The 72,089-nt window shown below is 47.6% G+C and overlaps 1 protein-coding gene across 1 annotated transcript; it reads left to right on the top strand.

Annotated features, from left to right (window-relative positions):
* The first annotated feature begins 23,261 nt into the window (after nucleotides 1–23,261).
* LOC144119179 (uncharacterized) lies at nucleotides 23,262–58,224 on the top strand. The gene is made up of 5 exons (XM_077651869.1): nucleotides 23,262–23,431; nucleotides 30,663–30,820; nucleotides 34,040–34,113; nucleotides 36,975–37,058; nucleotides 57,931–58,224. The coding sequence occupies exons 1-5, from the start codon at nucleotides 23,318–23,320 to the stop codon at nucleotides 58,056–58,058; spliced, it is 558 nt and encodes a 185-aa protein (XP_077507995.1). The 5' UTR covers nucleotides 23,262–23,317; the 3' UTR covers nucleotides 58,059–58,224.
* Nucleotides 58,225–72,089: the final 13,865 nt, after the last annotated feature.

The following is a 72,089-nucleotide window of genomic DNA, read 5'->3' on the forward strand; positions in this document are numbered from 1 at the left end:
CCTGACTAAAGCGCCGAAAGGCAGTCTCTCTGTCGTGCGCTGGAGCGTCTAGATCCACACCCACTGACGGAAATGAAGATTCTCGGCCACTGGCCGCGGCGATCGTCGGCGGTAAAGGCCTCCGAGGCACTGGTTCGCTTCTTACGAACTTCTGGCCTGCACAATAGGCTGTGACTTTTACGAGCGCTGAATTTTCATAGTTACTCCCCTTTCTCTCACCGCTTTTCCCCCGTGTGTAGGTAGCAAACCGATTATTCTTCCGGTTAACCTCCCTGCCTTTCCTCCTCCTCCTCCTCCTCCTCCTCCTCCTCCTCCTCCTCCTTTCCATTTCAGCGGTGGAATGCATGAAAAGGGCAGAAATGAAGTTGCGAAAATGAAGATCATACAGTAACGCGTTCAATAGAAGCGAGATATAGACGTCCTAAAAAGTGACCAAAGTCTTTCTTCCGGCAGAATTCATCATGGCATGGCCGCCACTCAGTGCAAGTCTTAATATCAGCCTCTTTTGATATAGTCCGTGGGTATACGGACGTTCTAAAACATAAAAAAATCACCTCTATGCGTGGCTGTTGGCAGTTGCGTTGACGCCATCCTAACAATAACGTGGGAACTTTTGCTAGATCGCAAGTTTTTTCATATAAAGTAGCACGATTAAGACAACGAGGATGCACACAAGAACGTGTCAGGCGGCCTACTCATAACAGAAGGCTTCCTGGAAAGCTTGGACATTTACCGGGAGTCCCAGCTAGAAATAGCCATGTTTGAAAAAAGGCGGAGTGTCCTAGGGGAGCGAAAGCAATTAGGTGCCTTTGAGAGTCGCATGGCATAGCAGTTCTTTCTCGTTCTTTTAATATGTAATTAAGTTGCACAGGCTAAATACTTAGCTGCTAAAATATTCGCTTCAACAGTAAAGTCTTAATTCAGGAGTTGCAGTTTGTCTTTAAAAAATGTGGCTTAAATGTTTGCGTTCAGGCGCGGTCACGATTATTTATTTACCGGCCTTGAATGAAAGCTCGCGGATCGCGCAAAGTGCCATATGATAGCTCCTGGAGCTTATTTGTCGCCGAATTCGCGCGCAAAGTCCCGTTGTTGACAGGGGGAAGTTCTGCGGGTAAAACCAATTTTTTTCTCCGGACGGTTCTGCTCGCACTGAAATAATGCCGCTGTCACGTGGCTGGTTTTTTAGACCCAAAGCTCTACTTCACGAGCAAAGTTGCAAAAGCCGCGCCATCGCTAAAGCTTTGGCTTTTACTATGACCTTGAATAAATAATAAAATAAAATAAATAAATAATGGACCGACTGAGTTTCCAACCCGCTGGGTTTTGAATAGATAAGCTTCGCTAGCCACAGCACGAGAGCATTATATGCTATCGCCGCAGTATTTTCTTTACTGCACCGAGGAACACCCACCCTGGCAAAATTCAAGCCCGACTAAGCCAGGTCGCATTCCGTACCCAATCACGCCTCTTTTTAAACTGCAAACTGACAAGGGCACTCCACAAGGTGCTGTCCTATCACCACTACTATTCAATATAGCCATGACCCCTCTCGCCCACAAGCTGTCTACAATCTCCTACATCGGATATACCATCCATGCGGATGACATCATCATCTGGTCAACCCTAGGTCCCCTCGCCGCCAAAGAGCAAGCCTTACAAACAGCCATCGGTGTGGTCGAGCACATTGTTCAGACCAGCGGTATACAGTGTGCACCGGACAAATCGAAAATCATCCGTATTCATGGTCCCCGCTATCGTTCCATCGGTCCAATCATGCTCAAAATTCACATCCACCCTGCAGAAGAAAAATCACTCATCCGAGTGCTTGGCCTCTGGGTCCAGCATGACGGCAAGCCCACCCACACCATTGCCACTCTACGCACGTATGTGCTCAATATCTCACGTATGTTATGACGCATCGCTGGACATCGTAAGGGCATGCGCGAGGATGACACCATCCGCCTCGTCAAGGCCCTGGTCTTGAGTCGAATCTAGTATGGTCTCCTATACAACAATATTCACCGCACCGCCGAGAGTAGGATCGATATCCTTATCCGTACCCTCTTTAAAACGTCTCTGGGCCCTCCCATGTGTACATCCACCACTAGACTGCTTGCACTTGGGATCCACAACACGTTTGCGGAAATTCAGGACGCTGTTCTCAACTCCCAATAGACTCGTCTCCTCACCTCCTCGACGGGTAGGGCCATCCAATCAAGGATAGGTGACCCGCACGCCACGAGGACCATGGCCCTGACAGGAGTTCTTCCAAATACTGTCCGCTCACGCCTTTACATGGACCCCATCCCTCGCCATATGAACCACGAGTCACAGGCCCCGCGCCGTCAGGCCACCTCATCACCTGAGTCCCAGGACATGCAGGCCACGATGGCAATATTAGGGCAAATTCCATAGCTCGAGATTACACCAACCGAGCGGGGCACACTGACTCTACTCTCTACCCCCTCCCAACCCATTTTTCAACCCGCCTAGAGACCCTCCGCATAAATAGGCGTCTCTACCGCCCTGCACATAATAAAATTTCCCCGGAGGACTCCTACCACCTTAGACGCATTCAAACACTTACATTCCCCAGTCTACACCACCTACACCGATTTCACCCAACATTATACGCAGATACGTGTCCTAGGTGTGGCGAAATTCCCACATTCACGCGCATTACATGGACATGCACAGATAAACCGAACCACTTAAAGCCGCACAACGCGGCGCTGGACCAGTGGCGGGTGACGCTGTCCAGTGGCACCCTGGAAGACCAGGAGGCGCTAGTCGCCATAGCCATAGCGTCAGCGAAAGCCACTGGAGTCTTACGCTGAGGACACCAACCACAGTCCACTCCGGTCTTCTTTATACAATTAAATGCTTATTCTCTCTCTCTCTCTCTCTTAAACTGCAACACACTCTTGCGCTGTGCATTGTATATCATCGTCTTCATCAACTTCCATCTGCGACGCGAACAGATCAGATTAGCTTACTTCGACCAGAGCTTAACCTTAATATCTTCGCCAGACGTACTGACGACCGAATAAAGCGATACCATGAGCCAATCAACCTAACGCATGCTTTCGTACGCCTACTCGGTTTCACTACATTAAAACCATAATTTTTTTCTCGCTTTGTTTCTTCAGCCCGCATTTCATTACGGAGATCTAGAGCTACTCTACGGTGACACTTTCTTCTTAATTCCGATTATTAACAAGTTACTTAATGATTACTGAAGTTTCCTCAAAAAACAACATACGCCTGACAAGAAAATGGAACTCCGGGCAGCATTAAGCTGCTTTAATTCGCGTAGGACATAACGCTTTTTGTTTTTAATCTTCGCTACTTTTAACTGGCAAGCCCGGAATATACGAAAAAATTCGATGAAAGAAACAAAAATTACCGCCACTAAACTGAACGTTCACCATTCAGAATGGCGGATAACATACGGCCCTCGTTTTGATAGATGCAAAACACTAAGCACGCATGTGCTGTGGGATGTCGGTGCACATTCAAAGTGCGGAGCGGTCAAAATTACTCCGGAGACCTCCATTACGGCACCACTTTGTTACTTTCTTCTTCCTCTCACTTCGTCCTTTTTGCATGGTGATGTAGAGGTGCCGAGAAGTGAGACAGTTAATGCACCTTACATTTACTCTAAACCAATTTTCAGAAAAATAAGAAGACAGTAAAAAAAATGGGGGCAAACAAAGACACAAGGCAGTATACTAAATTGCTCAAAGACTGCACACTTTCATCCGCGAGTTGCATTTAGCTCTCATCTGAATCAATTCCGGTAAATGAATAAATATGATGCGCTGTGGTGTTTAGGTGGCGCATCGGCTTGGCCAGCATTCACGCGGGCAGCGAAGAAAGTGATCAGTCTGGTAGGAACGCCTGTCGTTATTAAAAGCAGTCTCCGTGAGCCTTATGATGCCTGGGAACCCCGAGTATGAAAATACATGCATGGCTGCATGGCTAAGCATGCTTGCACGCCCTACATGCACGGCTGTATAGGTAGTATCGTCACCTGCCGCCTGGTGACAGCGAGGCGGCCACAATTGCGGTGCTGAGTGTCCAAGGCGCACCCAATGCAGCCACCCCCTGGAACTCATAGTATTATGCCATCATCAAACTTCATTCGCTCTTTCCCTTTCCTCTCCTTCCCTTTTTCCCAGTGTGGAGGCTACAGTCATGTTACCACCGGCCGACCTCTCCTTCTTTCCTCTCATTTAAATTCCTTTCTCTCTCTCTTTCTCTTTAAAGAAAACTCTGTGCAGCTGTAAAAGCCATGCAGCGCCCCTTGCGTAATGTTCAATGCAGATTATGGCGATCGCAAATACTATGTTGCAGGGATAATAAGGAACTATAATCCTCTCTCCATATATGCTGCATTTTCAGACCATAGTTCCCTGTGGTGTCTTAGACCAAGTGACTAGACACTGAAAGATAGCAAATTGTCGCAACAAGCTGGAAAAAATTTACTGATGTCAAAGTATGATAGGAAAACAAAAATACATGAATCGCCGACAAAAGGCTTGTGTCAATAAACGACGTTTCGGCTTCCTTACGGAAGCCTTGTTCACTGAAGGCTTTACTAAAAAACCTGGCTCTTAAATACGTTTCAATAATCGTCCGAGGCATCTTGCATACACTGGCGGGAGATTGCCGTCATTGCGATTAAGTGTTTTGTTAGTCGTTTGTATCGCCAGCGACTCAAGATATTGGCGTGTAGGCCCGTTTCTTTCTTTGGCGATAATAGAGGCCTCATTGCAGCAGATACGATGTTCTGCTGATACGGCAGGCTCCGCAAGAGTGTTGGCAACTACTTTTTCGTTTTCTACGTCCTTCTTGTGCTCTTTCAGGCGCCTTCGAAAATTCCCGCTTTCGCCTATGTATACATAATCGCACTCAGCACAAGGGATCCGGTACACCACGCCCGACTACGACAAAAAAATGATGGAACTCCTGCAAGACAAGAGCACGTACATCGCACTGAAGCAGGACCCTACCCTGAAGGTAGAACGAGAGCTGCAAAAGCATCTTGCCTATGTGTTTCGCTTCGTACCTCCACAGCACAAGGCACTCTGCTACCGACTCCTTTGTCACAATGGGTCTGCTCCTGCTTTATACGGCCTTCCGAAAATCCACAAGGAGGGCGTCCCTATGCGACTGATAGTGGATTTTACCCGTTCGCCCCTATGCCAGCTGTCAGGCTACCTTCACCGTGTCTTCGCGCCGCTAGTAGGAAAAGGACCCACATTCATACGCAACTCGTTTGACTTCACTGAAAAAGTGCGTGAAGTCGTGGTGGAGGATGACGACATCATTGTGTCATTTGACGTTACGTCGCTCTTCACCAGCGTCCCAGTCGATCTAGCGGTAGATGTTTGCGCGGCTGCCCTCCAAAATGACGAGAAGCTCAGCGAAAGAACACCCCTCGAGGCACAGGACCTGTCACGGTTGTTGAAGTTTTGCCTCGAAAACACGTACTTCGTTTTTTGAGGTTCGTTCTACAAGCAGGTGCACGGAACTGCAATGGGCGCTTCCATTTCTGTCACGGCCGCCAACCTGACCATGGAAGCCATCGAAAACTGGGCTCTGGCCTCCTGCCATCCACGACCAAATGGGTTCCTGCTGTACATCGACAACTGTTTTTGAGTAGTCAAGAAGGACGCACTTGCCGCGTTCACCAGGCACATTAACAGCATGGAAAAGGCCATACAGTTCACTGTCGAGGAGGAGGTTGGCAACCAACTACCATTCTTGGACGTGTTAGTGGAGCGAGTGGGCCATCACCTCTCCTTTCGAGTGTTCAGGAAGTCGACCCACACGGGCAGGTACCTACATTTTAACTCAGTGAACCCGGCCTGCCACAAACGTGCTGTTGCGGCTTCACTCATCGAAAGGTCGAGAAAAATTTGCTCACGACATCAAGACCATGCCTCGGACCTGGTGCAAGTGCGCCGTGAGTTGACGACTTGCGGCTACCCCAGGAAATTTCTAGCCTCCGTGGAACGCCGCTCAGTGCTCCTAGAGAACACGGCCCGCAACCATTGCCAATCACGTGCCGCCATCCCCTATGTGCCTGGTGTAAGCGAAGCACTGGGATGTGTGCTACGCTCGTACGACGTGCACATTGCCCACGTTCCCACCCACAAGTTACGGCACGAACTTGTGAATGTGAAGGAAAAGCTCGAAAAGGACAAATTTCCGGGCGTGGTGTACCGGATCCCTTGTGCTGAGTGCGATTATGTATGCATAGGCGAAAGCGGGAATATTCGAAGGCGCCTGAAAGAGCACAAGAAGGACGTAGAAAACCAAAAAGTAGTTGCCAACGCTCTTGCGGAGCATGCCCTATCAGCAAAACATCGTATCTGCTGGAATGAGGCCTCTATTATCGCCAAAGAAAGAAACGGGCTTACACGCCAATATCTTGAGTCGCTGGCGATACAAACGACTAAAAAAACACTTAATCGCAATGACGGCAATCTCCCGCCAGTGTATGCAAGATGCCTCGGACGATTATTGAAACGTATTTAAGAGCCGGGTTTTTTAGTAAAGCCTTTAGTGAACAAGGCTTCCGTAAGGAAGCCGAAACGTCGTTTATTGACACAAGCCTTTGGTCGGCGATTCAGGAATTTTGTTTTCCTATGACGCTACTACCCGACCAGACGAGATTTCGTCCAACCTTAGACTTCATGTCAAAGTATGCCTTAGTTTTTTTGTCTGTTTAAGTGCCGGGTATTAACTTAAATTTTACGATCCCCTACACTGAGTTGAACTTCTGTAAAATTATGAGGCACGACTACATCAAGAATGGCAAGTATTGAGCACTGACGGCACTATGAATTAACTTCAACGCAAACTACACAAGAAAGCTACCCGCCCTAGGGCGATGATAAACCTCCACAAAATGGTCTCAGTAGATGCGAGCCCTTTCTCTGAAGGCCATGACGACGGCCCAAACTACACGCGCCGCGCCATGCACGCGGCACGTCTGAGCGTATACTCACAAGGATACCTGCTTCTGCTGTGTTGCCCATCACTTGTACTTCCTTTTTCACAACAGAAGCGCAATTCAAATTTTTATTCTTTGTGACGCACTTTGATTCTGCAAAAACATGTCAAATTTTTCCTTTCGATTTCAAAGTTTGAAACCTAGCTTTGGCTCTACATGCTGAATGTGGATCACTTAGATCGAACGAATGAATGCAGTTGTTATTATAACTTTTCAGACCTCTACCACGAATGACCATGAGATTTGATTGCATATTGCCAGCGTTATGCAAATGATAGTACTTTGTTTGTAATTGCACCCTTCAATGAAATGGGTAAAATGCGAATATATATATATATATATATATATATATATATATATATATATATATATATATATATATATATATATATATATATATATATATATATATATATATATATATATATATATATATATATATATATATATATAACTTATGAAACAAAGGTCATTGAAAGATGCCATGAATAATAAAAAGAAATAGCAGCGGCTCCCATTCCAATAATATCAGTAAAACTGATGAAAACTTCCTTTTATCCTCTTATAGTAACAACATAAACTACAAAGTGCAACCCCCTGTGAGCTAAGAAAACGAAGTGTATGGAAATAATTTAAGCACACCTTGCCATGGTCCACACTTTGTGTGGACCGCATGTCTTGGATTTTCGTCACGTTTCAGCGTATTAGTAAAGAAATAGTTCCCCATCAAAGTGTCAAATGACCTACACTTTCCTATCAGCGTAGCACTATACGAAAAAAGAAGCATCATTACGAACAGATAAGGTGGCTCTTCCTTGCGCCAATAAGCATTGATTTTGCGCACCTACAGAACTCTCCTGCTTCAGCCCCTTATGCAAGTGACACAACAAAGTATGTTTAAAAAAGGAAGGAGCACAGTATTCGCGCTTTCTTTAAACAAAAAGACTCGAAGAGTTCCTCTTCTGTTGTACGTGACAGGCCGTAGGCAAAAGTTGTGACTCGAAAGGTATCTTACTCTTGGTACCCGAATGAGAGAAATATCAGCCACTGGTAGTCGCGCTTAAAGCGCGCAGGATAAAGCAGTAACGGTGATAAGTGCAGCCCGTACCAGAAATACACAATCCTGAGAGTTTGCTTAAGGCGTGAGGTGCAGCTACTTTGCATCGCCAGCGTACAAATCTCAAGAAAATTACACTTCTTTGATGCACACCTTTAGAAATGAGTGTTTATATCCCCATCATCAACAGACTACGCTCACTACAGGGCAAAGGCATCTACCATGCCTCTCCAATTAACGCTAACGTTGAGATTCAATTACGAGGCAAAACCAAAGGTGACAGAAAGATCAAAGCAACAAGAATTAAACAAGAAAACGCTAAGAGGCACTTCTCATTTCGTGGTTTGTGGTCTGGCTTTCGTCGAGGTTTCCGTGCTTTTCATCTATACAAACACGTTCGGTGCTATTTCAGGAGTGTGCCCCTTGCTTTCTAAACTATAAGCCTCGTAAGTTTAATTATCCGGCCTTTCACCCCCCCCCCCTCTCCCCAGTGACATTTTTCATCTTACCTCTCACGTAGCCTTTACAGTAAATAACTTCACGGCCTTTCACTTTGAGTTTTAGTAAGCTGTACACAGCTTTACTGGAAATAACTCCTCTCGCGGCCGCCGAAGTTATCCTACCAAAGAAATAGCGATGATCCCAAGAGGAAATAATTACATAGGACTGAAAGCAGCAGCAGCTTAGCCAAAATGTGCACGCAGTTTTGCTGTCCTATGTCCAGGTTGGGCTTCTCTCAGGCAGTTATAAGCTCATTAGTGCCCAGTCTGGCCACATGTTAGAGCCTTCAACATTTTTCAATAGACACGAAGCATAATGTTTATTTGTCCCCTTTATTGTTTCCTGTCAGCGGCAGTGTTCCAACAAACTATAGTGTTTTCAACCATAGAAAAATTTTACCTGTTGATTGATGAAAAGAATGCTCCCACCAATACCTTCATAATAAGAAAACTCGGTAGATTCTTTAGCGAGAATGTTTCTTTCATGAATTATTTATTGTCATTTTAACAAATTAAAGTTTTAAATTTTATTGCCTATCGCACTTAGACAAAAAAGTGATTAAAAAGACGCCCCCGGCGTAGGCAAAGTTTTAAATGCAACGCATAAATTAACAGTAGTGCAAAATTATGCATCCGTGCTCTTCGAAGGAAGTGGAGGACGAGGTCCAGCACTGGCCGGTTTCAGCATGAAACGGAAGCATATCTTTGCAAATGAGCCACTCAGCGTGCTTCGTGGCACAAAAGGCGTTTTTTTTATCAATAAATTAACAACAATTTTATAAAAATACTGCATCTCCATGGACAAGTTACACGAAAAATAAAAAAAATAAGAATATAACATCGATTTCACTGCTAAATGTACCATCGCTATGGTTATCGGCAGTTAAATAGGAAGCTGGTTTCTGACCACACGTTTTAAAAGAAAAGCGATCATCTTTAGAGCCAACTTGACAAAGAGGCTGTTACTGTTTTGCTTTGAAACAAACTTTCGCCTTTCTTTCGCAGATGCTTTGCCATCATGTGTGCGAAAAAGCTCTTATTTTATAAATAGCTCGTGAACGCTGTAGGTGTTTGTGATCAAACGGCATATACGAACGGTGCCGAAGTCAAAATGTGACTTTTCGTGTTTTGCAGCATTAAAGCCTATAACGAGAAACAACTTTTTTTTTTCTCGATGTATTCCCCAGCTATACTCGTACGCTTTTCCCGGAAATACATTTCATCAGCGCTCCAATGCCAGCAGCGTAGAAGCCCTCTGTAAGGCGTAGCCATTATCGAACCGCATGCTTCACCTCATAATAGCAGGAATGGCAGATAGCAGAGAAACCTTTGAGTTGCCCAAAAAGAAGTAAATCGCTCGGGGTGAGGTCTGGGCGTTAGGGCACGATATTCAGCCGAGTTCCTCTAATCTGCCTGACATGTGATGCGCAGTATGAGAGCATGCATCGTTCTGCAGGAACATGACTTTCTTGGTGATTCCCGGGTAAATGTGCGTGCTCATCATGTCGTCGGCTATATTGTTCAGCTCGTCACTCCAGTCTAACACTGGCAATGTCCCACCATGAGGCGGGAGCGGATACTCGTCCCATGTTGAAGTGAACAAAAATTGTCAGGATCCCTTTAACGTTGATGAAAAAGAAAGTCCCGGTTTTACTTAAACGCCCCTCGTAAATAAGCATACAATTGTGTTAGAAAATCCGCCTATAATATTCACAGCTCGCGGCAAACAACCCGTTTAATTAGTGAATGCGCTATTAAATTCGTCAGCTACAAGACAGTAGTCCTCTATTATCTCCTCCATTACATGAGCACTTCCATTCCATCTTTTTTCCTGGGTGAAACGTACACACTGAATAAACTATACAGTTTCTGTGTGGGAGTACCGGACGGTGGAGGACATTATACATAAGAGCAAGGAACATTGATGAGCCTCCATTTTTGTGTGTGAGCAATCTTTACGGGATTGGTTCAAACGGGCATCCTATAGACAAAATTATCCCAGCAACAATAAAGAAAGCGCATTAAGCTATGAAAGAAGAAGCAGTGGGCAGAGAGCAAAAAACGAGTTCAGTTGAAGTAAAGAGAAGTAGTCCAGGTTGGAAGGATATGTGATCCAGAAAAGAAAGATAGAGATCCAGTAGTTCATTAGGGTAATAAAGCGAGTACTTATAGAAGCTAAGCCGTTTGAGGATGTGGCAGAGTGTAAGATAGTGAGGTTGCATCAGATAAATTAGTCGAAAATGGCAACAGGTCCGCACCTGGAGAGAGCAATGTATTGAAAAATAAGATTCTTTAAAAGAATTTGGCGCACAGCGTGAAAGTCTCATCTGCACTTGCGTTGTCTTCTTCAGAGAACTATACTCAAGTCGTATTTATGGTTCTCGGCGCAGAGCCAATGCAAAAGCTTAAAATAAGATCAGGGGAAAAGCAGCGAGCTGCGGGAAAAACAGTGATAAGGTACTAAAGTTCGAAGATACCAATACGGAAGCCAAGTGAAACCACAAAATACAGGCGCTAATTCTTGGGACAGCTACTGGAATGCAATGAAGATGAGCAGGACAGGAAATGCGGAGAACAAATACAAGGTTTTCCTTCAAGGAGGAGAGTGGGTCCTGATGGAAGTTAAACAATGCCTGTGGCGGAAGAGAGCCAGCAGTCAACATAAGGATGGGAAATCATTTCGAGGCTCTGGTCGTAGCTGCCAAAGAATAAGCTCGATTGGGGGGGGGGGGGGGGGGGGTGTGACGGGGGGGGGGGGGGTGAGTCTTGCAGATGCTGTATAGTAGCAAGCATTTCTGATAGTGATGAGAGGCGCATGAATGCCAGCGCTCGTGGAGTGGTCACCTTAACATTCCGCTAAAGAAGCCTGTTTTATTTGCATTTCCCTTGAAATTTGCCACTTTGAGGCAATTAATTTACTAAGAAGGATGCCTGCAAGCGTATCTTTGTGATTTCAACATGTTAGCAGTTCACTAAACTGCCAATAAAATGCTCTCACGTTAGCGCTTTAAGTGCCAGAAAGAATCTATAAAGAACTACGTTTACAATATACCAGCATAATCTCAGGTAAGCTTTGAATCATAGCAATGGCAAACATTTATATACTTTTTTAATACATCAGAGTTCCCTGCAGGATGCTTTAGAAGAACACAGTCGAATAATGAAAACAGCCTTAGATGATAATACAAACATGCACACAATGAGCAGGCATCGTATTTTCCAAATGTAACCAAGCAGCGCGGTTTACCCCTAAATTGTACAGTTGAGGGCTTTACAAAGCATTAAGCAGTCTCGGAAAGTGAGGACAAGGATTCTCGTTATCCTAAAGAGATTTAGGGCTTCAGGTGTCGTATAAGTACTAGACTATGGGATTTACAAGCATGCCACGCCCCTCTGGCTATGCTTGGAAAAGACGCTGCTTGGCAGAATGAAAGAAAAACACGTGATCTGAAAGACTGCATAACAATAGGACAGCTATGAAAAATTATACATACGTTTTGCCGCAAGACGTTTGTTATAATTCGTTAATTACTGCTTCCCTGCCTTTGAAATTGCCGTATACAACTGCATATCAGCCTTTAAAGACTAGTTCGACTTTTTTTCATTCGTAGGCGCCAGATGCAGCCTGTGGTTTCCTGCCATGAACTGCAAGTCGAGGATCGCTGCTGCGACCTCATTTTCAAACTCTTTTGTGGCTCCAGCCCGCTACATCTGATCTACGACGACAGCTGCCAGTGAACGCTCGGCGAATGGGACATAGCCCACAAAAAGAGGACTCTGCTATTATCTATATTTCACTACTAAAAATGCATATTAAACGCTAGAAGGACGAGATTTCTGCGCAATGTAACTTGATGCAACCGTCAAACGCATATTATTGCACTGTGCCAAGCCTTAAAAAAAAGTTCTCTAAATGTACGGCACAAAATAGGTTTCTATCAAATTGTATTTTACGCAAGTTGTGCTTTCAGGAGTATATAGGTTGTGGTAAACAAGTGGGAAGTTGTTCATCGAGCGTGCTGCACTTAACAAGCTGCCGCAAATGCTGCGCAGTCGGTGCTTCTCCGGTGCGGCCAAAACCGTTCGTATAAAAAGTGCCAAGTGTCAGGCTGATACCCAGCGTTGTTTTGGAACTTATTCTAAAAGAAAAGTGGTATTAGCATCGCTACTGAGACGGGTGTGCTATCCAAATACGATAAAGAGACACGTGCGACGTCCAAGGCATGGTATGGAGTTTAGGAATGCTCGGGTGCGCGGCAACGGTAGTCCTGTGGTGAGATCCCCAGTGTGGTACGGGTCCGGTGCGGGATTCAATCCTCGGAGCTGCCGGGTACCCACCCAATTTAAAATGAGTAGAATGTTTTCCCTGGCAGGCATTTGCAAATGCCGAGAGGAACTTCAACATATTAAAACGACGCCCGGATAATGGGAATCGAAAGAAGTGCCACTACTGTTAACGTTTTGTCCCCAGAATCGCCTTCAGTAGAGCGTGCCTGCTGTGCATGGAGGCTAATTCGGTTAAAACGATTCGTCGCGAATCCTGGCACGTCTCGATTACGAAAGGGAACGTGAACAGGTGTCGGGGGACTTTGGCCCGTTGCGTGCACGGTTTTCGTCATGTGACCACAAATTAGAAGCGAGGTCTGGGGACGAATCCACGAAACATTTCGCTTTCGAACCGGTTCACTTTGCTGCTACGTGATTTTAACGCAGACATAGGTGGGGTGAACCTTATGGGAGAACGAGTGGAAGACTGCAGCCAATCAGAGATCACGCGAGCTATTTTCTGCGTTCCCGAGAGGGCGCCACTCATTGTTGAACTTGCGGAGAAGCTTATAGTATTGCAGAACTTCCGTTGCTGTCGTTTTCTTGTGATCCGGTGACAGTGCCGGCCTGCGAAGGCTGCCATCTGGGTCTGCGGAACTCACTGCGCCAGTGCTGAGCCAAAGGAATTGAGCTCATGAAGCAGTACAGTTGAAGTTGGACTAGTTGGTGTATATGCAATGCACAAAAAACACGGTGCTCGTATACAGACGGTGGACGAAGACACGCGTGGACTAAATAGTAATACGAATATTACGGAATACTTACAGTGCACCTGATGGAAAAAGAAAACAGACGAGCAGAAGAGAGCACCCAAAGTAACTCGCCGTTAGAGTTCACGTAGCGTCCATGAATCGCACCTCGTTGTACACTACGGATGACTGGCTGCAACATTCGCTACTAAACCGCCATGTTGGCACAGTTGTTATGGTGCTCGGCTGCTACCCGATAGACGCGCGTTCGATCCCGACAGCGGCACGGTCGAATTTCGATACAGGCGAATTTATAGAGACCTGTATACTTTGCGACGTCAGTATACGTTAAAGAATCAAGGTGGTCAAAATTATCCGGAGCCCTCCACTATGACGTCCCTCATAGCCCGAGTAGCTTTAGGACGTTAAACGCTATGAAACTACCCTAGCATGCGCTGCTACTTTTTATGATATATACCTTCATAAGCTCGCGAGTAGATCATATTCTTATGGTAATAAAATATGCTAATTTTAGCTAGATGCGTGCGCCATCCCTTTTCTGAGCATTTCTGAGACCGCAGTTAAGACAAATGATCTAGGTAAACTCTAGTGGAAGAAAACATGACCTTGTTCACAACCACGCAAACGCAGCGTACCTACCATGTCTCATGATTAATTTCGCAAAGAAAGGATGTACGCCTCAGCGAAAATCAGGAGCAGCACATGGTAAAGGCTTCATTTGGACTCAACCAGCTGACCATAGAGGCGCAGCTCTGGTAAGAGACCACCGATACGTGGAACGCCGTTGACTGTTCTGCTATCACTGATGCGAAACCGTGAAAGTTCTTCAAGAAGCAACCCTATGGTGGGCGCCACGACGAGGCGTTTGTGATGATACAGAGCTCAAAGACAGCGTTTCCTTACCCGTTCTTCACTCAGCAGGCACGCGTGGCGACACTCGCATATTCTCGACAACACCTTCGCCATCATTTCCTGCCCGCTCACGCCGAGCAGTGCCCCATGTCATCCTGCTAACATATACTCGAAAGCCTGGGGGCGCAAAAACTCAAAGCACGCAGATGACATTTTTCTCTCGTAATCGCGGCTCGGGTCGGTCCCGTAGTTCGGCGGACCGCTGGCGTATTAATCGCTTTGAAAGCATGAAATGCCGCCTAAGACACCATCAGACATGTTGAAGGGATCCTCCCGTACAGTACAGCCCGCTGTTAATGGGAACCTCGCGCAGCGTGGCCGCCGCACTCCGCGCAGCACCACTTTTTAGTAGCGGTGAGAACCAGCGACACCAGGTGCATGCGCGGTAACCGCGGAAGGTGGAGCCAGCCCCGAGTCATCTGCTGCGGTGCTCTTTTGGTGCTTGGCTTGCGGTGATAGAAACTCTCGAACGCGACGGGTGAACTGAACATAAAAACCACATTTTTCTGGGAGCTACATAATGGACGTGCGTTTCTGCAATATATCGTTTTCATTTCCGATTCTCCTTTATCAATTTTTCCGCGATGCAACAGTGGTGCAGGAGAGACACCTCTAGTTCACGTCCGCTTTCTGTTCTGAACCCATGAAAGCAACTCCTGTAGCTGCGGCGGGGCTTTTAGTGCATTTGGTCTGTCGCATAACATGAAGGGTCAACATGGTTTCTGTACTCCAGAATGACAAACGTTGCAGCTATAGGCAAAGAGATGATACAGAATGATGCAATGATACAGAAATAACCACAATATCATGCAAAACAATATTGTCCGGTTCATTTTGCTTTAGCAATGAGATTACAAATTTTCGAAAATGGGAATCGCGCATAATGCAACGACCGAGCGCACAATCCGCGGCGCCAGGCACACGGGCCCTCGGCGTGGATGGAGCAGCCGGCCGCGTGTGGTCTGCAACAGCGTGGTACAACCACGCCGCCGGACGCCAAGGGTGTCGCTCTTGGAACTACTTTCGCATGAAAGAATAAAATAAAGGCAGAAAATAAGAACTAAGCTGGAGATGACCAGAGCGCGATTGATTTCAAAAGCAGCCCAGTCGCAAAATGAATGATGCGGCATTTCATATTTCCAAGGGAGCAGACGGCCGTCATGAAACGCTGCTCGGTTCGCTACGGCTCCACTTGTCTGGCAGCAGTCAGTCAGAGATGGCTAGAGTACCAGAGAGCGAAAGATGGAAGATCGTGCGGATGTGCCTGCGAGGATACCCGCAACGTGTGATTTGACAGTTGTCACAAGGACACTAAAAACTGTGAACCGGATAACACAAGCCTTCAAGAAGGATAACGGAATCAAGGATGCACCTCCCCAGCCGCGATTTCGAGCAACAGGTCACGAAGCAGGCCATATTCCTACTGTCGCAGCCGAGAACCCAGGTTTATCCGTCCAAGAGATCCGGGACGCGGTTGATCATGCCGTTTCCAAAACAACGATCAAGCGGCGCCTTCATGATGCAGGTCTGAAAAGCAGATTTGCAGTTCAGAAACCATTGCACGTGTGTGCAACAAAACGAAACTCTTGGCGTTTGCCCAACAGCAACAGTCTTGGACAGCTCACGATTTGAAGGTAGTTGTTTTTACATATGAGTGCAGTTTCACAACACAATCGCACCAAGAGGCTCGTGTTTGGTGGTCCATAAACACACGGTGAGTTTTCTAACTCAAATGCACCTCATGAAGAAATTTTTTTATTTGGCATTTGCCAAAAATAATATTTCTTTGTTTTTTTCCTGGAAGCTCCTTTGTCATTGCTAGAAGAACCAGGTTTGCTGTGTTTGCAGTCAAGACCACCAGTTAGCATAATGACATGTTCTCTCTCGCATATAAAGAACGTCACCAAACATTTTAACCGCCGTAACTTAGCTTCACTATGCATAGTAAGGAATCTGATTAATGGGTACGACCAGTGCCTTCTTGGTACAAAGGCCTTAGCTGAAGTGAGTGAGCGAGTAAACTTTTATTGTACAACCGAAAGGGCTCCCCCACCGGGCGCTAAGGCCAATGTGTATCCCTTTTCCGCAGCATCTATCAGAGCGATCTGATAACGCATTATTTTTTCAATTCTAGGTTCCGTCCGCAGCTCGCGCAGAGTTCCGGCCAGTGGCCGGGCCATCGTTAGCGCGTGGGGCGTAGTTAAGAAGGAGGGCATCGGCCCCCTCATACGGATTCGTGGAAAATTCAGGAATGAGAGGAACTGCGACATTTTGAAGGACGTAGCGTTACCCTATCTCGTACGTGGACTGCTTAGGGACGGAGACTGTTTCAGCACGACCGCTCGCCTGTGCACATTGCGAAGGAAGTACTGCAGCAACGCAACATGGCCTGGCGTCCTCCCCTGGCCACATCAGTCACCCGAACTTAACGTGATTGAAAACATTTGGGGTACGATGAAGGTTGCTATAGCACGTCAGTTTTGACACGGACTGTCTGCTGATAACTTGTGGGCTGCAGTGCAGTCCGAATGGGAGGGGCTGAAGCGCGACGCAACATTAACCGAGGCGTTGTACCGATCATCGCCAGCGCTTGTCAATGCAGTTATCGAATCTGAAGGCGACGTTACACGCTACGAAGGGATGAAGCGCTCGCTGGGTCCCATTATTTATTGTGAATAAATTAGAAAAAATCCTGTGACAACCACGATTTGCGGAGTGGTGTTCTCCTTTAAATCAAAACGCACTGCAATATAAGTATTTTACTTTCCAAGGTCTGTATCAGAACGCTGCCTTCGCGACTTTTTTTGGCAATTTGTGTCATAAACAGGGAGGCGATGGCGACGGCGATGAACATGGAGGCCGCTGGGCCTTCTTTAGTACCCGGTGGGTCGGCAGCGGCTGCCCAGCCTCGTACCGGGAGGGATCAAAGACGTGAGAATAAAGCCCTATAAAAACGCGATTGCCATTGACGTCAAGGAGCGGAGCGCACTCTAAAGTCTGACCACCATCACCAAGCTTGACAATATCCGCGTACGCCCACTTATCCTCTTGGCAGCGGTACTACGGCTGGAGTAATTTACAACGTCTACATCGCCATCTGTGACGCCAGTTTGCCTATATTAATCAAGCCGGTCACCGACAGCATTTCAGTAATCCATGTCCAGCGCCTTGGCAGGTCTAAGTCCATCGAGATGATTTGCTAGCGTGACTATACCATCATACGTGAAGGTCGGACATTTTCGACACCCAGTTCGACCTTTCGTCCCGAACCCACTACAGTGCATGAGGTGCATGAGGATCGATCACGTGAGCAGCGTCTGCAACAACTCCATCGTGTGCTTGAGATCCTCTGAGCCACACAGCGGCGACTTTTGCCGAGCGACTGCCGTGAAGTGTGCAAACTGCCTTGTCCCTCACGACTCTTCCTCGAAAGACTGCCCCCGTCTTAAGGCTGAACGGGTGGTACTCAAACAAATTGCGCGAGATCATTCTACGCACAGAGAGGCAGCAGCAAAGGTGCGTCGACATCGTTCGCGTCACCGAAGGTCTTCAAAGAAAGCAGTTACCTTTGATGGGAAGGCCTCAAACGCCACTGTACTGTGTGCGCCTTCTCCAGCAGCAGCACTAAATAAAGGCACCCCGGTGTCTCTTGACGCCGGCCCTCCTGCTAATTGGCCACCAATAGCGAAGCCTTGCACGCCTACTGGGTCAGCGACGATGCCGACACCGCAGTGTCCAAAGTCTACGACGGCGGCAGACAAAAGCTACGATTTCAACTGGGGCCAAAATGTACAAGTAATTGAAATGCTCATTTCCTTCATGAATCTCATGCCTGCTGTGCTTTCCAGCCTGCGCACGCCAAAAGCACACAAGGCACTGCAAGTACTTGATGCGCTACATCCAATTCTTGTGGCTCAGCTGAACTGCAGCCTTTCAGGCTGCCATTGAGTTCCGAAGCCGATGAACGACTGGGATTACTGACAGACTTTTGCGATAGAGAGACCCGCTGTGTTGTGCTTGGACTACCTGCATCATCGCCCATTAACAGAGGATAAGATCCTCGGAATGTGGCTGCAGCAGACGACTGCTCTCAATGCCTACTTACAATACGTGAGAGCGACTGGCTTGAATGACTGTGCTCCTCACCCTTTCTCCATTTCTCTTTTCAATCCCCTCATCCCTCCTCTCCAGTGCAGGGCAGCCAACCGGGACACCCTTCTGGTTAACATGCAGAGCTTTCTTCTTCCTCTTTATCTCTCTCTTACTTCCCAAAGTTTTCGAAAGCATTTCACTTTCGAGTGGTACGTTTAGAAAATGGTGCCCATTGTTAAAGGAGAAAAAAAAGAAAATATTTCTTGCATTAAATGATGAATAGAGGAAAATCTCATTACTTCGGACTCTAAGAAAGTGGAAAAAACGGACGAATTACCAGAATTTTGAATTAATGAAAGGTCCCGAAAAACTGCCGAAAACAGCGCGTGTGCAAGCTAAATTTATTTTGTGAAAACGTTCGCAATGGCCATCTCCTGTTAGGAGAAAAACTGCGCGACAATGGCAGTTTTTTATATGTGCACACAATCCATAGTGCAGAAAATAGGAGTGATCTGTGATGCTAAAGTTTCTGTGGTTACCTTCAGTATATGTTAGCTGCTCCCACTCCAGCTTTTATGCAAGTGGTTTCGCACTGGAGGTGGATTTACCACTCAAACGGCGGACAGCACGTAGAAATTGCTGAACCTTGACTCGCTGGAAGAATGGAAATGCATCTCTGACAGAAGGAAGCGAAGTGCGCGCATTGGCTCTGAAGCGGCAAGATGTCTTTGAAAAACTTGACAAAGAAGGACCAGTGACCAGGAAATCCTTTTTCTAAACGGCGTGCAGCTACACGCTTGGCTGGGTGCGTGATACGCGCGGGTGATAGCCGCCGTCACCGCGGCTGCATTACAGTGAAGCTCCGAAAACGAAATTACGTGGCCGGACTCTATCTTGGCCGATCAACGGAGGCCTGAAAATTTGCCAACACGCCTGCTATTGCGCGAAGTCAGAGGAACGCAGGAAACGATGTAATATGCAGTTCGGGGCAGATTACTAATATTTGAGCAATAGCCTGTCCAGCAGGTCAAACCTCGACATGTCCCCACATCGGGAGTCCGTCGAATAAACCGCGAGGCGTCCGAATAAACGAGAATTAGACGCAATAGACTTGCATGGGCGTTCGGCGGAGCCTCGACGGCAGTCGGAATGATCCCAATTAACGGGTGTCGAATTACCAAGCTTTTCACGTACTTCTGTATCAATGACCTATCTCGTTGCCTACAGCTGCACCGTTTGTCGTTCTGGAGTATGAATACCGCAACCATGTTGACGATTCATATTGTGCGACCGAAGAAATGCATTAATAGCCCCGCCGCAGCTACAGGAGCTGTTTTCATGGGTTCCGAACAGAAAGCGGGCGAGAACTAGCGATGTCCCTCCTGCACCACTGTTGCATAGCACAGAAATTGCCGAAGAAGATAATGCAGAACCACACGTCCGTTATGTGGCTGCGAGGAAAATGTGCTTCTTTATGTTTAGTTCACCCGTGGCTTTCCAGAGTTTCTAACTCCGCAAGCCAAGCTTCAAAACAGCACTGCAGCAGATGATGCGAGGCTGGCTCCACCTTCCACGGTTGCCGCGCATGCGCCTGGAAAGTCTTACATATTTCCTGGATTTTCTAAACGTCGCATAAGTACAAGCACCGCTTGTACCTAAGCATCAAGCATTTTAATACGTCTAATACGTCAGCATTACAGCCCTCAAGCTGGAAAAATCTGCCAGTCCGTTCATCCGAAACCTCGGATGGAATTTGGCAATGTGGAGAGAGTTAAACCCCCTGTTCACGTTTAGGTGAGAAGGAAAGTGAACACAGAGACAAGGTTGGGGAGCGTGGAGAAGGCGCACGGCTTGCCATACTGTAATTTCTCCTGCTGGAGCGGGAGATTGGAACGGGGATGCGCCGTGTCACACGATGATTGAAGGACAGCATGACGCCACCCACTCACACGTTCTTACCCCGCCAGAACACTGACCACCGAGTCTGTGAGGGGGACTAAGGATAACGCATACATTTCCGCATCAATCGCACATTTTGTGTGTGTTAATTTTTGCAGGGGCAGCAATTAAGCGCCAGTTCGTTGCGCCAGCAGTAGTGACAGTAGTAGTAACATTAGTAGTTACGGTATTTTTAACAGCAGTAGTAGTAGCAGTAGTTGTAGTAGCCGCCGTAACCAGTGGGTGGTCGCCATGGGAAGGAGAAAGAGGGTGTTACCATTGAAGGATGGGGGCGTGACGAACGCATGGGATGGCGTAACCGGAAGGCAGTAATCCACCGGAAACTTCCGTATAGTGGTTACCATGCAAGGAAGGAGGAGAGTATGGCGAGAGGGAACGCATGCGCAACACGAAGATGTTGACCACCGGAGCCATCTGGAGGGTGGTTACTATGCATAGAGGAGGGCACGACTAGAGAGAGCGAATGCGTAAGCGCATGGTGGTTACCGCCGGAAATGTCCAGAGGGTGATGACCACGGACGGAGGAGAAGGGTTAACGTGAAAGGCATAGGGTACGGTGAGTTCTGGCTATACGCAACGGCAGTATGATTACCAATGAAGCCACCTTTAAGGTGGTAACCTTTTAAGACGGAAGGAATGCTGGGATCGTAGGAAGGTGCAATAGAAGAAGGCTCGCCACGTAAACGACCTTCATGGTGGCGATACAGGACAACTGTACGCCCTCAGCCGGCGATCAAATCAAAATTTTCAAATCAAATTTATTTCTTCCTTGAAAGGGTACAGACAGCGGAGGCGCCGAAAAAGCTGTAAGATACAGCTTGACAAAGCCGCAGCACGCATCCAGCATGTCAGTCGCATCCCCATTTATGACACCTGTTTGTAGAGAAGAAAAAAGGAGGGGGTGGCGGGGCTGTGGGGCTCCCTTGTGCTATGTATGAAGCAGAACACAGGATTACACGTTCAAAGCGTGAAGCAGAGAGGGTGATAAAGCCTGAGCAGTGTGAGGGTTGCAAGTTAATTAGATCACAAAATTGAATATGCGGGTAAAAAATGAAGCACAGCACGTTTGGTAAACGCGGCCTTTTCAGGAGTGTAAGCATAAAAAGTTTTACCACTTAGCTTGGAAAAAACAACGCATAATCATGAGGCTGTAAGAAACCATGAAGGGCACTGTCGCCAAGCGTGGACTTTTTTTTTGAGACTGTGCATTAATTAAGTACAGCGTCATTCTTTACCGCCGCATACTGATTTTATGTTCGCCCTGTGAGAGAACGGCTACTGCATCGAGTCCATGAGATGCGGTGTAAGTCGCGAACAGCATACACGCGGAGAAATCAGATTATTTCGGCATCAACCGGGACAAACATTTTTCCCGAGATTAACTTGCGCAATTCTCTAGTGTACAGCGGCTTTGTGGAATTTGCTCCGCGCAATTTTCGTATAAACGAGTGAGGAAGCGTTGTGGTGAGGACATTGAAGGCGCCCTTGAAATGAGACATCGTTAAGAGCTTCAAGTGTATCTTAATTTCTTTCTTTAACATAAAAGAATAGGGGGCAGACTAGTTGTTTGTTACATCTGTTCGTTAACATTTAGGGGAATGGCACCTGTGATTAGACAAAAAGTTACTTATCATTGTCCAGTGTCATGCAATACTAGAACGAGCGTTTGTTAGGATTCCTTCGCAGAATAGTTTTTCATCGCCGAATGTGCATGTTTAAAATTATCTGCCTCCCTTCAGAGCCCGCATTACCTCGTCTCCTTTTCCCGACACGACTCTACTTTCTTCAAGATGATTCGACCGCGCTGATCTAGAAAGCTATGTTTAAACATAGCGCATCTGATAGGCTGCGTAATTTCACCAACGTCTGCAAGGTGTGCGCATCACTCTTGGCGGTGCCTAATTGCAGTTTCTGCTTCTTCAATGAAAGAATTTGCGCGTGTTCGACCTTCTCGAGTGCTCTGCTCGCTGTCTACCTCCGCAGTTGTCACTCGTCGACGCCACGTAAAAATGTTGCGTGTATCGGTGCGGCAAATTCTCCCTATCGTTTAATGCACGTCCTCAAATAATAGGGAACGAAAAGCCTCATGACTGACGTTCGCAATCAATGCTTTTGGCCGTATAACTACCAGTCGTTACTGACCACGCCACACTTCCCGGGCATGTTTTTTTTTTCATTTCATCCACTTGGTCATATATAAGTAAAGTCTAATTGCGGTCTCGTGCTATTTTTTACATCCGTTACATTCGGCCATGCGATGAGCTGACGTTTATCTCCCGGAATTAAGTGAACTGTCAAAAGTGACATCGGTAACATATTTAGTTCTGTTCGAGTCACCTTATTAAGAGCACAGCGGAAGAAGAAAATAAATTTTTCAGTTTGCTACCACAGTGAAGGAATAATACCTGTGAGTTCTGCTTTTCCTGCGGGCTACACGTCTATTACCCGTTCGTTGACCTGACAGTGAGGAACGTAGTAACTGTACTATTGTGGGCAAAAGTAACAGTCCCCCTCACCCTCTGTGTTCCGAAGCTTGCCGCTCTGGATGGGGGCGGCACCTGAGGAATCCCCTCTGCTGTCGAGACCGGCGCACTGGGCCGGTGGCCGCAACTATCAGCTTTACAGCGTGTGGGTGCTATATATATATATGCGTGTGCTCGAAAGAAGCAGCTACCCAGGTCAGAACGTCCGTGCAATATTGGTCGCCACAACCAAGGCGCTGACGAACGGTTCCACCATGTTTGTCTCAGAATCCATAATTGTACTACTTATGAATTTGCTACTCAGTGAATCCAGTCATCCTCATCTTGACCTGAATCCAGACCTCGGCCGATTTCAAGATGAAACACAGGTAACAAATATTTCTCGTTTCTAGGACAGCCTTTGCACGCCCATAGCGCTAAACCTGACGGTACCCAGGCAGTCTACTCCGCGGATATTTCTGTTCTGACACATGCGCAAACGACAGAACAGGTAAAAAAAAAGATGAGCCATTAGAACGCTTTGAAGAGAACAACACATTCGTTGTGTTTGTTCGAATAACTGTCAAAACTACCCCTGTACAGAAATGTGGCGGCCACATATGCGATATTCTTATATTTAAGGCAGATGCGGTCGCTGTTTTTCTTCGATCTTGCTTATTCCATCTGTTATAACACATTGGGTTTTAAGTCATCATCATCATCCTCATCAGGCTATGAAGGCTGTGGATTATATATTCATGACGAGAGAACCACGCGCAAAAGTTACTTCTCCAGATTTTGGTTGAGTTCTTGTGTTCCCTAACGCCAATCAGTTGTGGTCTGCTAGATCTCTTAAGACATATATTTACTCACCATGGACAGGGTCATAGGACCGGGATAAAGAATGAACGACATATGCCACTAAAGTTTATCTTCAAACCTAGCATATCTAGTCCAAAACGTTTCCATGGTGTGGTTTTCAGACCGTTCACCTTTAGTTATTAAAAGCAGGTCCAGTAATGCGGATTAGAAGCAACATTAAAATGATCGAGGTCCTTTTATTCAGACTAAAGTTACAGCCCTCAGGTTATTTAGCTTGTAATTTGACATAGAACTCTGAACCTAATTAAAACTGATTTTCTGCGACTGTTGCGCGTTTATGCACAGAATATATTCTCTTCCCGTATTATTCAGATCACACTCAGCACAGGACATAATAGAAGCTTGAAGATGTTGCCCAGAGCAGAACAAAACAAAAAAGTGTGCAGAGCAACCACAGGGCACACATTTGTACGGGGACCAGACGGAGTGATCAAGAAGTACCTCAAAATAACATTCTGCTTGGTTGTATTCATCTTTGAGCCGCTTTCACTACTTTCACCTCTGTAAATCAGCACTCCAACACGAAAGGAACTAAAAGGGGGCGAGAGGTGAGTCTCTTTAGAAACCAACTGATTTGCCACAATCATTATTCCTTTTTGGGGAACAACTGAAACGGGTGCAGCAGTTATACCCGTGCTACACGGGTGTGTTCGAATGACATCTGAATCCAATAGCATTCCAGACATGGAATGATATTCGGAATCGACGGACTCCCGCGGTGCTACACGACATTATCCAAACGCATTCGAAAGCTTCAGCTCGTTTTCACTGTACAGCGGTAACGACGGGAGCGCTCGCAGCGGTCACACTAATGGGACAACGGCACCATCACGGTCAACAGCAGCATATGATAGTTTTTTAGGCCCACGATACGGAAGATTCCGATCGGCGGACGGTCAGACTTCATTTCCCCGGCAGGTCGGCGGCTGGGCGAAAACACGCTGATGAGGCGACGGTGTGAATATTTTCGCGCTTCTACCTTATCCGTGTCGGAAATAATTGAAATGAACGGCTATATTTCACATATGCACACCGGAACACTCACCAGCGATGAGCGCTTGCCAAATGTTAATCGACAGCGACTCCCTTCGCTTCTGCGACGACTAGGCCCGCAGGGTTCGGTCTGGGATTTCGGTGATTGTGAAGAGCGAATTCACAAGTTTTGGCAAATGCAAATGATCAGCGAGTGTAGTTTTGACAACAGTGATCTGAAATTGACTATTGATCACATCGCTTACATCGCAGGACGCGCATAAGGTGGACTTCCTGAGAAGAGCCGGTGTGACCCACACTGCCGAGCAATGCTTTAGAGCCAGCAGCTCTCATCACCGTCGCAAGCTTGTCAATAACAAGTCAAGCTGTTTCAATTATCGCGAACGGTCACCAAACATACCTCTGAGTAAAACAAACTAAAATCATGAACTTGTCACGCGGGAGGAAGGAGGGACAATTAGCGAGAAGCGCCGATCCTACGCGATGTCAGCAGCCCTGCTGTCAAGTGTCTCGCGGGCGATCGATCACATCGGCACTTCCCACAGTATGTCGCACTGCGTAAATAAGCACGGGGACAACCGCTGGGAAAAAAGAGATTACTTAATAAAACTAAAATGCACATTGCGTTTTATGTCATGCAAACGAGTAGTAGCTGTTCGTACGCAACGATGTAAACAACAGTATGAATCTAGTCGTCCTCATCGGCGCACTCCTGGGAAAATTTCATGTTCGCGCGGTGAATGCTCAGTGGTGTACTGTTGCATACAAGCATTGACTTTGACAGCACGGGATGTATTTGCTAAACAAACAGCAGACGGCTGTTGGTCGTTTCGAGCTGTGTTGGCGCACCGAAGGCATTCAAAAATCTGGAATGTCTCCGCGAAGCTCTGTGGTCTCGAATGTCATTTGAACCGAATGCCGTTCAAAACCTACGTGGAGCAGCGAAAGTTCGGCAGTAGAGTCGAATGACGTTCGGCTGGAAGGCTTTTGAAACGCTCCTGTAGCATGGGCGTTAATCCCCGGGAGCAGCCGTTTAGAGAAAAAACGCAAAACAAGCGTGATTTCCAGCGCAATTCAGAGGGGGATAGTTTGGGAGACAGCACTTTTTACATATAACACGAAGAGAGGAAACAGAAATAAACTCACATGAAAATACCGCGATTCGAAATCACAACTTTTGAACTGGGAGCCGAGCATGGATATGAGCAAGCTACATCAGGAGACGATCCGGAGCAGAAAAGTAACGCCTTAAATTACAAGCACAAAGATGACTTACCGCTCGCAGTTTCATGAAACGTATTCCGGTTCAGAACACATTATTGTGATTTTGTTGGCATATTATTTTGCAACAAGCTGAGGTAAGAATTAAAGCATACGCATAACGGTTTATATCGCGTTTTTGTCTAAAAAGGAGTGTCAAACCGTGCATACGGTTTGGTTCATGGTTCATGGGTGTTTAATGTCCCAAAGCGACTCAGGCTATGATGGACGCCGTAATGAAGGGCACCGGAAATTTAGACCACCTAGGGTTCATTAATGTGCACTGACATCGCACAGTACAAGGGCCTCTCGAATTTCGCCGGCACCGAAATTCGACCGCCGCGGCCAGGATCGAACCCACGTCTTTCGGGCCAGCAGCCGGACGCCATAACCAGTGAGCCACCGCGGAGGCTCCAAACCGCGCATACATTCTGGCCGGCACTTGACAACCCCAATTCCTTATTTTCTTTTCGATTTTTGGGGGGTGGATAAGGTGGCCTTATTTGTTGTTACTGGTAGCAGCACATTGCGACTAAATGTTGAGTTTGGGTTTGTTGAACACAAATATAGAAGGCCGTGAATAACTTCGTTTTTTTTTTCTGCTTCCTCACACTGGTGGAGCAGATCGAAAGGTGCTTCGGCTGGATTTCTGTGCAACAAGAACTTCTGGTGGGGCTGGTGATGGTAAATAATGACGGTTGATTTGCGTAGTATTGGTCATTCTCTACATTCACAGATCTCTGGGAGACCTGATTCCGCTCCTGAGCAGACGCGCCACTGCCCTGCGATGGCAGGTGCTGCCATTGGTGAGGCTTGTGATACCCATTTTGACCCTCAGGAATCTCTCACGACTAATCATCAATTGAACAGCCACGGTGGGCGTCTTGCTGACAATCCGGTGGGCCTCTTGTGATGACGTCACAACTTCACGTGACCAAGGTGGTCCAAGTTGTAAAACAGGTTTCTGACAGACAGACAACCGCTTTTCGACGGAGTGGAACCGCTAGGGCACTACAATGGCAACCACAGGAATCATTTACTCCAGACTCTGGGAGCTGGTGATTACCGTTATCCAGCCCAAATTCTGCATTATAGTGACCCGTTTGATTTTCAAGTAGCCTGAAGCTTGACTGCATGGGAAAGCCGGCACGGCACTGGGGGAAGACACTAAAGAAATAAACATTTCATAGCTGAGGGAGCGGCGCTAAAAAATGAGTTCCGCTGACCGCTTCTTCTGACCACTACGCCATTGCCAGTTTCTTTAAAGCATGGTATTTGTTAAATAGGAATTATATTCTGTTTACATTAACTAAGTTAGTTACAACGATTTTAGGAAAGTACCCGAAACACATCGCTAAAAATGATCTGGTGCTGATGCTGCGATCAAATATCGTGGCTTGACACACCAAACATAGGTCGCCGGTTCGAATGCCTGCCGTCAGTTAGACCCTAGCTTAGCTGGTAAATTTATGCTGCACAAAACGCGAAGTCGTATGCCACCACCTCAAGCACTCTGTGACAAACGGCTGAGCCGCAGTGGTCATATGAAGATTCGTAAAGACGTGGAATCGGGGTACCTAGGTCGCCGGTTCGAATCCCTGCCGCTAGCTAGGCTCTAACTTAACTAGTCAGTTGATGCTGTACAAACGCTGAATCGTATGACGCCGCCCGGAGCATTCTGCGGCAAACGGGTGGCTCACAAATTTTACACGGATGTCGGGACCAAGTGGGCCGATTAGATGCATATTCATATTGCTCACAGCGCAAAAAAGATGGCACGAAGGACGAAGAAAAAAACAAACGGGATACATACACCGGATCGACATAGTTTAGTTTTGAGCTGAAGTGGTGTGCGAATATTCGGAAATTTCGAATACCTAGTCGAATATCCTCGTATTCGATTACTCGAACGAATCAAACAGTGTATGTTCAAAATTATTCAAAACAAATCGATAATATGTCAAGTTTTCGAATACTTTTCAAATAATTGGCGTGAAGTTCGAATAAGGTCAGCTGTATTTTTCTTCCTTGATTTTCCAAAAACAGGGACTATACACGCCGCATTACCATGCTGCCGCGATCGGTATGCTCAGGAGGGAGGGTTCAGCTCCACGGTGCGGTCAGTTCGCGTGGCGGTGTTCGTAATCCTCAGACGTGGCCTCAGGGATTGGACGGCGCAGCAGGGCCCCAGGCAGGTTCAGCAAATCCAGCCTTAATGCCTGACCACGGAGGCCATGCCTCATACGTAAGCCCTCGCCCATCTCATATACTAGGATATGGCGCTAGTTAATAAATCTTCCGTTATTATGAGCGAAAACTACTTTTTCTATGCGCATAACATGTCAGTGACAAAGTTAATACACCAACTTTGTGTTGCAAGCCCCCCGATTGAGATGAGTGTTGCTTCTTTTAATAGATAAGCTATAACTGCGAAGGCAGTCCGTCGCTGTTCCTAGCGATTGCTCATTGGATATTCGCACAAGTAACGATTATTCGACAAAATATTCGTATTCGTTTCGGTTCCCTCATTATTCTATTCGTATTCGATTCGGTTCTCAGCCAAACTGTCCGTATTCGATTTGGTAGCAAGGCTACACTACTCGTGTTCGGTTCGGTTAGGAAAAAGTACTATTCGCACACCCCTATAGAGTTGTGGCGCTTGGGCATCATGTTATTATATTATTCCGTTATGTAACCTCCTTGGTTACTATGGCAACCACTGGGTTACGGTTTGCGTTATAACGCTGAGACACGAAACGCGAGAACTAGAAATTAACGCTCTAAAAGACAGAGCAAGGTAAGGCTGTGCACATCAAGAGGGAGTGGCACTCCGGTTTGAAGTCGGTGGGTTCATACACTTCCCTCAGATGAGCAGTCAGTTGGGAGAAATCTTAATATCCTGCATGTGCAAACTGCCGAGCTCTCGAGCTGTGCTTGTAATGTCGTCGTCTGCATCACGTACACGCGTTCACGCGTGTTAAACTGCCAGTCTCTCACGCTCTAGTTTGAAAGCGTGGTCTTCGTGATCTTTCATCTGTGCGCATGGAAGCGTAATCAAACGAGCATGCAGCAAACCGCGCGAAATGGTGGGATAATAGAAGCAGTCAAATTCAGGAGACCCAGTTCTGTCAAATGTCATCGAGCTGTGGTAATTCAGTGAGCTATAAAATTTCCTTGTTCTCTGTCTTTTATGTGCTTAGCACTTATTGTAATTGTCGTGGTGAACGCTACTGCATTGTTTTCTAAATATTCTTGGCATGCGTTGGTTTTTACACACACACACACACACACACACACACACACACACACACACACACACACACACACACACACACACACACACACACACACACACACACACACACACACACCCACACACACACACACACACACACACACACACACACACACACACACACACACACACACACACACACACACACACACACACACACACACACACACACACACACACACACACACACACACACACACACACACACACACACACACACACACACACACACACACACACACACACACACACACACACACACACACACACACACACACACACACACACACACACACACACACACACACACACACACACACACACACACACACACACACACACACACACACACACACACACACACACACACACACACACACACACACACACACACACACACACACACACACACACACACACACCAACGAGTTTACTCATTTTAGCACTGCATATAGATAACAATGAAATGTTATAAGTGCAGGGCACATGTATGCATTCAGTGCGTGTCAACAGTATAGGCAGAGTGATATCTTGGGACTCCAATAGCTTGTAACTCTCTCGGTTTTGTCTCACGTATTAGCTCAAACAACGCACATACACGCACACACACAACAATACAAGCATCTAGCCTCTCTTCCATTAGTGCCTTTAGTTCTTGTCTTATATGTTTTTTAATCAGTAATATAGGCAGCAGTTGCCGACTACAAAAAAAGCTGGAGTTTTAAAACGACTGCTAGTGAGGGTGAGGGTGAAAGAGGGACGACGATGTGAGGGCGAGCAAATTTTTCGAAGTGAGGTGAGGGGGAGGGAAGGCTGGATAACTTTTCAAAATGAGGGCTATGGCGAGGAAGGGCCATGGATTCAAAAGTGAGCGTGAGGGAGGAAAGGTGAAAATGAGGGCATTTGCCCACATCTGGTTTGGAACGCCAGCCTTCTGTTTTTTTCTGCCTCCATCCGTCAATGTAGCAGCCGCGGTGACGCGGTCCATTTACGCCGTTCGACGGTGACGCCCGGGCTATTTTACATAGCGAATGCCTCCTCCACTGCCTTTGCTCTAAACCATTGCACTAGAAACACGGTTCGCAGACTAAATATATCTCTAAGCTCTGTTATCGCACTCCCATGTAATGACGCTTCGTGGAAGACGCCAAATGACAGCTTATTTACAAGGCTACCCTGCATTGTTTCAGTGCTTTCCTTTGACGGATACCTGGCATATGATGTACAGAAACTTCGAAGCGGACCCTTACCTCGGCGGAAAGACGAAGTGCTTGAGAGCAATGCAGAAAAGGGTCTTTGAAAATGACGCGGTCCTCACTACATTCGAGAGCTCGCCGGGTGTCTCAATGTAAGTCATGTATTCTCTTTGTTTCTTTCATATCTTAAATTTTTGCATATATTAAAGCCAAATTTTACAGCAAACTAAAATATAAGGCACCCCTCTTATACTGCCATGATTGGTAGTCTTCTGAGTTTTAACCGATGTTCAAGAGATCAAAAAAGCCACGTTTTTCTCGCTCACCTGTCTCAAAGGTCTTCAGGAATCTTGTACACTGGTATCCACAAATGCCAAGGGAATAGTCGGCCTTCTGCCTCTATGCAATGTGCTGCTGTCCTTCTTGATGGTTCTAAACTACCTTTTAGTTCTTGACAAAAACAAAATTCTGACTAGTAGTTACTTCGCAGATACGAAGACATGTCCTTAAAAAATGCAAATAAAAGCGACTTTGGCCACACCGACATAGCGGCGGTTTGAAATAAAAAAACAGGGAGTACTACTTCAACTACTTCCTAGTCCATGTTAAAATATTGACCTTTTCAAAGTGCCCGTGATGCTGCCGCTTACAGTTGTTACCCATCCACACGTAAAGGAAGCGGCACATTCTCAGTCAGACTGGCGAAGTGGGGTGCTGTAGAGCGTCGCCTTGTTTCTTCCCTCCACGGTCGCATGCGCACTACGTGCTCAAGCTTCCTGCTGCCTTCTCTGGAGCAGCTAACACTCAGCACCGTAACAGACAACGCAAGCTATGGGGACGAACCTAGGTCAATGCGTCCGAGCCGGCTGAGTGTCGTAAAGAGGCAACGTTGCATCTTGGTGCGCAGATTCACACAACACTGACGAGGCAATGAGCAGGATGGGAGCTGGTTTTGAACACACTACAAAAAACATCAAGTTTACCCTAATTAGATGAGCAGTATAAATTAGGTCTCCAATTTTTTTCAGACGTGGATATTATGGCAGTCAAGGTGCAAAACCATCCTGCAGGTAGCCCTTGCTTCATTAAAAAATTTTTTCACGATGAACTGGGCAATTTCAAGTACATTGGAAATTGTTTTACTTCTAACTTACATGGAAACATTACAGCCCGTAACAATGCAAGACGCGCCTCTGTGCTAGCTGCCCAGTTGCAAGTGACAAGAGGACTTTAACCTTTCTTTGGCGCGCGTTAAAATATATGTGGTCCGCTTACTTTTTCTGACTAATACCGCAAAATCTGCCCATGTTTACTCCTGCCTTGCACCGAAGGTTCTTGAAATAGAGAGGAACAGCTTTTTACGGAACCAAACCGTCTTGCACACCTGCCGTCGCCTGCGATTCTGTTGTCCACTACACTGCACAAATTGCCGGTTCTCAAGGGCATACCGTATACTGTTATTGTCTCTTTCTCGGCTGCTTTCGCTGAAAAGCACTGAAGCCAACCAGCGCTCTTTTACTGTCATGCTGCGTACCCAGGGTCATTCTTCCTTTGACTTCCAGTAAACAGCTGAGATGAAGCCGATGCATTTTACACGACTCGCGTAAGGCATGAAACGCTAAGTGAAGGATGAAGTACATCCTCGTCATCCAAGATGCGCAAACTGGCATGTGAGAACAACAGCATTCTCAACAAGTGTCTTGCCTCCGCTCAAGAGCAGGCGGGTTAGCAATAACGCGACGCTAACCGCCCTCAACGAGCTAAGGTTAGGCTATTGCATATTCCTCACTTGTCAAAAAGCATGTCTTTGTGGCAGTGTAAGTATAGCGCAATGACAAGACCCCATTTTGGGCAGTGGACAAAGATCGATAAAAATGCACGGCTGGCATTAAAATAATTAGGGCACGTTAGTAGACAGCGCTCGCTGAAAGACGCATCACGCCTCAAGCTTCCAGTGCACTTAATACCCTACTTTTTTCTAGCCGCACTCACTTCCCATCATCTATCATTAGAGCCTGGACAGATACTCATGCCGGAACTTCACACCTGAGCATTTTCTGAGGAAGCAGGATAAGTGCACACTGCCATTCCCTCTGCCTTGACTAGGAATCGTGGTACACCCGTTTATAACGTGGTAGCGCTCACGCTCCCGTTCCGCAAAAACTCCGGCGTCGTCGTCCAGCCTGCGAGCAAAAAATCCCCGTAGAAGGAACATAGAAGATAAATCAGGTCACGTGACCTTGTGACATCATCCCAACCTGCCCACCGGGTTGGGAGGAAATTGACCACTGTGGCCGGTGGCAGTGAAATTGATGCTTGGTCGCGAGAAGTTGCTCAGGAAGAGAAACCATGGTCGCACAAGCGCCACCGGTGGCAGCACCAGCCATCGCAGGGCAGTGGTGCATCGCTTAACCGCTGCATCACGGCACGAGGAATGGTGTGAGGACTGCCAGAGATCAATGAAAGTCGAGAATGACCACTCTGGGCATTAACACATTAACACAGTCGTGTCATGCCTTTCAGTCGGAGCTGAAGTATTCCTTCCAATTTTTAATGTTGATACAAACGATCAGAAAGGTAAGAAAGTGCCCCGTTAAGACTCGTATGCTTGGTTCGCTGGGTCCCTTCGTGGTCATATGCCCTGTATTGTAGAGTCAGCTCTGGTGATCTCCGCAAAACGGTTGTTCCTGAATTGTGCTTAGGTGACTGAAAATGATTGAGGGTGGTGCGGATAGCACTACACAAGCCAGGTCGCTCGCAGAGAAGAATTGCAACCAGCAGCATATGATATATATGCGTATTGGCCACTGCGGAAGTGAGGTAACTGTTCATGCGCTTGCACGCATTAGAAATTTATTTTAGACGGCCAATTCTATAGCCAGGATCAATTCCTTGTGGTCGATGTAAAACACTCTGGAGCCTCCCTCTGATGTGATGAACGGAAAACTAAGATCCTATCGCTTCCACTCAAAAGCACGTTGCCGATTGCGCCAGCGCTTTCAATAATGACCCCGAACGGCAAGCCTACAAACGGGTCTACCCGAAACGCGAGGATACCGCCGCAGGTTGAAAGGCTACGGCTCCTAGGAGCCGCTGCCTCGCCGTCGTACTCGTGTACTCTACTGGACGCGCACAAAGCGGAATCCTTTGTAAATTTTAATGGCCCTTAAAGGATTCAGCGCTCGCCCTATTCGACCACAGTCATGAGTAGAATTTGCTGCTGTTCCTGCTCCAATGGGAATCATTTGCATTTTACTGACCTTTCCGTCGTTTTTGTGTGGGGTGCACGAAGTGAGTAAAGACCCTACGGAGAGGCTGTAAGCGAATATGCTAAAATTGGGTCAGCAATCGACGTAATTTTCTTATTTCAGAGATGTTGTAGTGACGCTAATGTCATCTCCCGGATATACGGCAAAGAATATCATGAACTTCCAGCCAGAAAATGGTGAGTGCTGACGCCATCTCAGTCTAGTTTATCACTAGAAGCTGAACATTATTTATGCGAACCTCGCTCGTGACACAGAAACATCGTTCATAAGAGCCGTCGAATACAAACACAGAGAAGAAAGCAGTTTGTGCAAACTGAGCCCTTCAGAGTGTTTTCTTTAGATCCAGAATACTCGGAATTGCCAGTATGTAGGGAAAAGATAAAAGGTGGAAGACAGCGACTAACACACGATAAAAGCCATGGCCTAAGGCAGAGTCAATATGTGCCGACAACTAACACGGCTACGACGAAAACAAAAGCTAAAAACACATTGCATGATGGATTCAGCAAGTGTAAAAACAATTAATATGGCTTAACTGGGGCAACAATTAACAAGGCCAAAAAGAAGATGAGGTCAGATATAGAAAGTGGCTTTGGAATTCATTTAAAAGAAAAGTAGAGAAACCCAGGTCAAGGTCAGGGGACAAAAATCGGCCAGCATGGTAGCGTGGTCTTCAAAATTGCCTGGGGCATCCCTGTGCACAGTTTGTTTCTTACATTTGTCATCCACTCATCTCCGTCCTGGCTAGAGTGAGTGGAACACCTCTGATTCCGCGCGCTCAGGATTAATAAAAAGAAACATTGTTGATTCAGTTTTCGTAACACATTAACTAAGTCACGTGAGGACTCTCTTGAGGCCAGCCACCAGAATCAAGCTCAGGGAATGCGTCGTTCCGTGCATCCGCCGCTTCTTCTTTCCTCGTTAGCCGAAAACATGTTGACCGCCATTTAGGTACAAACTGTACTCCGCCGAATGCAAACGACCGCAACAAAAGACCGGGTGACATCCCCTGTATACAAAGCGTTTTGCGCAATTTAAAGAGACTTGGAAAATAACTTGAGGGTTGAGGTCATTTTTTCTGCTCCTCGCCGTTTCTCTTGGCTTTACAAAAGGGTTAACAACCCAAGCGAACGAATTCAAGAAGGCCCCATTAGGCATAGAGATCCCTTTGTTTCATGCGCCACGGCTGTGGTATATTGCATCCCTCTGTATACTGTGGCAAGGAATAGGTTGTGGAGACAGGGCGATGTATCCACAAAAGACTGCAGGAGCATAGCCAAAAATTTAGCAACTTAGCTACCCGCTACCGTGGCTGCTTATCCAGGAGACGCCGACCTCCGAAATTCTCGGTGGCGAAAATATGGCCAAGAATTAAGAGACAGCTCATGAGTGAAGTCACTGAGGCTTCCATTATTAACAACCTGAAGGATGGCTCGTTAGAACGTGATCATTAGCCCTTTTGGAAAGGAAATTTCAATTCTCTCGGGATACATAATTTGGCCCCCCGACATTCGGCTAGGTTTCTCTACGCTCCTTTTAAAAGCAATCCAAAACCATTTTTAGCTCCCATCTGATCTTATTTTTGCCTTTGTTAAATCTTGCCTCACTTATGCCACCTTAATTGTTTTTGGCCGTTTTTTATCCTTCATGTTTTCTGATTTTAACTTTGTTCTCGTCAAAGCCGTGTTGATGGCACATAATTAATCGGCGTTGGCCGCGTTTTTTATCGTGGTTTTGTCGATTTATTTTAACTTTTGTCTTGTCTCTACATATACAATATTAAGCTGTGTTTCTGCTTGTTTTTATTCACATTTTAGACGTGCTAGTTGCTGACTTTTATTGACTCTGCTGTGGCCACGCTTTCTCGTGTTTTTGCTGTCGCATTTTTAGTTCTGTTTTGTTGACGTGAAAAATGTTTTAGTCTATCATTTCACGAACAGCTGTTTTTCGCTTTTTTCGTAGGCTTCCTACTGATACCTCCTGTAGCAGGCGGGCGTGCGCCTTTCTGTATTTCTGGCACATAAATGGCGCGGGTCGAATGATTCAGAAATATAGTTGTGTGCCGTAGCTTCCTTCGCTGTCCACGTCTGCATGCACTACCTATCCCATCATGTCAATTGCCATCTAGCCCAGCAACTCTCCCTAATAAAGCCTTCCCTAAATATTTGTATAAAAAGTAGAAAAATATTGCTTACTTGGACACACAACTCTCAGGAGCGGTTAACTGCCTTCACTCGCCAACGCCTCGTTTTTTTTAAAGTGATGGTTACTTCTTGGTTGGACATGCGGTACTCAGGGAAAAAGTCAAAGAGAAGAAAAATCAGTGCAGCCTCGCTAAAGCTTCACCATTAGAGACATAGAAAAATAAGAGCAAAACAACAAGATCGACGCGTGCTAACGATGAAGTGAGGCAGTGTGCTTAGTGGCATAAAAAAATGCAAGCTCTACAGTGAATTGATCCCAGTGAGTGAATGAAACAGTGGTGCGGTGGAATCCAACACCCTCACCAACCTTTGCTGTGGCAGCGAATGCAGAGGTGCGGCAGATGGGGACGAGAGTCATTATTCAAAGTATTTTCACCCTGCCTCAGCCTACTGCGGCCTTGTGCACCGGGAGCTTCCTTAACATGAAAATACTCGCACGGCTACATGGTTATGCGTAGTTGCACGGCCGACAAGCATGACAGTTGTTCTTAGTGGCCACTTCGTCACCGTGAGGCAATTACGATTGTGGTGCTGTCTATCTTTGGAGAAAGCACCCCACGGAGGGAACTCTGGAATGGAGAATGTGTTCAACAAGGAAAGCTTTGCAGCTCCACCTGCTGCACGTTCAATATAGATTATGGCAGTCGCACTCAGAGTTTTGCAGGGACTGCGAGCAATTATAACGCCCTGCAATGGTGTTATTTGGCGGCCATTGTTCACTATGAAAACCCGGAACAAGAGACTGTACGATGAAAGATAGCAGATCCTGAAAACCGATTCTAAATGCATTCCGTACTGCTATCTCAAAGCATGCTTTCTTTATTTTGTTTCAGTGCCGGGCACCAGCTTGAATGTTACTATGCCCTACATTGATTGCAACTTGTGCAAAGTTATGAGACACAGCTATATCAGCAACGGTACGTACAGTGCAAAAGATTCTGTATAAATTAACTACAACAAAAACTTGATTCAAAAGTCAAGTGCCCCAACGTGCCTAACGTCTGTAATTGGTTCCGAAAAACAAGAGACCGCTCTCAAGAGGCCTTAACCGCAGATAAACTGTACGCAACCCGGAAGCGCCCACGGCTTGTTCTAGGCATGCATACACAGAATAAAAATAATAATTGGTTTTTGGGGAAAGGAATTGACGCAGTATCTGTCTCATATATCGTTGGACACCTGAACCGTGCCGTAAGGGAAGGGATAAAGGAGAGAGTGAAAGAAGAAAGGAAGAAGAGGTGCCGTAGTGGAGGGCTCCGGAATAATTTCGACCACCTGGGGATCTTTAACGTGCACTGACATCGCACAGCACACGGGTGCCTTAGCGTTTTGCCTCCATAAAAACACAGCCGCCGCGGCCGGGTTCGACCCCGGGAACTCCGGATCAGTAGCCGAGCTCCCTAACCACTGAGCCACCACGGCGGGTAGCATACACTGAAGAATACCGGGTTCATTTCTGTTGTGCGTTTCTTCTGCTTTCTTTTTCTCGAGAGAAAGGTTATTTACCTGCCCTTAGGAAGCAGTTCGATTCCATCTAAACTTGAGAAGCTTCAGATGCTCCAATTCGATGTCACAGTTCTTATCCATGCTTTAACTCTTCTTGCTGAGCATCGACCTCTGAGCGAAACCCAATATAACAAATTTTTATTACCGCTTTTCAGGCACCAGCTCCAAGGAAAATGTTTGTTTTCGCATTACCATCTTCATGGAACTATTTTAACTTGTTTTTGGTAGCGCCGTTCAAAATGCAGGGACAAAATGCAGTTACTTACGTATTTAGCCAGGAAAACAATATTTAAATAAATATTACCAGAATTTAGTAGCAAACAGCACTTGCTGCGAAATACACAAAGTTAATAAAAGATTAGAACTTATTTCCTTGCTTCTAAAGTAATAACGCTAAAGTTTTAGTCTGCTGTACACTTTGAAATAAGAAAACCAAACGCATGCCACAAATTTGCTGATCAGATAGAAGAGCTTGCTCAGTTGGTCTTTGTGCAAGTAGCCCACTCGGTATGCCTTTCTTTTTCCATCGACCTTGCATCTTCGGCACATAACTAGCAGTTTATTTTATATGAAGCAGCTTGTTTAAAATTCCGCAATGAACTAAACGTTCACATAAGTTTAGCACTTTATGAGAATCAGCGCATCTACTTAAGCAGATGGGTTGGCTCCTTTTTGCGTCAATAAGTGTTCATTTCAAGGCAAACACAAATCTACTGGCTCAGCCCACTGGAGTAATATGAGAACCAAGTAAGTTTGAACAAATAAAAGCAGCGTTGGAGTCTACTTTAGATACAAATATTAAACAGTTCGCGTCCTCGGTACTAGTGCTGGCTCTAAAATTGGTTACTCCTAACACTAAAGTGAGAGAAATACCAGCCACCGGACATCTGTCGCAGGTTAAAGCGCGAAGAATAAAGGGACAGTCTACTGACTTTAATCGAAAAAAACTGTAATGTCAATAGAAAGCTCATTGCTAAAATAAACGAATACCCGGCTGTGGGACTGGGAAACAAAGCACAACAATTTAAAACATAATTTTTCCAAACTGTTGCCAAGATTTTCGATTAAATTGGGCGTCGGCGAGCCTCAACTTCGGGGCACGAAATATTGTACAGTGAATCTGGTAGTGGTGATAGTTGCAAGATTACTGCCGCGCCGTTTAGGCGTCTTGGAGCAGCAGTAATGAGTTTGACATTAAACGACGCACACACGTGTTATTAAAGCTAGCCTCGATTGGAGTACGTGGTATTGAAAGTACTATGAATAAACACTGCTGATGATACCACGTATACCAACAACCACTTTTGCCTGGAGCAACGCTGCCGATGACAATGCCACTGCCATCATAGTGGCAGTCTAGCATTTTAAGAGCATTTAAAAGGATGAGGAGAAAGCATTATTAAACCATGCAAGAAACAGTGACTACTTTGAGGGGAAAAAAATAAAAATAGCTTCATATAATGCGCTCTGCCTTCGTCAGAAAATTCAGTAGGCAAATTTCAGGTCATGCTGCGGAAACAGCAACTTAAAACATAAATTATTAACGAAAACGCGAGTTCTGCCTTCGCTATAGTCAGCGTAGGCAACTATATACAAGAATACGCCAACACTTCTATCCTCGCCTCCGAAAGTAGCCCGTCCCTATAAAGCGAGCAGGTTAAAGAAAGAAAGTTTTGATATATGCAGTTGTTTCATATGAACACATCGTCTGCAGCGTTTGCATCTGAGTGCTACCATGTGGGTTAATTGTTCTGCATCTAGAGCGCTACGATTTTGATAAAATTGAGAGAGGATTTCAAACTGAGTTCTTTTAAGCTTAGGGATTCCCTGAGTAGCACACTACACAGATAAAAAGCGGGTGGTCTCTTGGGCTGCGAAATAGTGACGGAGCCAGTACAACGTGCTTGCTTGGAACGTGAAATGCAGTAAAGAAGTGAAGTGCAACTTTTTGAACGAAAAAGGATAGGACACGTGTGGGAAGTGTCTGATAGGGCATTTGACGCTTGTTTATTCATAAAGCGATACGAACCCTCCATTTAAACAAGTATCTTCTCTACAGTTTCAAAGTGACTACCCCTTGAGCCTTTAGTGCTTTCCTATTCGTGAGCTTCGCATGCTTAATTAACAAAGCATCACAAAAGAAATTCTCTCTTTTCTCACGCAGCCTTCGATTTACTGTGATATATTGGCCTTAATGAGCGTCACGAATATTGCGCGTTCTACATTTGAGCATTGAGAAGGTATATCATGAATGATATTCACTGATCTCGCAGTCACCAGAGTTCTTTTGCCAATATATTGCTGCTGTTTTATTTATTGAGAAAGCAGTGGATGCTGTAATGCGAGTTGGCTCATTCACAAGTTGACAGAGGTTAAACGCTGAACATAAGTCAAGGAAGGCTAGCGATTCTGAAGAAGAAGCAACAGCAGGTTGGTCTTCCGTCCATGATATAGCAGGGAAATTAAAAGCGCCCAAGAAAAAAGTTGGTGCGTTTGGAAACCTGAGTACAATTTTCTTATGACAGTCATGGAGGTTTTCACAAAAACTGCTCGCTGATTGGGGCGGTCGGTAAATGCACAAAATACGGTTTCCTTATGGTTTATCTTTATACGTGTGCAAAGGAATTCTAGCTCCGAGGATATGAGAATGTCATAAGAAAACAAGTCATCCGCAACAGCGATCAAAATCCCGCCACCCGAACGCTCAGAGCGATCTTGTCTATTAACAGTTTAATGTCGTTCACAATCAACCAGTTCAGAATTATCAATTTTGCCATACACCCACGTTTCAGTGATAATAATTACATTGGCACCGCACGTGTCTATCACAGCGGATAGGGCGTCGCGTTTATTCATGAGCCTTCGAATATTTGTGAAAAAGAATCTGAGGTCACGCGTACATTCTGCGTCAACGGCCGCTGATCCCTAATCTCCGAGAACGGACGAGTTTGAAGAGCCTCTTGTTTCATTGGCATGTGTAGATGTTGTCACGGCGCGCTCAATTTCGCACACACAATCAGTTTGTGGACAATAAACGAAGCATTTCTTATTCACATATAGTTTGTTGTAGCGCAAATGATAGAACACGTCAGTACATTTACCGAATTCTAACAGCTTTTTCCGCGATTGTCTTGTCGCCTTACAGAAATCTTCTTACGCACTAACGCGATTTTTTTTACTTATCATTTTGCTATAAGATGCGGTCTTTGGTATTGGGTAAAAGACATTTAACAATTATCGGCCGGGTTTTAGCTAGAACAAAAGTCCCAAACTATGCGCGGGAGTTATGGCCCCATCATTTAGTTGCAGCAGCGAGAAGAAATCTATTAAAAGGGATCGTACTTTTTGCTTGGCTTGGGCCCAAGTCTCATTTGCTTCATCTTCAATTCCATAGAAAATTAAATTTCCTCGGCGTGACCTATCCTCATATCACGGCGATAACAGCGAGACGTTCCCCGAGGACCTTTTGGCTAGCTTTCACCTCATTAAGGGTCGACAGTACCTCTGCATGACGCGATTCTATTGTACTTGCGAGCGTTTTATTGCCGCCAATATTTCTATGTTGGTGCCGTCAACGTCATTTTCCCCAGGGCCCGGGTTGACCTCAACGTCTCCCGACATGAAAAGCAACATTATAACATCCACGCAATCAGCAGCCAATAACGACCGAACATGTGGGCATGGGATGAGCAGCAAGCACCGGTTGCTTGTGCGTTTAGAATAAAGGGAATAAGATTGACTAACCTGGGTAACGAAAAAGAACGACAGAAGCAGCGTCTGCATCCTTGCCGCTCTCTCCATGCCCACACTGACGCGCGCACACGAGAACAGGAAATTTATAGGTGATGACGATGCAGGCGCTGACATTGCTTTGCATTACATGCTAGGGTATTGCTCCTAAGTATTTCTTGCTCTTTCGTTAGTGACGGGGTGACGTATTGCTTTTCGCTACCCTCTCTGATTAACGTTCTCACCACATTTTCTACTGCATAGATTTGTTTAGAGCTCTTCGGCTACTTTAACTATCTTATCCATATTGCTAATGACATTGGCCTCCTGTTCTCTTAACGCATAAAAATGGTTCTTGCCTGTGCGTAGTTTCCTCTTCGCCGCTTTTAGGCTACATCCATTCTTCGGAGCATGCTCGAAACTCTCCATAATAAACTTCCTTATGTCGGCTACCTTGCATCTATTTGTTAACTTCGATGGCTGTGCTAGTTCAAAATGGCTAGACGCCGAATTCGATAGCGCTAGACGCCTTCATGCGTTAGCGTTTCTTAATCTGATATTTCGTCTCCTGAGATAGCTTGACGGTATCCTGTCGAACCATCCTACCACCTACATTTAGGGCTCACTCTGTAACGATGGCAGTGAGATTATCATTCATTGTTTGAACGTTAAGATCGTCTCCCTCACTTAAACTTGAATATCTGCTCTGAAAAGATACTTGAACTCAGTGTTCAGCTGAAGTCTGAAAGCGTTCTTGTGGGTGATTTCAACCTGAATGCTTCCCTTGACAAACAAGCCTACTTACAATTCAAAGAGTTATACGAGTCTTATGGTTGCTCCAACGTAATCACCACACCGACAAGAATTACACCAAGTTCCCAAAGTATTCTTGATCTGTGCGTTACAAGTTTCCCTCGTGAGAATGTAAAATCAGGCACCCTGGTCTGCAGTTTAAGCGATCATTTGCCAATATATTGTGTGTTACCCTGCAAACACACAGTCGCCCCCGAACACAAAGTATTAATTAGAGATTACTCCGAGTACAATGTTAACAAGTTTAGGGACATGCTGACAAATGTTGACTGGAACATAATTTTGGAGCTCTCGAACCCCGATGCCGCTTACGACGCTTTCCTTTCATGCTTTGTATCTGCTTATAACACATGTTTTCCCCTCAAGCCCCGAAAAAAGAACAAAAAAGTACGAAAGCCCTGGATTTCTCGTGAATTGTTTCAAAGAATCAAACAGAAAAACCGACTTTTCCAAACATTCTTGCAAACAAAAGATGAAAGTGACTTTCATGCATTCAAGAAAGTACGAAATCTGCTAAATTCAGACTTAAAAAAAGCAAAGCTCAAATACTACACACATAAATTTACACAGGTGAACGGTAATACACGACTGGTATGGCAAACCATGAGAGAGTTAATCTATAAGAATGCAGAAACAAAAAAAGTGAAATTTCGGAATGCCGATCTGTCTGAAGCAGAGGTTTCAAACCTGTTTAATGAGCATTTTCTCGCTGCTGGTGCTCCTTTAGCCGACGCAACAAATGTCCCTTCTTCTACACCTTGGGAAAATTATGTCACTGCAAGTAATCCGAATACAATATTTTTGTCCGCCACTGATTTCAGCGAGGTGCAAGATATAATTATGTCTCTAAAAGACGGTTGTGCATCTGGCACTGATGAGATCAGACCAAAGCCACTGAAGGCTGTGAGTCAAATAGTTAGTACTCCTATTGCACACATCTGCAATCTTATAATGGAAAAGGGAGTTTTCCCAGCCAAAATGAAACTTGCTCGTGTGACGGCTATACACAAGGGAGGCTCTTTCGATGACGTGAACAATTACAGGCCGATCTCTGTGCTTTCTGTATTTTCGAAAATAGCTGAGCATATTATAAACAAAAGGCTTGTTGGATTTCTAACCTCGCAAAATATTATCGTAAGGCAACAGTTCGGCTTCCAGAAAAACAAATCTCCAGAAACAGCACTACTTGGAATAAAAGATGAAATTCTGCACAATATCGAAAACAAGGCATTAACTCTGGGTATATTCCTCGATTTTAGAAAAGCGTTCGACAGTGTCCAACATGATATACTTATAAAAAAGCTTCAGCATTACGGTGTCAGGGGTATAGCTGGTACTCTCCTCATGAGTTATTTAACTTCACGTGAGCAGTATACTGTCATCAATGGTGAATGTTCAGAGACAAACACTCTGTTGTATGGTGTACCACAAGGGTCCATCCTAGGGCCAGTCTTATTTCTCATCTATATTAATGATATTGTAAATATACCGGGTGCCTCGAATTTGGTTTTATATGCGGACGACACCAATGTGTTCTTTTCGGGTAGGGATTTAGATGCGCTGTTCAGAAAGGCGAACAATTGGATGTTGGGCTTAACCTCATGGCTGGGAAGTAACCGGCTCGCATTAAACATAAACAAAACAAAGTATGTACTCTTTCGTTCCAAAGGTACAGAAATGTATACAATTCCGTGTTTAAAATTTAATGGCCTGGACATACAACAGTCTTCTACTACCAGATTTCTAGGTGTGACATTCCACGAAAATCTCTTATGGAATGCTCACATCCACACACTTAGAACTGATCTCTCTCGTGCCTTAGGCATCTTAAACAGACTGAGGTGTTACCTGCCAGCTTCTATCAAACGACTAGTGTACTACTCCCTTATACATTCACGTTTTAGCTATTGTTCTCTTGTGTGGCAAACCACAACGAAAACAAATTTAGATTCCTTACTATCAATACAAAAAAGAGCAATACGCGCTATCAGTAACTTAGAGCTGTCCTCTAGTTGTGCGCCCTACTATAGATCGCATAGAATACTCCAAATGCCTCAGTTCTACAAATACAGACTAAGCCTGGAAGTTTACCGCCAATACCGGTTGGATAAATCTACCTTTGAAACAAAATACCAAGAAAAAAGAAGTGTGTACGATTTAAGAAAAAGCATCATAGTCAAGCCCCGAGCTCGAACAAACTATGGACATCAAAGATTAAGCTGTCAGATAGCAGATTTATTAAACAACTATCCCGTCATTCACGACCTATTAACTGAAAATCTTTCATTAAGCAGGTTTAAGAAAACACTCAAGGGATTATTCTTAACGGAAGACTAGTGTGTTATGTTTTCATGTTTTTCTTCTTGTTTTCAATTTTATGTTCCATGCGCTTCAAGTTCGATAGTTTACATGTATTTTATGTTTGGAAGTGTTTTTTAACATGTATTGCTAGCAGAAGTTGCTGCACTTATTCTTGTACTCTGTTTCCTGTACATATTCTTGCACTGTAAAAAAAAAATATATATAATAAGGGGGTTGGGGGATACAGTTTCATCTAAGACATTTCTCTGCATGTAAACTCTGTTGAAACTCTGCATGAGTGTCAAACCGCTGCTTGCCACAGGGTGGCGTGACCTCGTCAGGCACTTTTCCGCCTTTTGTCACGTCCCCCAAGACAATAGTCTTGTATTATTGTCTTGAATAAAAAAAATGATTGATTGATTGATTGATCCTGTATTCTTCTACTTTCCCTCTTAACGCTAAGTCGTCAATGGGCTTCCGCTTTATTAGTTTATCCATTCCCTCTTCAAATCTTGGTTAATTCGAGACCTTACCATTCTGTGGTCAATACAACGCACCTTTTCGATTACCTCCACATACTGCACAATGCCATGATGAGTGCATAGTATGAAGTCAATTTCATTTTTAGTCTCATCATTGGGGCTCTTTCAGGTGTACTTCCTGTTCTCTCGTTTGCGGAAGAAGGTTTTCATAATCCGTAAATTATTTCTATCTCCGTACTCTACTAATAACTCTCTCCTTCTATTACTTGAACCTAGCCCGTAGTTGCCTACCGACTGGTTGCCAGCCTGCTTCTTGCCCACCCTCGCATTGAAGTCGCCCATCAGTACAGTGTACTGTGGTTTTACTTTGTTCATTGCCGATTCCACCGTCTTCATAGAAGCTTTCAACGATCTGTTCATGATGGCTGGAGGTAGGCGCGTAGGCGTGCACCACCTTCACCTTGTACCTCCTATAGAGCTTAATTACGATAGCTTCCTCCATCTCGTTCATACTATAGAGCTCCTCTATGTTGCCAGCTATACCCTAATTGATTAGAAATCCCACACCTAGTTCTCGTCTATCCGCTAATCCGCGATAGCACAATATGTGCCCGCCCTTTACTACTGTATATGCGTCACCAGTCCTTCTAACTTCACTGAGCCCTATGACATCCCATTTAATGTCCGCTAGTTCCTCGAACAGCACTGAAAGGCTTACCACACTGGATAAAGGTCTAGCGCTAAACGTTACCTCTTTGAGATTCCAATGGCGCCCTCTCCGCAGCGAGTGATTCCTAGCACCCTCCGCTGCGTCACAGGTGTGACGGGCGCCTTGATCAGTTGCTCCGCAGCCGCTGGGAACTGAGGGCCGAAGGTTAATTGGTTTCTTCATAGAAGGTTGTGGCCAAGTAATACACCAGAATGGCAGCCAGGCAGGTTCCTTCCTCCCTCCTCTATTTTGTTTTCCTCTCCCGATTCAGCCAGACCACACCGATAATTCCGATTACACAGTGCCCAATTTATTCACATCTATTCACAACTGCGGTGACACGACTCTGCTGTCGGGATGCGGCCTCTCGTCTCGGCATCCACGACCCGTCTGTCCAGTCCTTCTTGGTCGCCTCTCCTCTCTTCCCGGTCCTCCTCTCCAGCTTGCTCTCCCTAGTCCTTGCTTCCCCGCTGCTCCCTTCGGTCGGCTCCCTGGGAAGGCATCTTGAGCTGGTTCCCGTCGTTACGGTGGCGGTGCGCAGACCTTGGTCTTATCGGATGATGCCCCTGTAACTGCTGTTGGGGGGGGGGGGGGGGGGGGGTCTTTCGTCCGTCGCCGCTGGGCGGCAAGCGCACACACAGAAACACAAAGCGCCGCTTGTTTCTTGGGCGCGCCGAATCACCCGCGCATACACGCACGTGTACGTTAGGATGCGATAAGGCCCCGCGCCCGACACCTCTACCGCCACTGTGATGCGTACCTCCACAGAACGCATCACACTTCACACCACAACCGCACGCGGCTGGCGTCCCGCGATCCTCCCCCGGGCACCACGACACCATTAAATCAAAAGACTAGGGAACAGTGTTACCCCTTTCACCCCGCCCCCTTGCCAATGGAGCTGGTGCTATAAGCCTCGGCAGCTCGTCAGCGTTGGCGTCCCTATTTCCTGCCCACAATTCCCATCCCAAACGCCACGGTTAGCTCTAATTTAACCCCCTGCGGCGGAGGGCGCTCAATCGGTTCAATGCAATCGCCCTTACTGGTCGTCTGCCACGGCGCGTAGCTCCTGATGATTAGTGCGATTGGCCGTCCCCTGTCGTACGGCCTCTGACAGGGCGCCATCTGACACTCGCTACAATTTTCACCGCGCGTTCTCTCCATAGACCCTTCTGCGAAGCACAGCTTAGTCTTTCCGCCGCTCTGGTGACTTGCCCACTCAGTCTCATTCGCCAGTCGCGTAGTTTTCATTTGTTGCGACTCCCGCGACGCCATTTGCACACACGGTCGGCTCACTATCTCGCCTCCACTGTCAAGCAAAACTTCACCTGATACCGCATCATGAGCGTGGACTCTCGCGCGTTCACCAGTCTCCCTCGACGTAGCGCCGCCAGTTTGCTCGCGCCTGGGCTTTTCGCGCTCTGGGGCACTTGTATGCCTGCGGTACCCTCTTTCAGCATCAGCGCTACTGCTCTGGTCTACTGCGGTGACCGTTACAGCCGCAGCTGCGTCTCTGCGCTGCTCTTTGTTGTCACTATCCTCCTTCAGTGCAGTCACCACTTCTGACACGGCGGTTGCCCCTTCACACCGCTCCGGAGGTCTGACATCCTCGATGACCGCATCATCCCCGGATACTAGCCTGCTCGCTTCAGCACAGATATTTTCACTGCCAAACTTTTCATCAGTTTCCTTCAAATCATCAGAGCATTCCTCTGACACGTTGACACCTGCCTCCTGTTTCTCGATCGCGACCGCCTTGTCTTCACTCGAGCTTTCCAGTATCGCTCTCTGGCCTACCTCCTCTCTCACAATTGCGACCTCAGTGCCGCCACTCGAGCCTTCCGGTCTGCGGACTGCCTCTACCGCTCTCTGGCCTACCTCGAAATGCTCCGCGATGCCCGCCTCTTGTAATACACCGTCCACCGCCTCCCCGACCTTTCTCTCGTACTGCAATATTTCCGTTGCCAATTCTAGTTCTGAAATTTTCAATCTTAATTCCAACAACGCCATCTCATCGGCAAAATACAACACTGACCCTCCGCTGACGCGTGCTACCTCGGCGTTCGCAACCAGCTCCATCTGCCTCCCTCCTACTCGTCTGTTCCCGTCCTCCCCGCTCACACGACTGTCAAGGCGCGCTCACACTAGCGGGAAGCTTCCCGCACCGGCACAGCGTCAACGTCGACGCTGCCTCGCAGCTCCTCAGAATGACGCTCACACTGCGCGCGTTTTCTCGCTGCGGTTGTCTTGGAATGTGGAGAGAGGAGGCGCTGAGGGAGGACCCGTACGAGCAGAAAGAGAAGGGGATAGTCACGTGACACTAGAGAAGACTGGAAAGCGCACCCTGCTAGCTCCCCTCCCGTCGCCCTGGCAAAGCAGCCGCTGAGTGCCCGGCCGGCCGGCCGGCCGGACGGCCGGCCGGACGCGCGCAGCCTCCGCCTCCGCCGACGGGGTCACTGAACTGGGACCGACGTCACGGTTCACGGTCGGCGCCCATTGGCTATTCTGGTCACCGGCACGGGAAAAATAGGTACCGAACCCATCGCTCCGCGGGACGGCAGAGCACGCTGCCCGCGGGAGAAGAACCGGCTTGGGCGGGAAGCGGCAGGCGGAAAACGCCCGGCGTTGCGCGTTTTCCCGCTAATGTGAGCGCGCCTTCACAGTGCCCAGCGGAAGGACCTACAAGACACCAACTTGCTTCACTGTAGGATATGGCTTGGCCTGCTGGTCCACGCCCGAGATGGTCGCTCAGCTTGGGTTCTTTGTTGCCGTCTTGATGAGTCCCATGGCCGGTCCGCTTCCTGTCGGGAGATCCTGTTGACTGCGCCAGTCAGGCAGGTTCCTTCCTCCCTCCTCTATTTTGTTTTCCTCTCCTCCCGATTGAGCCAGACCACACTAAACTTTCCGATTACACGGTGCCTAATTTATTCACATCTATTCACAACTGCGGTGACACGACTCTGCTGTCGGGATGCGGCCTCTCGTCTCGGCATCCACGACCCGTCTGTCCAGTCCTTCATGGTCGCCTCCCCTCTCTTCCCGGTCCTCCTCTCCAGCTTGCTCTCCCTAGTCCTTGCTTCTCCGCTGCTACCTTCGGTCAGCTCCCTGGGAAGGCATCTTGAGCTGGTTCCCGTCGTTACGGTGGCGGCGCGCAGGCCTTTGTCTTATCGGATGATGCCCCCGTAACTGATGTTCGGGGGGGGGGGGGGGGTCTCTCGTCCGTCGCCGCTGGGCGGCAAGCACACACACAGAAACACAAAGCGCCGGCTGTTTCTTGGGCGCGCCGAATCACCCGCGCATACACGCACATGTATGTTAGGATGCGATAAGGCCGCGCGCCCGACAGTGGCCAAATCCTGTTCTTGTGAGGGAGTGCGTTGTCGGTTCTGGTCACTGAGATAAGACCGCACTCCAGGCCTTGATATGCAATCCCAGTAACACGCGAACAGATATGCGTCCTAAATGAGCTGTAGATTGAGTGATAAGGTGCTGTACTGTGGACAACATTGCTGATAAGAAAAAACACATGATGATGGTGAAGCACAAGCAATCTTGCACGGCATCTGTTGGAAGGGGATATTGACCATGACATCATTGCAATTGCAATAAATGGAGCCCATTGAGCTGTAGTAGGCAAGCAATGTGGATATGAGCACGACAGGCGAGTTAAGGACGTTTGAACTGAAATAAAAAGGAAAAAAACCTCGGCATCATATGTAATGCGGAATACAGACAACTGGAAGTTCATTAGCGTAATAATGCAGGCAGGGCACGAAAGTCAACTGGTGGGATGATGCAGAGCGGGCACTGAGGCGACTGGAGAAAATTTAAGGGAGCATGGAAGCAGATGCTGATTTCTGACTCGGCGATTGGAGCTGATTAAGCAGCCCTTTTTGTGTTGCTTATGATGATGATGGTATGCATCTTTGTTAACACTGCTAGCCCAATATTGTTCTCGCAGGACGGTAATCTCGGACATTCACTATTGCAGGCGTTAAAAGAATAATAGTCATCAATCCACACTGAGAGTAGGCTTGTTTTTATGAATTGTGTTATAGCCCTTTTCAAATTTAGGCCGTAGAAAAAATACAAAGATGTTCCCAAAATATAACGCATCTGTGCATAGCTTTAATAGGTTTACAAAATCGATTTAATTTGGCTGCATCATCCGCACTCATGCTGGCGTTGTGTAACCAGGGCGTAGAGAAAACAATTGCCTGTGTGCACTAAAATCTTTGATGGAATGCAAAATGCACGTCTACCCCACAGAACAGGTACCACGCAGGAAGCGAAATTCCTGCTGCATTTTCACTGAACGTCTTGAAACAATACTCCATGGTTTCGTTTACGAAGAGCAAAGTGTTAAAGTTAATTGCAGACACTTAGCAAACATTCGATTTAAAGAGGAGATTGCTCTGATAAACAAACCGAAGAATAAAATGCAGCGTACGAAAAGGTGCCAGTTCAGAGAAGGCGTGAATGATAGTAATGCTGAAAAGTCAGTGATAGGAGGAAAGCTTCAGTTCATGAAGTAAAATATTCCAAACATGTGAAAGTGCATCTAAGTATACATATTAGATACAGCATATCTAACCCAAAGAGAGGTATACACGAAAGAAGAAAATCTGACTCCCACCGTGAATGTTTCAACGGCACAATCCTTGTATTTTGAGCAAAAGGTGGTTAGACACTGCATCCCGCAACTACTCACTTTCGGTACTATTGGCGCGGAAAGCAAAACACCTTAAAGTAGAATGGCGTGTGCCTGAGCGAGCTACGGGAACGGCAATAATCAGGGTAAAGTAAAGGACACAGACAGGACAGCTTAGTGGAAAGCACGATAAAGCGAGTCGGTTCCCTGGTAGAGTAACTGGAATAAAGTGAAGTTTGGAAGGGCGTGAAATACGGAGACCAGATATCCGGCAATCCGTTGAAGCAAGATATGGGACAGCGAGAGAGAGAGAGAAAGAGAAAGACAAACAGAAAGGCAGGGAGGTTAACTTGTTTAAGGTCAACAACAACAATAACTAGGCAGCGCCCGGTATGCTACCCTACACGTGGGAAGGGGAACAGAGGGAGAGATAGAAAGGGGAGAAAACAAAGGGAGATTATCACTTTTTCACATGTCGGTTGGTCATTACTTGAAGGGTACACAGGGCACACACTTATAGTTCACAAGCTTGCACTCAGTCCTGAGTCTTTCAAGCACTTGAAAAGTGCCTCCAAGGCTGTCCTCTGCGATGAAGGCTTACTCCAAGGACCCAGAATCTTGGCTTTAGTAATGGGCCGAGGATCTAAACAGCGGAGTATTACAGCCAGGAGTGCACGCTCACGCTGAAACCGAGGGCAGTTACAAAGGTGTTCTATAGTTTCGTCGCACCCACAGATCTCACACGCAGGAGAGCCTGCCATTGCGATTAAGTGAGAGTAGACATTTGTGAACGCCACCCCCAGCCACAGCCGACACAACAGCGTAGCATCGCAGTGGGAGAGGCCGGACGGAGGACTGAGTTTTAAATGCGCGCTCACATTAGCGGGAAAACGCGCAACGCAGGGCGTTTTCCGCGTGCCGCTTCCCGCCCAAGCAGGTTTTTCTCCCGCGGACAGCCTGCTGTGCCAATGGGCGCCGACCGTGAACCGTGACGTCGGTCCCAGTTCAGTGACCCCGTCGGCGGAGGCGGAGGCTGCGCGCGTCCGGCCGGCCGGCCGGGCACTCGGCGGCTGCTTTGCCAGGGCGACGGGAGGGGAGCTAGCAGACGATCAAGACGACGACGCGAGAAAAGGGTGCGCTTTCCAGTCTTCTGTAGTGTCACGTGACTATCTCCTTCTCTTTCTGCTCGTTCGGGTCCTCCCTCAGCGCCTCCTCTCTCCACATTCCAAGACAACCGCCGCGAGAAAACGCGCGCAGTGTGAGCGTCATTCTGAGGAGCTGCGAGGCAGCGTCGACGTTGACGCTGTGCCGGTGCGGGACGCTTCCCGCTAGTGTGAGCGCGCCTTAAGGGGTCTAGGCGGCGCAGACGGCATGTGGAGTTGCTAATAGAGGACCATGACGCTAAAAGCTCTCTTCGGCCAAGCATTCGCAGATGTCTTGCTGCGTCGGCTCTTGTCAACGGTATCTGGACAGTGTTGTCACTGCTGTGAGCCGCTCGAGCTGCAGCGTCAGCTGCGTCGTTCCGACAATGCCAGAGTGTCCCGGTATCCACTGGAGGACGAGTCATGACCCTCTTCCTGCGCCTGGTGTTGGAGATTTTTTAATTCAGCTACGAGTTGATCGTGATCGCCATGGCGTAAAGCAGAATCAAGACACTGTAGGGCTGCTTTTGAGTCGCAGAACACAGCCCATTTGTGCAGTGTTTGTGCACCGATGTACTGCACCGCCGCACGAAGAGCGGCCAATTCTGACCCGGTGGAGGTTGTCCGATGGGAAGTTTGCTGAATAATACTGGTCTGTCTCGTAGGATTGACCAAGGCGTGGGTAGAACTATTACCTGAGACCAAACCATCTGTATACACATGAGTGCGGTCACCATATGCGGCGTGGAGTAGGTAGAGTTTAATGGCCGGTGTCGATAAGTTCGATTTTTTCGTTATTCTCGGAATTGTAAGGCGCACGCATAGCTCCCGCAGAACCCACAGCGCAGAGGAAGGCCGTGCTGCCGGGGTGAACTGTGATGGGATGGACGACTGGTGAGCTCTTATAACATTTGAAAACGCTGCCTATGGTCTTTGATCCGCCACTGACACGAGGTGGTGCTGGGGAATCCTTGTTAGATGCCGTATGTGGATCCGCAGGGTGTCAAGGGTTATATACGTTCAGAGTGGGTAGTCCTGGGCGATTTCAATGGCAGCAACTGTTGCTGCGCTGCGAGGGAGACCCAGGCATGTGCAAAGTGCCTGACCTTGTATAGTGAGGAGGGCACGCAAATTCGTCTTACATATGCTTGAAAGCACTGGTGCACTATACGGCAAAAATCCCGAAAAGAGTGCTCTGTAGAGTTGCAGCTTTGATAGAATCGACAAGCCCCGTGATTTGCAGCCAAGAAATCTGAGCAGGTGTGAGATTGAGATTAGCTTTTTCTTTACAATGCTGCAATGCGGGCTCCATGATAAATTACGATCTACAACAATTCCTAAAGCGATGAGATGCACGATAGGCAATGACATGGCCGTCAATAGTTAGCGGATAACAATTCATACTTTTGCGCGTAAATACCACTATAGCGCGCTTATCGGCTGACACGCTCAGACCTTGCTCTCGGAGATAAAAGGAAGTTATGGTTGCTGCCCTCTGAAGTCTTGCTCGCACCTGGAGACGCGTCACAGAGGAGGCCCAGATGGAGATGTCATCGGCATTCATAGATATATGAACTGTATTAGGTAGGTACTCCTGGAGTATAATAAGTGTTAGATTAAACAAAGTAGGACTGAGCACTCCGCCCTGGGGCACGCCCCGGTAGGTGTAATGCACGGGTGTGGAGCCATCTTTACACATAATAAAAATGTATTTTGGTCAGATAGCTTTGGATCCACCTACACATCCATCCACCGATTCCGACAGCCTCTAGCGCATCAAGGATGGCCTCATGTGTAGAGTTATTGTATGAACCTTTGGCATCAAGAAAAAGTGCCGCGCACATGCGCTTCTGGCGTTTCTGTTGCTGTACTGTGGACACAAGATCAATGACGTTGTCTACAGAGGAGCGACCCCGTCGGAAACCCGCCATGGCATTAGGATACACGTTATTGGGCTCAAGGTACCACTCAAGACGAGCCAGAAGCATTCTTTCCATGACTTCCCACACAACTGGTCAAAGCTATTCGCCTGTATGATGACAGGTTGAGCGGGTATTTCCCTGTTTTTAGTAATGGTATCATGCGACTCGATTTCCACTGGGGAGGAAAAACTCCGTCTCAGTTCACGAGTGGTTGTAAAGGCTGAGTAGCTCTCTACACTCGTCGTGGCCAAGGTGGCACAGCGCAGCATATGTAATGCCGTCTGGACCTGGTGCAGACGAACGCTTAATTTCTGCAAGGGCAGCATCAAGTTTCTCACTGCACCTGCGATTTCCCTGCAGAAGTCAGTTGAAACTTCAATCTGGGGACGGTTTTGATATAGAGCCAACGCATAGAAAGGCTGTCTTTGCTGAGAAAGCATTCGAAGACCCCGCACTGTCCGCCAAATGAGGGACATGGGCTTTCGAGGATCCAGAGATTGACAGAAGGACTTCCAGCGCTCTTCCGCCAGCGTGTTCATTCGTCGCTTTATTTTCCTCTGCAAACGACGCGCCTCTCTGAGGTCCCTTACGCATTTGGTCCGTCTGTAACGTCTTTCTGCACGCCGACGAATAGCACGTAGGTGATCTAATTCGATATCAAATTCGGTGCGCATTCTAGATGACGTGAGGAAGCCTCTAGCAGCCTTCATTGCTGTTGCTATAATGTCCTCCAAACTGGAAGTGGGGCCTCTTTGCACGCCTCTTCCATTCGAGTTTTAAATGCCGTCCAATCGATGTGCGCGTGTTTAGCTGGGCCGGACGCCCCAAGACCTGGAATCTTGAGGTAGGTGGGTATGTGGTCACTCCCGTGGGTCTCCACATTGCAAAACCACTGGACAGGCCGGCGCAGAGACCGTGAAACTAGCGTCAGCTCTAGGGAACTGCTGTATGAACTGCCTCGCAGGTGTGTCGGGCTGCCGTCATTAATTACGTAAAGTTCCTTTTCTGTAGCAAATAAGGCCAGATTCCTCCCTCTGGCGTTGACTCTAGGACTTCCCCACAGTTGGTGTTGGGCGTTGAAATCTCCGCTAATATTCCAAGGAGCCCGGGTTACCTCCATAATTCTCTTCAACCTCTCGCAGTCCAATTGAGAGGAGAGAGAAACATACGCCGCAATCAGTGTGAACTCTATGGATCCTTTTTTGACAATGAAACACACGTACTGATTGCCATTGTGGGGTTGAACTGGGCAGCAAACGTGCGTTATGTCGGTGCGGATGTAGACCAGAACTTTGCTGCGCTCCCCGCATGTCGTAGCAAAGAAGGGCTCGTACCCGGAAAACCTGATTGCTTGGGATAAGTTATGTTCACAGATTACTTATATCGGGACGCGGTTGTTGAAAACATATTGCTGAAAACTTGCGATTCGGGACTTTAGGCATCTTGCGTTGCACTGAAAAACCGCAGCGCCCCTGACTTCCTTACGAAGCGTGGGAAGCATGCCAGCCATTCTGTTTTAATAATCTTGTAGTGCTTGAACCAGAGAGTCCAGCACCAGTAAGACGCTTCGGGCGGTTGACGATTGCAGGGCCTGTATCAGAGGGCGAATGGCGCTGACCACCGTCCTGAGGATCACGAGGGCTTGGCGATCTTGATCTGGGAGCCCTTCTCTAACGACAAGTGAGCTCGGCGATGGGAGCTTGCGCTGAGGAGGCTCAGCAGGATGTAACGGCGGAAGGGCTAGCCAAGCATCCGCACACGAAGAGGTCTGATTATCCTTGGCGATATTTCGCGCACTGGACACACTTGGACGTGGCGGCACGGGAGGAGGTTGAGATGGAGGTGCCGTGGGCGCGTCGTTGTGGTTGCTTTTTGCAATAGACTTTCTTGAGTTATTCTTGCGGCGAGAACGCCTTTTTCGAACAGTCGCGGCAGCTTCACGGTGCGTATAATTGTCCCGGATCATTCGCTTCAGAACGACACGCTCGTTTTTTATGCGCGGACAATTCTTAGATTCGGCGTCATGAGGCCCGTTGCAGTTGGAACACTTCAACACTCGTGCATTGCAAGACTCAGCGCTGTGAGCTCCGGCACAAGGGGAGCACACTCGTGTTGTCGCAGACCCCGCACACATGACCCAGTTTCAAACATTTGTGGCATTGCAGGGGTTTCGGAATAAATGGCCGCACGGCCTGACGGAAATGGCCCACCTTCACGTGTGATGGAAGGCTGTAACCTTGGAATAAAATCTTCACACAACGGGAATCGCCCAAACGTGATACCGTAGAATTACGGTGCCTTCAGTTGCCGGCCTCACGAGTATGGGCAAATCATCTGGCGTGATAGCCTCGTCGACATCATAGATTACGCCGGAAGAGGTCTCATTCCCGCCGAGCGGGATAACAGTGCGTACTGATAAACCGCCGAGCTGAGTTATGGCCCGCACTGGTTCCAGCGCAGCCGCATGGTGGACATCAACGGCAACAATGTTCTTCCGCGCATTCACTCGAACGCCTTTGATTTCGTTAGGCACGAGGGCCTCGAGTTCTACAGAGGCGACTTGTCTGTTAAGCCACCTCATGTTGTCGATTGGCTGCGCAGGAAAGACGAGGATGGTGTGTGCCGGTGTGTCGCCACTTGTTTTCGCAGTGGACTCACTGGATGACAATCTGGCTCTTAAAAGTCTTCTCTTGGTCTTCCGGCTGAGGTAAGTCTCAAAGCCGTCCTCACTGTCATGGCGTCAATGCTACCGAGGTCGCTCGGACGGCTGCACCGCTTCCTCGACGAGCTCGAGGAGGAGGCCGCCAGGCCATTCGGATGCCCAGGAGGGTTCAGATGCATCGCCGTATGACGGGGTACGGCATCCCCGCACGAAATATGCACGCGAAAACACAGAAAAAAGCTGGAGACTGACTGAAAGCGTTCCACAAGGATGCAGTTCGTCGTCTTCTTCATGGGACACCAAGAAAATTACAATAACACCGGGGGTGAAAGGCGACCGCTGTGGACACAAGAAAAAAATTTGTTGGGACAGTCTGGTCGCATGTGTGGCAGGGTAATCAGTTGGGGGAGTGCGGGATAGATGTGCTTCATTTAAAGCGTCCTGGATGACGTTGACGAGGCAGGCATCAAAGAGATGGCCCTAGAGATAGGCACTCTAACTTCTTCCTGCTAATAAGCTTGCTTTTTGCATTTTATAGCGTTGGCTCTTATCAGCTCATTCCTTTGGAGTTTTTTTTAAGAACTAAACTTAATAATAATTGGTTTTTGGTGGAAAGGAAATGGCGCAGTATCTGTCTCATATATCTTTGGACACCTGAACCGCGCCGTAAGGGAAGGGATAAAGGAGGGAGTGAAAGAAGAAAGGAGGAATAGGTGCCGTAGTGGAGGGCTCCGGAATAATTTCGACCACCTGGGGATCTTTAACGTGCACTGACATCGCACAAGAAGAAGAAGAACTAAACTTCAAACTTCAGTTTCGCGACATCGTCTTCGCAATCGGCGTCTGCAGCGTCACTTGCGACATGTCATCTGCCTCGGCTGGCAGGTGGCAAAATGGACTGAGCGAAATCCCTACCTGCCTTTTTATTGGTTAGGAGGGAGAAAGAAAGGGGAAGACGGAGAGAGTGGAAAGCGATGGAAGGCTTAGTAGCTTGAGCTTCCGCCTCTGCTGCGAGGTGGTAGGTTCTATCCCCAACGAAACCCACCCCAGAGCATTAGTGCAGTCCTGGGCAATTCCAAATTCACAACCGGATGCATGAATTTGAGAGAAAAAAAAAACATGTTTGTAAAAAATTCTTTGCTTTCCCTCTCGAGCTAACATTCAAACATTATCGTTACGGGCTCGCAAACTTCCTGTAAATTTTTGCTTCAGTTTTGTCATTTTCAGCCCATAATTATCCGTGTTCGATGTTAGAACACGTCTGCCTATACTTCCTACATTTTTCGAGCCGATACTTTTCCAAAAAAAAATACGCTCTGGGACGTTAAACCCTCATAAACCAAACCAAACATTTCGAAAATTAATTTTGAGGGCCCTAGCCCTCACATAAAATCCCTCCGTCACAGTTTCAAGGTACCAGGAAGCGTGTAAAAACTGCGGCGTTCAAAATATGCATGCGCATTGTAGTCATGACTACTACAGCTGCCCCTGACATAAATCTTGATGTTCGACAAATAAACCAATATACCCATAATGAAACGTAGCAACAAAATGATGATAACATTTATTGTACCCCTTGTTACATGAACGATGTTCAAGGGAAAAGAAGCGCAATAATAAAAACAGTATCTTACTATAATTTACTCTATGCGCAATTAACGAGCACATAGCAAAGTAAGAAAAGCAGCCGTGCGTCCAGAAATTCTATCGCAAAAAGTAAAAGCGGTATCAGAGATATTGAACAAGACCTACTCAAACACATTGGGTGGGTAGAATGGGTAAATAATCGTTTCGTTTCGTTTGAAATTCGTTGCCCCGTGCAAGTGCACAGAAGCGCTGAATATACCAAATGGACCTCCTTTTCATTCGCAGGTGCCGGATGCAGCATGTGGGTTCCAGAGCGCTCACTGCAAGTCAAGCACCAGTGCTGCGACTTTATTTTTGAACTCCTGTGTGAGTCCAGCTCCGTCTATCAGATCTACGACGAGAGTTGTCAGTGAACATGCAGCAAGTTTAACAGGACCCACAAAACAGAAAATGCCGCGAAAGTGCTGTAGTTGAGCATGCAGAAATTTTGCATCATACCCGCTCAAAATACCAAAATTGTTGCACTTTGTCGCACCAATTGAACAATGCAGCGTAAAAAATTCTCTAATAAATGTTGGCCTGAAGAAGTCGTTTTTTAAATTTGTGTTTTATGTAATTGATAATGCTTGCAGGAGTAGGTAACGGAGTAGCCAGTCGGCCTTTATCGAGTGTCGTGCACTTATCTGCCAAAAGGCAGATAATGCTCTGCAGTCTAGCCTTCTCCGGCATTGATCGCAAGCATATAAGAAAAAGTATTGTGACATTCCGTGTGTGCTACGAGGATCCACGTTCGACGGCGCGGCGTAGACGGAGACCCGTGACAGCGGCATCATCAATTACCCAGCCATGCTCTTTGAGTGACGACCAGAAAAACCGGACCCGCCGCCGCCCCGGGGAAACAGGCTTTATCCTCCCCAATTTCCGGTTACATTCCAGGACAAGGGAGCTGTCAGCGGGCCAGAGCGCGCCGTACCACAGCCGACGCTATGCGATACCGCGAAGACGACATTCTTTCCCTCCCCCCCCTTTGTCGTGGGCTATCGCCGGGAAGGCACCCACAGCTTCCCAGAAGGGCCGCGACGGACACCTGTCATGGCGGACAGGCAGTACTCGCCAAGAATGTGGAAAGACAGGCGCTAGTGAATTAGCTCCGAAGAGAGAGCCTGTGTATACTCTCACTTGAGAGAGAGTGGTGGCGTTTTTGTTGTTTATTTAGTTTGTATTGTTAACAGACTCTGGGTTCGAGGCTAAGCCCAACCCAAAGGGGTGGTCCCCATCTCGCATGTTATTTTGGATTGGAGAATTGATGCTTTGGGCGGGCCACTGGAAATGACCGCCCTTAGTCCTTTGTTAATCAAGTGCTTAAAAGCGAATGTAAACGGATGCAGTCCAGTCTGAGCTGGGGCTCCATGCTTAGCATGTAATGTGATGCTACTTAGGCACTAACCTGCCCTGTCGATGAGTAAAGTAGTGCAAAGTTTGTTCTTTTGTAAATTCAGTTCTGCTTTTTCCAGTTTAACTCTCTGTATATGTACGTTGTAAAATTATGCTCTGCTGTCATCATCTACAAGCTCGCCTCCTGTTCATCTTCCAAGCCGAACGACACTAGAGGAAGGGTTTGTGAACCATCCTCGAAGAAACGGACGACTACTGAAATTCTACTGCATACACGCTCAGGACGACATCGTTCGCCAAGAGGGCCTTCAGCGCCGAAGCCCGACGGCGTGCAGCTTCTGCCAGCAACCGCTCGAGCCCAACTCCGGAGCCACTCCATCGCCCCCATGAAGTCGTCGGCACGTAAGCTCGGACGCCCCAGCCTCTGATGTATAACCTTAATCATGTGTAATTATTGAATATACCTGTTTGTTTAAACTGAGCCATACGGTGTCTCTTTGCCTCTCCGTCCCGTGTGGACCTGCGCATTATGGGGGTCATCACACTGGTGTCAGGAGTGGGGTCTCAAAAGCAAATGTCCTCTGAATGCTGTGACATTCATGACTTCAAAATTGTAATCAAAAGGGAATCACGGGACTGATTGTGGGACTTTTACCCCCCCCCCCCCATTTGAGAGGCTTGAGGCACGGGAGGGCTTGAAAAAAAAAATGACTGTATCTGAGGGAGCTCCCACTCCACAGCCGTCGCTCGGAGCAAGCATGCTGGCATTAGGAAGCGTCATTCCGACGTTTACGGGAGATAAGACAGGGGTTCCAATCTGCGATTTCTTTTCCATGCTAGAAGAGATTGGGAAAATGGGGGGATGGTCCGATGCTCAAATGCTGGGAATGGCGAGGTGTAAGATGGCAGGAGCTGCTCATGATTTTGCATGGCGAGACGAAAAAGTAAAATCCACAAAATCATTTGCGGAATTTAAGAAGCTCGCGTTTGAGCATTTTGACACTGAACCACGTCACGTGCGAGTACAGAGGTTCCGTGACGCCGGACAGATGGTAGGGGAGGACGTGCGAACGTTTGCGTCGCGGCTTCAGCGCTTAGCGCGCGATACGTTAAGCAGGGAGGAGGAAGGAGACCAGCTTAAGAAGAAATACGCGGAGGATATACTTAAAGAGGAAATGACCGCTTTGTTCGTGGCTGGTCTGCAAGACCCCGTGCGCCAGTTCGTGCTCTCGCGCAAGCCGAGCAATTTCGACCAAGCCGTGGAGGCCGCATTGGATGAGGAACAAAATGAGGCGTTAACGACAGCCGCAGCGAGAGTACGCGTCATAGAGAGAGCGGTGCTCAACCCTGAGGTTGCTCTCTTGACAGAGCGGTTAGATCGCTTAGAACAGCTGCTATCTCAGCAGGTAGAATGCCAGGTTGAAGCGCGCGCTCAACAGCGCCCATTCGCTGGAAACCGGAGACCGCCACAAAGCTACAGGCGCGGTATGCGAGATTTTGAAGAAATCGTATGCTTCGCTTGCCAGGGTCGCGGACACATCGCCAGGTTCTGCCAAAACGTGCGCCGTGGGGAGCCACAAAGAGAAGCAGGCGAGACACGCCCTAAGCAAGCCTACAGCGGGGCTCCAGATACCGAGTCAAAAAACTAGTTAGTCCTCCCCAGCCTGAGGAGCGTGGGGAGGGAGCAGTAGATGATGAGGTGGTGGTAGTTTGTGTGGCCGACGAGGCATGCCCTGTTGTGCGTTGCAAGTTAAATGGTTGTTGTATGGAATTGTTGATAGATACGGGGTCAAAGGTGACATTGCTTAAGGAGAGCAGTTTTAACACGCTTCGAAGGAAGGGGGACCGCGAGGTGTTGGAAGCGTCTGGTGGTATGGCAACCAAATTTGTAGGCATAACGGGGGATCCTCTTGGCATAAGTGGACTCTACCGGTTACACTTCTCTCTCGGCGGAATTGCATTGGAGCACCCCTGCTACGTATGCCCGGACACGGTGTCTCTGCCAAACGGAGTGTCAGGTATATTAGGGCAGGATTTTTTGAGAAAAGGGAAGGTAGTAGTCTCATTCTCTGAGGAAGAGGTTAATGCGGGCGGCTCAAAAGTTCCGTTTTTGAACAGGAGAGGGGCTGAGATTCGCATTACCGATATTGACACCCGTCAAACAGTGGGATCATTGGAGAAGGTATATTCGCGGGTTTCCGTCCGGCTGGTCGAGGAGGCGGTCGTCCTTCCTTGGTCGGAGCACATTTTGTACGCGTTTGTGCCTTCAGATGTAGAGAGCGGCGCCGTGGGAGTGCTTGAGCCGGTCGACTCTCTCAGCAATGGCCTGAAGGCAGCCGCGTGCCTCGTGACAGTTAATGACGCCCACAGAGTGCCCCTACGGGTGGTTAACTGTAGCCAGCAGCCACTGAGCCTTCCCAAGAACAAAACATTGGCTTTCTTCACCTCTGCGATAGAGCAACGTGAGCCCACCGATACGGTACTCGCAACTGTAGAGCATGCTAGTCCTTCGGCTGCTCCAAAGGTGTCGTTCGATCTTTCTCACGTAAAATCCAGGGAGAGGGAGGCTCTGGCTGGTTTGCTGAACGACTACTCGGAGGTATTCGCCGCGTCCAACCTGGATTTGGGCTGCTGTGGCGTTATAAAGCACAGGATAGAAACCGGCACTTCATCGCCCGTTTACCAGCGTGCGTACAGGATTCCTTACTCCCAACGTGAGGAGATGGAGCGGCAGGTGCAGGACCTGATTGATCGCGGCATTGTCGAACACTCAAAGTCACCCTGGGGAGCACCAGCACTATTGGTGGAAAAGCCAGATGGCTCGTATCGATTGGTAGTGGACTACCGCAAACTAAATGCCGTAACTCGCATCGATCCATACCCCATCCCCAATATACAGGAGACGCTTTCTCAGCTGGGCTCTGCCAGGTACTTCACGGTAGTGGACATGGCGGCGGGATTCTGGCAGATAGCAATGGATCCGGCAGATGCCGAGAAAACGGCATTCAACACGCCCTCAGGGCACTATGAATGGAAAAGAATGCCGATGGGTCTGGCCAACAGCCCTGCTGTCTGGCAGAGAACCGCTGATGTTATCCTGGCAGGTCTTCTGGGGAGGCTGTGCTTCGTGTATATGGATGACATTATCATATACAGTGGCAGTTTTGATAACCATTTGCGCGATATTGAGCAGGTTTTGGTGCGACTAAGAGCAGCGGGTCTCAAACTGAAGCCCTCTAAGTGCCAATTCCTCAAAAACGAGGTGAAATACCTCGGGCACGTTGTTTCAGCTGACGGCGTGCGACCGGACCCTGAGAAACTAAGGTGTGTCTCGGATTTTCCATCCCCGACTAGCGTCCGCCAGGTCCGGCAGTTTCTCGGCCTGATCGGTTACTACCGAAGGCACATAGAGGAGTTCGCCAAGTTCGCTAAGCCGCTCACCGCCTTAACAGCCAAAAATGTCGCCTTTCGTTGGGACGAAAACGCGGAGAATGCTTTTGGGGCCCTGAAAAGGAAGCTAATGAGTGCACCGCTGTTACGCCACCCGGATTTTAGTTTGCCCTTCGTTATGGCCACAGATGCGTCAAAGTTCGCAGTTGGTGCCGTGCTATCTCAGGTTATCGAGGGCAAAGAACATCCCGTTGCTTTTGCTAGCCGACAGTTGAGCCCCACAGAGCAAAAGTACGGAGCTACGGAAAGGGAGTGCCTCGCCGTTGTCTGGGCAGTAAAGCACTTCAGATGCTACCTTTACGGCCGCAAATTCAAGCTAGTCACAGACTGCCATCCTCTGAAATGGGTGATGAGTGTCAGGGACCCTAGCTCGCGACTCGCTAGATGGAATCTACACCTGCAGGAATACTGCTTTGAAGTTGAGCACAAGTCAGGAAAGACACATCTGAATGCTGATGCACTCAGCCGCACAGCTGCCGTGGCAGGTATAGAAGAGTTTGTCCCCGTAGTCGACCCCGCCGAATTACGCACAGAGCAGTGCAAAGATCCTGACCTGAAGCGAATAATCGAAAGCTTAGAGGGCGCACCGTCTCATCCCGAACAGCTAGGTTATTTCATTGACAAAGACGGCACCCTGTGTCGGCGCACGAGGCCAACCAGGAAAGGGAGACCAGAGAAAACCGCTTGGGAGAGAGTCGTCATACCTCGGTCGTGGACAGAAAGGGTTCTTCGCGCGTTTCACGATGCGCCATGCGCCGGTCATTTTGGCGTAGCGAAGACACGCAGGCGTGTGGAGCGTTTGTACTTTTGGAGTGGCATGCGACAGGATGTTAGAGACTACTGTGCGAAGTGTCATTCCTGTCTCGAAAGAAAAACACCCAAGGGACGAAGACCAGCTCCAATTCAGCCGTTCCCTGAGGTTTCGGCTCCCTTCGAGCGGACAGGTATGGACATAATGGGCCCATTGCCCACGACCACTTCCGGAAACAAGTACATTTTAGTATTTGTCGACCACCTTTCAAAATACGCGGAAGCGGTAGCACTCCCAGATCAGAAGGCAGACACGGTTGCAAGAGCATTTGTCGAACAGATCGTGCTCCGACATGGACCCCCGAGGCAACTCTTGACAGATCGGGGAACGAACTTCGTGTCGCAGCTAATGAGGAGAGTTTTCGAGCTGCTTAAGATCGCTAAGAAGCAGACAACACCGTACCATCCGGCTTGCAACGGCGCGGTGGAGCGACTGAACCAAACCGTGGCCGGGTTCCTGTCGCATTTTGTTTCGCGCGACCAGCGGGACTGGGACTTGTGGCTCCCGTATGCAATGTTTGCCTACAATTCCGCAGCACACGAGAGCACGGGCGAATCGCCATTCTTTCTTCTCTACGGCCGAGACCCGGACCAGCCTAGTGAAGTGCCAGAGGGCCCCCGTCGTGTCCCATACGCTTCACTGGACGACTATAAGGTTGAGCTAGAATCGCGCTTGCAAGTGGCGAGGGACATCGCAAAGGAGTCCTTAAAGAAAGCGGCGAAGCGCAGGAAGGAGGTGCACGATCGCAGTGCTAGAGACGCGCCGTTTGATGTGGGGGACAGCGTGTACATTGAAAACTGCCAAAGGCAGATTGGGCTAGCTCGTAAGTTCCAGACGAAGTGGAGAGGACCGTGCGAGGTTGTCGAGAAGCTTTCTCCGGTAAACTTCAGAGTCCGAGACGTGAACCGGCGTTTGATAAGGATACACGCAAATCGCCTCAAGTCGGCACCGGTTCAGTATTCACGAAATGAGGAAAGGGAAAGCGGGGATTTTGATGGGGACAGAAGTGAAGCGGAGCGCGCAGATAGTTCGCAAGAAACGCCCTCTCCTGCATTGGTTCGGCAGGCGCCCGAGGTGACGGCCGGAATGCCACCGGATTTACTTCATGCATTGCTAGAAGAAGAAGCGCGCGAGGTTGCCGCGCAGATAACGCCAGGAGAGGCTCCTGCCACGAGCCCTCGCGAGTCCCAAAGCAGACAAAGGGGCACAGACTTACTTAGTATGACTCATGAAGGCCGATATCCGCTGCGAAATCGGAAAGCTAAGTCGGACTAATGGCGTAAACAGAGCGGAGTTGTGAACTGGTTAGAATTGTGTAATGCCGCAGCTCATAACATTGCTATGTGCTTATGTGTTAAGTTATCGGAGTTGGTAGTTAAACCTTTCTGTCATTAAGTAACACCTGCACAGGAGAGCATGCGGAGCGCATGCAGAACCTGCCCTACTTCCTTTCGTTATCTATATTTTTGTCTGTGCCGTGATCGTGCTAGAAGTGGGAGCTCCTTTGTAACTGTGGTAAATTTATTTCGTCCAGTTTGGACTAGAAAGGAGAGGCTTGGGTGCTGAGTTTCATGTTTATCTGTAAAAGAAGATCAGTGCTGCCCCTGGAGACGCCAGTATTGACAGCGGAGGCATATGGTGTTGTGCAGTGGTGTTGAGTGCAGCGAAAAGTGTTTTGTCGGACGCACTGTGCGAGGCGATTCAGAAAGACAAGGGGAGCTGCGTTGACTCAAATGTTCGGAGAACATTCTTCTGGAGGGTGAGCGAGTGTGACATTCCGTGTGTGCTACGAGGATCCACGTTCGACGGCGCGGCGTAGACGGAGACCCGTGACAGCGGCATCATCAATTATTCAGCCATGCTCTTTGAGTGACGACCAGAAAAACCGGACCCGCCGCCGCCCCGGGGAAACAGGCTTTATCCTCCCCAATTTCCGGTTACATTCCAGGACAAGGGAGCTGTCAGCGGGCCAGAGCGCGCCGTACCACAGCCGACGCTATGCGATACCGCGAAGACGACATTCTTTCCCTCCCCCCCCTTTGTCGTGGGCTATCGCCGGGAAGGCACCCACAGCTTCCCAGAAGGGCCGCGACGGACACCTGTCATGGCGGACAGGCAGTACTCGCCAAGAATGTGGAAAGACAGGCGCTAGTGAATTAGCTCCGAAGAGAGAGCCTGTGTACACTCTCACTTGAGAGAGAGTGGTGGCGTTTTTGTTGTTTATTTAGTTTGTATTGTTAACAGACTCTGGGTTCGAGGCTAAGCCCAACCCAAAGGGGTGGTCCCCATCTCGCATGTTATTTTGGATTGGAGAATTGATGCTTTGGGCGGGCCACTGGAAATGACCGCCCTTAGTCCTTTGTTAATCAAGTGCTTAAAAGCGCATGTAAACGGATGCAGTCCAGTCTGAGCTGGGGCTCCATGCTTAGCATGTAATGTGATGCTACTTAGGCACTAACCTGCCCGGTCGATGAGTAAAGTAGTGCAAAGTTTGTTCTTTTGTAAATTCAGTTCTTCTTTTTCCAGTTTAACTCTCTGTATATGTACGTTGTAAAATTATGCTCTGCTGTCATCATCTACAAGCTCGCCTCCTGTTCATCTTCCAAGCCGAACGACACTAGAGGAAGGGTTTGTGAACCATCCTCGAAGAAACGGACGACTACTGAAATTCTACTGCATACACGCTCAGGACGACATCGTTCGCCAAGAGGGCCTTCAGCGCCGAAGCCCGACGGCGTGCAGCTTCTGCCAGCAACCGCTCGAGCCCAACTCCGGAGCCACTCCATCGCCCCCATGAAGTCGTCGGCACGTAAGCTCGGACGCCCCAGCCTCTGATGTATAACCTTAATCATGTGTAATTATTGAATATACCTGTTTGTTTAAACTGAGCCATACGGTGTCTCTTTGCCTCTCCGTCCCGTGTGGACCTGCGCATTATGGGGGTCATCACAGTATACTGGGTCAAGTGCGGTAGAAGTACTATGTGTTGTTTCTAGTGATGGCGTCGCCGAATAAAGAATATGGCTGCGCACAGCTTCGTACACAATGTAGCCATTATTCGAATCCCTCTCGAGAACGGCGTGCTAACCGGATCCGGTAATGAAAATGGTGCAGCGTCCTAGACGCGGAATCGCGAGTGGTATTGTTTCAGTGAACCGCAGTGGAGGCTTGTCGGTTTCAGCACCCGCCTGCTTTGAGGCACGCTCCAAGTTACATACACAGTGACGACGTGTACCTGCCAGGTTTCCTCTAACTTTTGTATCAGAGCAATTTATCACAATATCTGAAGTGGCTAACAGACACGAGGTGCCGCTGGTTTTTTCAGCCCTTAGAAGTTGTGAAAACTTGGGACTGTACTCGGATATGTGACGCTGAGGCCCCCGGCTGCAAGATAAAGCATCAGCCAGCCTGCGTCCGCTGCGTGGAAGGAGTGGTACACGAGACACCCCTGTACTGCAGGATACCACATGTTGAGCAAACGAGGCGATGCATCAACGACCGCCTTAGGGAGTGCGGCAAAAAGTTAGAAATTAATCATAATAAATGTGCCAATTTTGCTGTGCAAGTTAGCACGTGTAAGTGCGAGCCTCGACTGGAAAGGACGTTGGTGGTGGAAACATTTATTAATGATAGAGAGAGGTGTTGGGGGTCGTGACCTGAAGGGTCATGCCTAGTCAGGCACCCCGTTGGCGGTTGCCGCAGCACGGGCGCGCTGCGTTAAGGCCCTTTGGGCTTCAAGGGTGCTGCAGCCGGACAGGGTCACCTCCCAGGAAGGACGAAGACTCTAGGCAGAAGCAAGAGCTTGCAGGCGAGGGTTGTGTTAGAAGCCTTTCACATAAAGAAAAAATACAGCCCTGTGCGAGAGCGATTCTTCGACCAACTTATACGTGGTAGAGTTTTACTTTCTATGGAGACACGAGAACGCGCTGCGATAAGTGTCAGCAAAGATAAGGCACAGAAAGTGTGAGAGTGGGCGTATAGTTCGATCTTTTAAATACATGTGCGTTACTCTCGGAAGAAACAGCTGGAAGTTGGCGCTTGCCCTTCTTCTCCTCGTTTTTTTGCGCGTGTACTTGAAGCGCCATGTCTTTATCAGAAAAAATCACACAATATATATATATATATATATATATATATATATATATATATATATATCACACAATATGTATATATATATATATATATATATATATATATATATATATATATATATATATTATATAACGAATGAGAGCGACCACAGGATACTGCCTTGGGGTACGGCGCATTCAGTCTCAGTGGTTGTTGGTAATTCTCCCATCAACGTAAAAGGAGGAAAGATGATATCTTCCTTATAGAGAACGGTTTAATAAAGGTGGAATACCACTAATACCATACCAGAACACTATTTCTAATATAGTCATATGATTTATTCCATGTAATGCTTTCGACAAATCAACGATGGCTCCCAGTGTTTGCCTTTTATTCGGTTTGTAATGTACCATATTTTTGTATTTTTTTTAATAAGGCCGCCGTCATTGACAAAGCTGGTTTAAAACAGTTATTATATGAAGTAGTAAGTGAATGTTTATAGAGATATATTAAGAGAGTGAATTCCCTTTTCTAATGGCATTGAAACCAGTGGTAAAATTGATTTGGGTTAGGAGTTTCCAAGAATATTTCTGTCCATCGTATTTAAAAAACTATTGTTTGGCTATATACATTATTTAGAAAAATAGCCAGTACTTGAAACAAGAATATAAATGTGCATTAAACGCGGAGTGATAGTGGCAATGACGAGTATTACTCGAGTATTACTCGTTACATTTTTATGCGTTTTTATCTTCTCATTTCTTTTTTTTATTGCGAAGCAATACTACTTTAGGTCGCACATCAGCCCGTTCCGTGGCGAGGCGGTGGTAGGCACCATTGACTTTAGCGTGACCTCGCTGCGTGACGTCACACCACGTGACCTAGAGTGACGTCACACCAGCTGTGTAAAAACGGAGCCCCATCTCACGCCGTCGCGAGGCGAGTCGGTAGCCACCAACGGCGGCCTAACTCCGCTCCTCTCGCCAGGGGCGCTACGGTCGGTGTGACGTCACACCAGCTGTGTAAAAACGGGGCCCCATCTCACGCCGTCGCGAGGCGAGGCGGTAGCCACCAACGGCGGCCTAACTCCCGCTCCTCTCACCAGGGGCGCTACGGTCAGAGTGACGTCACACCAGCTGTATAAAACAGCTCCGCTCCTCTCGCCAAGGCAGTCATACAGCCAGATGTTACGATGGTGCCTACGAACAAGGAAGCTCGGCAGAATGCAAAGAGGAAGCATCAGCGAGCTACGGAGACGGAAGAAGAACGAGAACGACTTTCTAAGCGGCGTGCCCAGTATGCAGCTCGGCGACAACGTGCAACCTCCTCTGTGGAAACAGCAGAAGCAAAGCAAGAAATTATGAGTTTGCCCGACAGTGAGTCTCCTTCTACTAGTTCAGAACGCTGGAACGCGACTAAACGGCAGAGGCGTGTCCAAGAAACCCCGGAACAGCGGCTCGAGAAGGAACGTGCGTTTCGAGAGAAGGAAAACGAAAAGCGAAGAAAACAGCGTGCAGAAGAAACACCCCAGCAGAGACAAGAGCGTTCGAAGAAAAGAAAGCAGAAATCTCTCACCAAGGCTGGCCCGACTCAACCCGAAGGACACATTGCAGTAGAACGACGTGAAGAACATGGGAGAAGAGTAGAGGAGTTTGAGACGGCAACGCGTGAATTCAACAGACGCTTTACTAACAACCCGATGACTTCCTCTTAGATGATTCACTGTAAGCCGTAACACTAGCATAACCCAAGACTACCACCAGCCATACTACCAGCTGATCCGAGAATAACACACTATTGCTTCGCAATCACCAGGCTTAACCAAGCTAAGCCACGGCCGTTTTTTTCAAACCCCATGAATGCGTTAGTTCACAACTGTCAGTTGAAGCTAGAAAACCTGATGACTCGGAAGATCTTAATTAGCTTTGTATAGCAGGATACTGGGGCCCCGAGGAAAGAATTTTTTGTTATCTGCAGTTGACTGTTTCAGATCGGTAATCGGATTACGAAGAAAGCAATCAGAAGAAAGCTGCTTCTGTAAATTAATTCCGTGATTCATAGAATCGAACATGTTAATGAAGCAGTCTCGTTTGGAGTACTAAAAAATTTTGTTAGTCGATTTCTGTGATTTTAAAACCGCTGCTGTCAATACAGATTACGATTTCTCATAAATATATTGTATAGTTTCTTTTGCTCCCTTATCATATACAACTCTGGCGTTATGCACGGTTTGCAGGCGCGTCTCTGTTTTACGTTGTTCTTTTAAGGAAAACGCTCTTATAAAGGGAGCTAAATAATTCCATATAAATCATTGTACGCCATTATAGCAGAAAAAAGTGAGAGTAAGTTCACGTAGTTTGTTTGGCTAATTTCGCCGCCACACCGACCTTAAGTGTCCGTATTTATGCCCTGATGAACAGTGGATGGTATCACTTTATAGTGAAGCCCTCTCCGCTTCTCTGCAACTAGATAAAAGGCAGATGGTATCTGATGGGTACTGTAACTTCACCTGCACGTGCACCGTCTTGTGGGAAGTTTGTCACTATAAAGTCAACATGTGTAGCAGCGTTGGAACTCATGCGCGTAGGCACAGTGTTAAGAAATGTGACTCGAGGAGCGTGGATAGTTCAGTTTCTCAAGTTCTCTCCAGCATGTTTTTATTGATGTCTGTGCCAGGCACTAATGCAGAACTATGGATCGAAAGAGACAGCAAACAATGTGTGTAGCAGCAATCAAAATCATTCGAAGCAACCATCTGTGGGCGTTTACAGGACGACAAGTATAATGCTTAATGATTTTTGCACAAACCTTTCTGTATGAGACTAAGAGTAAGAAAACTGGTCGTCGTATTTGTAACTAATTCTTTCTTTCAAATAAGCGAAGACTACTACCTCGTTTAGTTTTGGCGATTTAAAAAAGGATCATTGTAGCTTTCAAGATGCAATACTTCATCATAATTTGCTAAACATGATTCATTCAACATGAAAGCTGTGAATAACATGTACACTTCATTAAAAAAACACATTTCTTCGTATATATATTCTGCGTTGACTGCGTATTCAAGTAGAAAGATGTAAAAGGCACGGCGTCCTGATCAAAATAGCATAGTACACGGGAAGCCTGCAGGCGCCGTTTTAGATGGTCAATTGCAAGCTGCTCTCCACCACACCATTGAAAGTGGACGGACTCTTTCGCGAGGAGAGAAAGCGGCGCGGCGATATCCGAAAATTTGGGAACAAAGCGTCTGTAGTAAGCGCAGGGGCCCACGAACCTCCGCACGGCTTTCTTGTCCGACGGCCTCGGGAAGGAATCGACGGCACTGTTTTATTGGGATCAGGACGGACGCCCTCGCGACTGACGACGTGACCCAGAAATTTCAGTTCGTCATAGGCAAACTGGCACTTCGTATGCTTGAGGGTGAGGCCGGCGTTTCTGATAGCCTGCAGGTCCGCTTTTAGGCGAACAAGATGTTCATCAAACGTGCTTGAAACAATGACCACAACATCAAGGCAGACGAGCCATGTTTGCCATTTGAGGCCAGTGAGCACGGTGTCCCTAACACGCTAGAAGGTTGCTGGAGCTGTACAGAGTCCGAAGGACATCACCTTGAACTCATACAGTCCATCCGGGGTAATGAAAGCAGTCTTCTCTATGTCGCACTCATCCACTTCTATCTGCCATTACCCACTCTTATGGATGGACGAAAAATAACGGGCATGTCGCAGGCGATCAAGCGCGTCATCGATGCGCGGAAGTGGACATACGTCCTTCTTTGTGACTCTGTTGAGGCGCTAGTAGTCAACACAAAAGCGAAGGTGCCGTCTTTTTTCTTCACCAACACCACCGGAACAGTCCACGGGCTTTGAGATAGTTGGATAATGTCATCGGCCAACATTTCGCGCACTTGATGTTGCGTGGTATCACGTTCGTTTAACGAAACCCGATAAGCTGACTGACGAACAGGATTAGCAGCGTCTTCGGTAATTAATCTGTGGTTTGCTATTAGCGTCTGGCAAACGCCTGCTGACGTAGAAAAGCAGTAGTGAAACTCACCCAGCAGAGCGAAGAGCTCGTCTCTCTCCTGAGCGGAGAGGTGCAGTGCAATGCTGACACCTGAAGGCGGCACCGAGTGCTGGGGAGGGGGCGGACAGGAAGAAGCCGCACACAGCGTCTCAGCATCGACAGGGGCGCTGAGGCGCTCGATGAGGCCGATTACTGTGCCCTTGGTGAGGCGCTGCGGCGCTCTGCGAAAGTTGGTGAGGAGGACTTGGACGCAGCTAGAGTGAAGGCGCGTGGCACCTCTATCAACACCAACACTCCTGTCAAGAAGCAGCTGCACACTACCTTCAAGAGGATCTTCGCTAGAGACAGCCGGTGCAGACTCGACCAGCAGAAACACGCTCGAGTCAGGCGGCAAAGTAACGTGGTCCGCTAGTCACGTGGTCACGTAGACAATGAGGACCTCCTCCCCCACCATGATTGGTTTACGGGCTGGACTGTCCACCCACGACATCATGTGGCAAATACAACACGACATACTCGACCCAGGTGACTTCTGCAGTGGACTGTGATGTGGACTGCGTGCAGTGAATACTGAAAAAAGCAGCTGTAGGTAAAAAGCAATGAGTAGCTGGGACACCAGCCAAGCTTGCTTCACGGTATAGTAGAATCGCACGTCCTCAGAAAGGCGACAACTGATAATCAAGCTGGTCGAAGA

The sequence above is a fragment of the Amblyomma americanum genome, chromosome 2 (assembly GCF_052857255.1).
Source record: "Amblyomma americanum isolate KBUSLIRL-KWMA chromosome 2, ASM5285725v1, whole genome shotgun sequence".
NCBI classification, from domain to species: Eukaryota; Metazoa; Arthropoda; class Arachnida; order Ixodida; family Ixodidae; genus Amblyomma; species Amblyomma americanum.

Excerpts from the sequence above, each read along its gene's own strand:
- LOC144119179 (XM_077651869.1), top strand. The coding sequence starts at position 23,318 with ATGTTTGTCTCAGAATCCATAATTGTACTACTTATGAATTTGCTACTC. Across the intron at positions 30,821-34,039 it reads AGCTCGCCGGGTGTCTCAAT|AGATGTTGTAGTGACGCTAA; the intron begins GTAAGTCATGTA and ends TTCTTATTTCAG. Across the intron at positions 37,059-57,930 it reads ACACAGCTATATCAGCAACG|GTGCCGGATGCAGCATGTGG; the intron begins GTACGTACAGTG and ends TTTCATTCGCAG.